The 70,812-nt window shown below is 49.0% G+C and overlaps 1 protein-coding gene and 1 pseudogene across 2 annotated transcripts; one reads left to right on the top strand and one right to left on the bottom strand.

Moving 5' to 3' along the window:
• Positions 1 to 9,556: 9,556 nt before the first annotated feature.
• LOC121157814 lies at positions 9,557 to 15,048 on the bottom strand (annotated as a pseudogene).
• A 9,071-nt stretch (positions 15,049 to 24,119) lies between these two features.
• On the top strand, positions 24,120 to 55,742 carry GPT2 (glutamic--pyruvic transaminase 2). 2 transcript variants are annotated; one of them, XM_040982761.1, is made up of 11 exons: positions 24,120 to 24,436; positions 33,410 to 33,499; positions 35,415 to 35,523; positions 40,314 to 40,447; positions 42,446 to 42,689; positions 47,105 to 47,184; positions 49,038 to 49,174; positions 51,854 to 52,028; positions 53,219 to 53,374; positions 54,209 to 54,321; positions 55,588 to 55,742. In XM_040982761.1, the coding sequence occupies exons 1-11, from the start codon at positions 24,191 to 24,193 to the stop codon at positions 55,676 to 55,678; spliced, it is 1,575 nt and encodes a 524-aa protein (XP_040838695.1). In that variant the 5' UTR covers positions 24,120 to 24,190; the 3' UTR covers positions 55,679 to 55,742. The 2 variants fall into 2 exon arrangements, with proteins under 2 accessions (XP_040838695.1, XP_040838696.1); XM_040982762.1 differs by having other exon boundaries at positions 53,219 to 53,383; positions 54,218 to 54,321; positions 55,588 to 55,733.
• The last annotated feature ends 15,070 nt before the right edge of the window (positions 55,743 to 70,812 follow it).

Below are 70,812 nucleotides of genomic sequence, written 5' to 3'. Positions count from 1 at the left end.
TTCCAACCTGATAGGACTTGTCTCTAGTCCTAGCAACTACTAGCTGATGTTGTGGCAAATTCCAACCAGCCTACACTTATTCTGGCTCATGCTTGCACCAGTAGATACAGTCACTTTGCCCAGCCTGGCTCTCCCCCAACCAAGCTCAGATGCAGGCCAATGGTCTTTGTAGCCTTGCCCAACCTGTTTTGCACCCAGCCCCAACTCCTGTGCTCACCAGTGGTAGCAGTGGCCCAACAGGGGAGCTCCTGCATTCTCCCTACTGGCCTCTCTCCCTCAGCCCAAGAGCTTACATGTGCTGGTGGGTACTGGTGGGTACTGGTGGGTGCTGTGGCCCAATCTGGCATGGCCCACCTCACCTCAGCACTTGTGAATGGGTATTATAGCCTGGCTCGGCCTTGGGGCCTCCAGTTCTGGCTCATGCTGGCGGGTGTCCTGCACAGTTAGCCCCAAGGCCCAGCCCTAATATGAACTAACTGGTACTGCACCCTGTCCTGTTTCTTACATCTGCCAATGGGTGCTCTGAACTGACCCAGCTTGGCCACACCCAACCTGAGCCACATTTATGTCAGCAGTTACTATAAGCTGGCCTGATCTGGGCTGCTCCCAACCTTGGTTCTTGCAATCACCTGCAAGGGACTGCATCCTGACAGAAGAGTTCCCCTAACTCCTCTACCAGGTTACCTCCCAGTGGCAGATCTTATGCTCATTGGTGGGTCCTTTGCCAACCTCCTGTCCTGGTAGGTGCAGTGGCCTTGCCAGACCTGCCCACACCCATTCTGGCTCTTACTGTTGGGTGCTACAACCCAGTCCTGCCTGGCCCAATCCAAGACTTAGCTCTCACCTGGTTCAGCAGGTAGAGCTATCCCAGCCTGTCCTACACCCACCTTGGCTCCTGCAAGCACCAGTGGAGGCTGGAGCCTAGTAGATACTGTGTTTGGCACACCCCATACCCAATCCACACCCATTCTGAGGGACACTGAAGCCACGTTCAGGCCAATTTGCTGCCCCCATCCTTACTTTCACACTCACCAGTAGGAACTGTAGCCCAACCAGAGCATTCCCTTGGTTCCCCGGCTAGGCTCACTCTCAGCCATAGATCTTGCATGTGTTGGTGGCTGCTCTAACACAGTCCACCATAAACCACTACTCAGCTTGGCGTTTGCCATTAGATACTGTAGCCTGACCTAGCTTAGCCTGGCCCACCCCATTCCCAACTCTCACTAAAGGTTGCTGTAGCCTAGCTCTGCCTAGCCTCTCCCCACCCCTGGCTTTCACCAAACCGTTGGTGTAATAGCCTAGCCTAACATGGCTTGTACACCTATCCTGGCTCCAGTGCATATCACTGTGCTATGTTTTGATCCAGCCCTGCCTGTTCTGAACCTCCAGAGTCAACCCACATACCTGCTGACTAGTAGAACTACCTTGCCCAACCTGATCATCACCAAGCCCTGACTCGTATGCTTACCAGTGGGAGTGACGGCCCACCAGGAGTTCTCCAAGTTTCCCCATCAGACCCACTCCCAGACCCAGATCTCCTGCATGCCAGAAGATGATAGGCCTTTACCTGGCACAGTCTGCCTCCCAGTCTTGGCCTTTGTGTGTGCTGGTGGATGCTGCGGTCCAGGCTGCCCCACACCCAATTCTTGGGTGGGTCTGCATGTGCTGAAGTCTGTTCCCCACCCCAGTACCCATGAGTGTTGGTGAGTTCTACGGCCTTGCCTAACTCAACCCATTACCACTCCCAGCCCTCAAGCAAACCAACTGGTATGGCAGTGATGGGTTATGCTGGGCTAGATCAGAGCAATCACCAACACATTCAAGATTTATGGCCTGGTGCTGCCCATTGTAGCAGTCTAGGCATTGAACCAGCAGATGGAAGGTCTCTCATTCTCTCCCTCTCTCTGTAACTCTTACTCTCATAATAATTAAAAATAAATCTTTTGGGGCCTGGCGCCATGGCCTAGCGGCTAAAATCCTTGCCTTCAACACGCCGGGATCCCATATGGGTACTGGCAGCCCCGCTTCCCATCCAGCTCCCTGCTTGTGGCCTGGGAAAGCAGTTGAGGACAGCCCAAAGCCTTGGGATCCTGCACCTGCATGGGAGACCCAGAACAGCTCCTGGCTTCAGATCGGCACAGTACTGGCAGTTGCGCTCACTTGGGGAGTGAATCATCAGTCAGAAGATCCTCCTCTCTGTCTTTCCTCCTCTATATATTTGACTTTGCAATAAAAATAAATAAATGTAAAAAGAATAAAAATATATCTTTTTTAAAAGGGTTCTGAAAAAGCTGTTTTCTCAGGCCACAAGCAGGAGCTAGATGGGAAGTGGAACAGCTGAAACATGAACAGGTGCTCACATTGGATCCTGGCACTTGCAAGGGGGAGGATTAGCCAGTTAAGCTATTACGCCAGTGTGGTTTCTGCCATCTGATTCATGCATGATATATCCTATCATGGCTGGCACTATGGTACCGTAGATTAAGTCTCTACCTGGGACACGTGCATTTCATATCAACGTCCTGGTCCAAGTCCCAGCTTTTGTGTATCCAGTTCATCTTCCTGCCTACATGCCTTCTGTGTGGCAGCGAGGGATGGCTCAAGTACTCAAGTTCCTGCCAGCTACTTGGGAGCCCCGATAGAGTTCTTGGCTTCTGGCTTTGGTCTACCTGACTATTGTGGATACATAGGGACTGAATCAGCAGTGGCAAGATCTTTCTTGCTAGCTCTCTCATTTTCCCTTCTCCCATTACTCTGCCTTTGAAACAAATAAGTAAACAAGTCTTTAAAAAAAAAAAATTCTGCATAAGCCTAGTGAAAGCTAAGCCAAAAAGTCCATTAAGTACCAAGGCTGTGAGGGAACAGTGAGTCTGCTGATCAAAGATGAGCCCATGACTCGAGGCCATCACCAAGTTAAAGAACAAAGAGCCAGAACCACATCTCTAAAACGTGTAGCCCTTAGGACGTAATGGATTCATTTTCGCAACTCCATTAACATACATGATAATATTTAACTCTGGCTAATGTTAAAAATGACTTCCAGTGCTTTCTCAGCAGGAAAAAGGGTCATGGGTCAGAGTCTTGAAAATATTGCAAAGTCAATCAGCCATCGAAAACAAGCAGGAAGCTTGGATAAGAGAGGAATGGCCAAAGGCCACTTCAGCCTTATCTACATGTGAATCCTTTCTAAAGAGAAGTTTTTGCAAATCACTCACATAAATAAATATTAACTTTAAAAAGTTGAAATTAAAGAGCAAATTGTATTATCACACTGTCTTGCTTAATGCCTTCTTACCTTTTTGAAGTAGTAGAATGCTACTGAAACATAACAATGAACATCTGCTGTGTTTGCCTCATCCTTTCTTTTTTCAAATAGAGATTTGTTTTATTTATATTTGGAAGAAAGTGTTATGTAGAAAGAGAGACAATGAGAAAGAACTCTCATCCGCTGGATCACTCCCAAAATGGTCACAAAGGTCTGAAGGCAACAGGAGTTTTATCTGGGTCTCCTGCTCGAGTGCGGGGATCCAAGCACTCAGCCATCTTCCATTGGTCCCTTAGGTGCATCAGCAGGGAGCTGGATTGAAAGTAGAACAGCCAGGACTCAAACTGGCGTCCATATGGAATGTTAGAGCTGCAAGGCAGCTGCTTAAGGCACTAACCCTGTGCCTTCTTATCGTGTAAATTCAAGAAAAAAGGAGAGCCTGTCTCTGGAAACGACGTTCTCCCTGTCACACCTAACTGTGGTGCAGGTTTGTGGCAATGAGTCCTGGCCTGGCTATGGCCAGTAATAATAAATTAAAATAATATTGGTAATTAAAAAAATAAAAATAATATTGGTAATAAATAAAATAATTTGCTTCCTAAGCTCTTCTGGTCTTGTTTCATTCACAATTCTGGTTTTTAAACCTCCTTTATAAACACAAGAACATGACAGACCACCACTATCACTATCGGATCTGCATGATGTCCACTTCTACGAAGTAAAAAGCAGAGGATGATACAGGACACCTGATGAGGCAGCCAGTATGGATTCACAGGAAGGAATGATGGGGCAAACTGAGCAAGGCAGCTGGAATGAGATGGGCTTGCCTACAACAACAAAGGATGTGCAAAGCAAACCCTGACAGAATTTAAGAGATTTAGGCAACATGAACTATTTTTTTTTTTTAATTTACTTCTTACTTGAAAAGCAGAGAGAGAGTGTGAGGTTGATGTTCCATCTGGCAGCAAGGAACAGTGCAACAATTCCCAACCCCACACCCCCTGCCGTCACAGACAGGAGCACGGGTCTTTTCCCTCACTCACCTCACCGCCTCCACTCCCTCACACACACTTATTCCTTCTTACTAAGAGACCTTCCGGGGTCTGCAATCCCCTCACATATGTAACAAACATTTTTAAATAAATAAATTTAAAAAAAATTTTTAAAGATGCTTGTAGTGACATCTGCAAAGTGGTAGATTAGGAAGCTCTGTGCCCTTGTTCCCTCCACAGAAACAGAAAATAACAATAAAACCTGTAAGATAATTTCTAGAAATTCTTGAAATCAGTCAGATGCACCACAACCAAATGAATGCCCTATCAGGAAACAGGCATATTGAAAATGGAAGGGCCACTAGGGGTCCTCTTGCACCTGCCCAGCTGGCGGTGGCAGAGGTGGTTCCAGACTGGGCCTGCCAGGAGTCACCTGGATCCAATTTGCTCTGAGAAGCAGCAGGGGGCTTCAGGGCCCCTAACTGGGCCCCTCTTGCCCTGTCTAGGCAAGATCACAATGATCACCAGTGAGAGTTGGATCAGGGGAAGGGTGAAGTTAGAATGGGCCAAGACAATAACTAGCACATAGAAGAATTGGATCTTGTGGCAGAATCTGTGGGGATAAGTGGGCTCACCCCTGTGGAACTGCAGTCTCCGCTGGCACACCCAGGAACTGTGGATGGGATCAAGCCTGGTTGGGGAACTAACGGGGTGCCCCAGCTGGGTCGGAACCAAGACCAGATTGAAAAGAGAAGGCTGGGCTGGCCATGGGTATAGTCCCCCTCAGCATGGGTTGTGGACTGGGACTGGGAAGCAACAGACTGGGCTGTACTCCAGCACCCACTGGTACTCATGAGCACCAGGGTGGGTGTAGAATGTGCTGGGTCAGTTCTTGACTCCCGCTGAACCACATGAAGGCTGTGTCTGGCCACGGACCAGGTGTGGCTAGGCTGCAACACTCAACAGCAAGAACCAGAATGGGTGTGGGCCAGTTGAGCAAGGTCACTGTTCATGACAGGACAACAGATGGACAAAACCAACCTGGGCCAAGGACCCACTCGTGTATGCGAGATCTACCACTGGGAGGAGATCCGACAGAGGAGCGTGGGAAACTCCATAGTAGGGATGCAGGCGAGCACAAGAACCAAGTCAAGGAGAAACCCTGACCATGCCAGGTTACAGTACCCACCTGCATACGTGTGGGTCATGACTGGGGCAGACCAGGTTCGGCCAGTTTACAATATTCACTGGCACATCTGAGAACCAGGACAGGGTGCAGGAGGTGCCAGGTCAGAACGTGTGAGGAGTTAGACTGGGTAGTAGGTAGTTGGGGCATTCTGGGTCCCCAAGTCAACATTTTTTCTCAAATATAAAGGTGTATTTTCCCCACCATGTCTTGGATTCACCAGAGCACATATCTCCCAAGACTAGTGCATATTTTAACATATTCCCCAAGAGACAAGGGCGACATTAACATATCAATTCCCCACCTGAAGCATCAGCCTGATTTGATTCAGACTGGCCTCTTTATCATCAGAAAGGGACCAAGGAAGTGAGCTAGTAACACCTTTCTGACCTTTTGTCCCAGGGCCAGGTACCATGGAAACCAGGAATTTTCTTTATGTATGGAGAAACATCTTTGAGGTAAACCTTTAAAAGATGTTTTCCCCACCATTGATACGCTCTCTTGTTTTCACTTTTCCTCCTGCCACTATGACAGGGGACTAGAGTCATTTTACTTTTCCTCCTGCCACTATGGCAGTGGGTAAGGGTCCTTTCTGTCTCAGAGCTCCCTCCCGTCACTAGGACAGGAGTCTCCTTTCTTAACTTTTCTAATAAATCTTGCTTTAAAACTAAACTGTGTCCGCATGAAAATTCTTCTTTCCTGCGAGACAAGAATTGAGGTTGCTGCCCGAATATTCGGGGTCAAAACCCTACAACAAGGCTGCAACATCAGCCAGCTCACACTGGGGATACTGAGGCCTGTGGACACACTGTAGAGATCCCAGCCTGGGGTCAGTGGGAGCCAGGTTCGTGAGCCACAGGAGTGGGGGATTTGGCAAGGCTTGGGTCGCCTGGCCCTGGTCCTTGGACCTGCCTGCAAGTGAAAAAGATGGAGCAGTGGACACAGACCTTGATGCACATGCCGAATATGGCAGCTCATTTGGTACAGTAGCGGAGGAAGGAAAGCAGAGCAAATTGGACAACTACCCCAGCAAGCAAAGACAGCAAAAATCTGGGTAAATGGAAACTTGTGGTTAACTATGTCAGCCAATGGACATTGGAAGGGTTGACTCACCGTTGGATTGATGAAATCAACAGTATTTCAGAACTATCCAAATCACTTGGTCAGAACCCTCAGAACATGCATTATAGCGGGACCCTGGGTTGATATTAGATGGTGGCTCCCCATCCCTGGGTACTGGGACATTTGGGAGGCTGGGTGTGTCTTCCCTCTTTATCTCTTGCCTTTCCTCAGAGACAAGAAAAAATAGAGAATTTGGAAACAATTATTTCTCCCACTTTTTCCTAACCCTCAATCTAGTCAATCATGTAATCATCATCAAAAATAAAAATTTTAAAACAATGGAAGGGCCCCAGCTGTAGGCAACTGCCTAGGTTGCCTTGGATCTAGACAAGTAAAGAAGAGGGCTGGAGGCAGGACTTACCAGGCAGCTGCACCCATTGGTACGCACATTGGCTGGTGTGAGGGTGACTAAGCCTGACCTTGCACCAAATGAAGCACTTGAGACCAAGGTCAGAGGACCTCCCAAGGTGAGGTTTCTAATTTGGCTCTCCAACTACATAACTGCACTCAAGCCCGAACCTCAGGGAAAGTCACACAGACAGGTGATCCAACTCCAGAACACAAGTTGCAGGATTGGGTCTCCTCCGCTGCTGACCCTCATGCAAGAATAGCGTGCATACCCAGATGAAGATGGAAGATAAGATACCCAGTTCATCTAAGCCAAGACTTTGAGTAATTCAGTAAAACAGGGAAGAACAGGTTGAACAACACTGTAGACCAGGCTCTACAACAAGCACCTAGGCCTGTGGGCACACTGTAGTAGATATGGACAACCAACAAGCCTAAGAAAGAATTTCTTGCCTCTGGTATAAGGAAGTCAACAACTTCTCAGAACAATCAAGACCACTCCAGTAACATCTTCGGAACATTGCTTCCCGCTTTGGGCCCTCAAAGGCAACATCAAACAATCCTCTGTGTCTCTGGGCATGGATGCAGGTGATAGTAAGGAGCACTGCATTTTTCTTCCCCTTTCTCCCCCACCCTCCGCTATGGACGCAACAGAGAACATGGAAATGCTTATCCTAACCACCTCCCCCCTGCGCCAACCAAGCCCCTCCATACTAACTAGGGGCCCACATGGGTCTACAACCCCCTCACCTGTGTAATAAATATTAAAATAACAATGCTGGTTTTTTTTTAAATTTTTCAATGTTTTTAATCTACATTTTGGTCTTAGAAATAGTCATTTTTAAAATCTATTTTTCTGTAAGGAACGTAAAAGCACAAAAATCTGCCAAGTATCATATTCACACAAATCCTCAGGTTTTCTATGTGGTCTTCACTGACACAAATTTTTGTGACTGTTTCACCTTTACTGTAAAATCTTTAATCTGTTTAATAAAAAAACAAGCTACAATGCTTTTAATGCAATACATACATTATACAATACACGTAACATTTCTAAGAAAAGAAAATCTGGGCATTATTTTAAAAAAATGTGAGCAGCTTGGAGAAGCAGGCAAGCTGTCGAGGCTTGGTATGTCTTATTTGCTCTGTGGTTTTCTGTCATTACATTTTTTGTTTTTAAAGATTTATTTTTTTTTTCTGTTATTGTAAAGTCAGATATACAGAGGAGGATATTCCATCCGATGATTCACTCCCCAGGTGGCCGCAACAGCCAGTGCTGCACTGATCCAAAGCCAGGAGCCAGGAGCTTCTTCCGAGTCTCCCAGGTGGGTGCAGAGTCCCAAAGCTTTGGGTTGTCCTCGATTGCTTTCCCAGGCCACAGGCAGGGAGCTGGATAGGAAGTGGAGCTGCCAGGATTAGAACCGGTGCCCATATGGGATCCTGGGGAGTGTTCCAAGGCGAGGACTTTAGCTGCTAGGCCACCGCGCTGGACCCTCAGTCATTACTTTTCAAAAAAAACACATAGCACATGAGGCACAATAATCATCTCCCTTAATAATCTCCCAAATTAAAAACCCATTGTTCGGGCCTGGTGTGGTGGCACAGGTGGTTGAGGTCCTCGCCTTGCACACCCGGGATCCCATATGGGTGCCGGTTCTAATCCCGGCAGCCCTGCTTCCCTTCCAGCTCCCTGCCTGTGGCCCGGGAAGGCAGTCAAGGACGGCCCAAGGCTTTGGGACCCTGCACCGGCGTGGGAGACCCGGAAGAGGCTCCTGGCTTCAGATCAGCATAGCATTGGCCGTTGCGCTCACTTGGGGAGTGAATCATCGGACGGAAGATCTTCCTCTCTGTCTCTCCTCTCTGTCTATCCGCCTTTCCAATAAAAAAAATAATAAAAATAAATCTTAAAAAAAACCCCATTGTTCATGAAACCAGACCAATTATCACAAACTCATTTGCATAATTAACCACAAGCCTGTTACACAGCATTTCATTAGTGGTATCAACAAATGTAGGAGTTCTGGCCACGCAAGAATCTGGACTGGGAATACCTCAAAATTTCTCCGGAGATCTCCCTAACCGAAATGCTGGACTCAGAACCCTAACCAAGAAAAGACAGAACAAGTCAATCAACAATCTCATCTATTTGTCAGCAGGGAAATACTGGGTAAATGGAGACTCTCTGAGGGATTGTGCCAATCAGTGGATCCTTCAACGACCTCATCGTGCTTGGCGTGGGGAGATTGGTAGCGATTCATGAATGGTGAACTATCGAAACCACTTGAGCAAGTATCTCAGAGCAAGTATCTCAGAGCATGCCCCACATCTGGGATTTGGGGTGGGTGGGAAACTGGGTGGGGCTTCTCCCTTAATGTCCCCTTTTACCCACTTCCCTATAGCCCTGAACCTTTTTACCCCAATTAACTAAGTAAAGATGATCAAAATATTAAAAAAAAAAAGGGTGTGTGTGTGGGGGGAGGTTCTGGCAAGCTTGCTAATCCACAGATATGCCACTTTAACTTCTACCTAGATGTTTAATGCCCCACAGTAAAAAACCTAAACCAGGGAAGGAAATGCAACTGATTTTCCAGGTGCTGGAGTGTTTCATTTGATAACATAAGATGGAGAAAAATCAAGCAACATCTATATGCGCTCTAACTTTTCACTCAGAGATTCTTCCACAATGTCTCCGCTCCACGTGAGAATGCCGAGTTCTTCAGCAATGTTCTCGTTGTCATCCAAAAGCTTTAGCACAGGGTCTGACCCACGGTCCTACTTGATTTGTAGTCCCCTGAATCGTTTGGGTTTATCGCTCCTGATGAAAGCTTGGGCTGGAGGGAACCTCCCCGATTTTCATCCGCAGACTTCGAGAATAGCTCCGGAGTACAGCTCCTAGATTTCAAATTGTGCTTCTTGGCAGCATCTTCTGCAATCAGGATCCAGCTGCAGTAGGGTGACTGCCCAAGATCACAGGAACTGCAGAGCAAGTTGCTAGGGAAGCCTGATTCTCTGCATGTCTCTGGTGAAAATTCTGCTCCCAAAGCAGAGATTGCCTGAAGCGCAGTGGCCAACAGCATCCACAAGCTGAACGCCAACCCAAGCCCTCTGCCAGCCCCAACTGCCACCGCTACCCGCTCCTGGTGGTCCCAGCTGCCCCAACAATGAATTTAAATACATAGTTTTAAAATTAGGGCCCGACAGCATGGCCTAGCGGCTAAAAGTCCTTGCCTTGAACATGCCAGGATCCCATATGGGTGCCAGTTCTAGTCCTGGCAGCTCCACTTCCCATCCAGCTCCCTGCTTGTGGCCTGGGAAAGCAGTCAAGGACGGCCCAAAGTCTTGGGACCCTTTACCTGCGTGGGAGAACTGGAAGAGGTTCCTGGCTCTTGGCTTCAGATTGCCTCAGCTCCAGCCGTTGTGCTCACTTGGGAAGTGAATCATCGGACAGAAGATCTTCCTCTCTCTCTCCTCTCTGTGTATCTGACTTTCCAATGAAAAAATAAATCTAAAAAAAAAAAAATACATAATTTTAAAATTAGATGGAAGAAAATTCATGGCATGTGACCTCACCCTTAGTCCACACCTTCCTAGACTGGCATGGTAGGGGTTTTAATCTTTTGTTGAAAAATTGATATTTAAAAACAGCAAACTTCCAATCTTCATGATTTTTTTTTAACTATGTTCACCTGGTCTCCAGTTTACTTCTTCAGCAAGTGAGAACTGAGTGGGACTGTTCGTTAATGTCCTAACCATCTCGGGAGTATACTATTCAGTTCTGTGTCAACTAATTTGAAGGGCAGATGGCCAAATGTGCCATGGCTCTAATTAGGAAAGGCTGCAACAAAGTAGCTAGCATAGCTCGCGCAAGTCACAGGATGCTACAGACTCACAGATACCTAGGGAAAGATATTACTGATAAGGAGGACTGCAGAAGGACATTGTGACCCTACAAGGTCAGCGAGCACAGAATTACAATTGATAGGATAATAGTTGAAAACAACTGAGTGGGTACCATTCCTATAGCTAAATGGATATCATTTGTATGAGAACAGCTGAGTGGACAGCATGTGAATGAGAACAATTGGTAGGATATACAAAACAAAAGAGTTCCAAATAAAAGTATAGAAACTGTTGATGGGTCCTCCCCTCCCCACCGTGTGGCAACCTAGCAGCTAAAGTCCTCACCTTGAATGGGCCTGGGGTTCCATATGGGCACCAGTTCTAATCACAGCAGCTCCACTTCCCATCCAGCTCCATGTTTGTGGCCTGGGAAAGCAGTCGAGAGAATGGCCCAAAGCTTTGGGACTCTGCACCCACGTGGGAGACCCAGAAGAGCTCCTGGCTTCGTATTGGCTTGGCACCAGCCATTACAGCCACTTGGGGAGTGAACCATCAAACAGAAGATCTTCCTCTCTTTCTTTCCTGCTTTCTGTATATCTGCCTTTCCAATAAAAATAAACATAAATCTTTAAAAAATTTTTTGATGGGTTTTGTTGATAAGCTCCATACCTTCTCTCTCATGCTATATAACCCTCAGTGTATAAAGTCTGATGCCACTAATAAAGTTTGGCTTTCGACCATCAGTCAGATTCCGCGAATATTATTATCAGCTCTGCGCACCAAGTCCACAACTGCAGGACAACGACAGAGGACAAAGTTACTGCATATGAGGAAAGCATTCACACAAACCCAGGAAATGCTAAAGCCTAGAAAAGACCTGAAATGACCTTCACACTGAGTGAATTAATGAAGGCATACTATTTCACAGAACCAGTCTATAAAGGTTAGGAGTTGGTCCTGACACGATAGCATAGAGGTTAAAGTCCTTGCCTTGAATGTGCCGGGATCCCATATGGTCACCAGTTCTAATCTCAGCAGCCCCACTTCCCATCCAGCTCCCTGCTTATGGCCTGGGAAAGCAGTTGAGGACGGTCCAAAACCTTGAGACCCTGCACCCACCTGGGAGACCTGGAAGAAGCTCATGGCTCCTGACTTCGGATTGGCCTAGTCCCAGCCATTGCAGCTGCTTGGAAAGAGAACCATCGGACAGAAGATCTTCCTGTCTGTCTCTTCTTTTCTCTGTATATCTGCCTTTCCAATAAAAATTAATAAATCTTTAAAAAAAATTCATTGGAAAGCTCCAATAACAGAATGAGTAAGGCAGAATAAAGAATTTCTTGCCACAGTCGGGAAACAATCAAAAAGCTGGAGATGGGACTGAATCAAGCCAAAAAAATGTAGAGCCAATATAAAAGTTATGGCAGTACCAGAAGACACAGAAAGAGAAGTTGGGCTTAAAAATGTGTTCAATGGACCTAGTGGCTATATCCTTGCCTTGCACACCCTGGGATCCCATATGAGCACCAGTGTGTGTCCCAGCTGCCCCAGTTCCCTTTCAGCAACCTGCATTTGGCCTGGGAAAGCAGTAGAGGATGTCCTGAAACCGTGTGACCCCGCATCTGTATGGGAGACCCAGAAGAAGGTCTTGGCTTCAGATCAGTTCACTTCTGGCCATTGTGGCTACCTGAAGAGTGAACCAGTAGATGGAGGATCTTTCTCTGACTCTCCTCTCTGTAAATCTGATTTTCCAATAAAAATAAATTAAATATTTTCAAAAAAAATGTGCTCAATGAAATAATAAACAAAAACTTCCCTAATATGGAGAAAGAATTGGGAAACAAAATACAGGAGGGTAACAAGAACTCCCAATAGAGTTGACCAAAAGAGATCTCTACTATGATACATGATAATCAAGTTCTCTTCAGTTGAACACAGGGAAAAGATGCTTAAATATACACACGAAAAAACATTAACATATAAAGTTACCCCATTTAAACTCAATGCTGACCTCTCAGAGGAAATTCTACAGGCAAGAAGAGAGTCAAACGACATATTCCAGATTCTAAAGGGGAAAATAAAACTGTCAGCCCAGAATAACTTACCCAGTAAAGCTTTTTTTTTGTCTGAAAATGAAAGCAAATTCTTCCAAAGAAAAGTTCTTCCAGACCTGCCCTACAAATGATACTTAAAAATATTCTCCCTTGATGGAGAAAAGGAATAGCACCTACAAAAACCAAAGGCAAACATGAAGGACATCCCAGTAAAATGACAACAAAAGACTGAATCAATCAATGAACAACCTATTGCTAAAATGACAGGACCAAATTACTGCCTACCCATATTAACCCTGAATATAATATGGCTTGAATTAGTCAACTGAGCCTTATAGATAAGTGGATTGGATCAAAAAACAAAGCCCGTATCTGTTGCCTACAGGAGACACATCTCATCGACAAAAGTATACAGAAACTGAAAGTAAAAGAATGGAAAATGATATTCCAGGCTAATGGAAAGGAAAAATAAGCTGATGTAGCCATTCTTATATCATATAATATAGACTTTGACATGAAAAGTATTAAAAGAGAGGAAGAAGGACTCTACATAATGACCGAAGGATCCATTCAGCAAGAAGAGACCACCTTTCTCGTTTCTTGGGATGTTTCCATTTTCATCTCTAATTTTACTTGGCTATTCTCTCTTGTTTCTCTTTGCTAGTTTGGCTAAAAGTTTGTTTTGCTCATCTTCTTCAAAAAATAACTCTTTTGTCGCAATTTGTAGCGTTTTGTTTCTATTCCATTTATCTTTGCTGTGATTTTTAGCATTTCTTTATTCTTAAAAATTTTTTTCTTTTTAGTTAGTCCTTGAGATACATTATTAGATCATTTACTTGAGATATTTTGATTTTTGTATTGTTTTTGCTACATCTCATGGATTTTGATATTTTTATTTTCATTTCTTCAAAAATTTTATTGGGGCCTGGCACGATACAATAGCGGCTAAAGTCCTCGCTTGCACACAGATCTGCAGAGAGAAGAGGGACCAGAGAGAAAGATCTTCCATCCACTGGTTCACTCCCCAGGTTGCCCCAATGTCCAAAGCTGAGCCAATCCAAAGCCAGGAGTCAGGAGCTTCTGGGTCTCCTATGCGGGTGAAGGGACCCAAGGCTTTGAGCCATTGTCTACTGCTTTCCCAGGCCATAAGCAGGGAGCTGGATGGGCAGTGAAGCAGCTGGGACACAGAGTGGCACTCATATGGGATCCCGGTGTATGTGAGAGGAGGACTTTAGTCATTAGGCTACTGTACTAGGCCCAGACTCCTGAATTTTTAGTTAGCTGGGAGGTAGCTAAGGACCCAGCTTGTGGTTGGTGTTTGAAATGAGAACAGTCTTGGAGAGCTGAGTCCTTAATTTTTGGACTCCTAATGCAAGTCTTAGTTCTGCTAAGTTTTCTGGGTGATCATGACAAGTAACCTCTTTGAACATCAGGTACATTGGATAATAGCAGCACCTTTGGGCTGTTTCAAGGCATTTATGAGATGACAAATTAAAGCATAAAGTTCACGGCCTATCATGTTAAAGTGCTGAAAAAATTAGCTAAAGTTTATCAATAGTATTATTTAATAAAATTTTGTACCAGGACTTCCTATTGATAGAACTAAATAATAGGTATCTCTTAGATAAATATTTGTGTCTGGTCCTCCATTGCCGGAGTCCAGCTCCAGATGAGTTCGGAGCTCGAGAAGGGTGCGTGGACTCGGCGATAAAGAAAGACACAGACACTGTGACTTGGTGCCTTCTTGCTGCCTCTTTGTTCAAGAAGAAGCTGTCCTTTTTATTTACTTGGACACATCACAAGCCTCTGCACAAACATTTGATTTTTTTTTAAAGATTTATTTTATTATTTTTATTGGAAAGGCGGATATACAGAGAGGAGAGACAGAGAGGAAGTTCTTCCGTCCGATGATTCACTCCCCAAGTGAGCGCAACGGTCGATGCTATGCCGGTCCGAAGCCAGGAGCCTCTTCCGGGTCTCCCACGCGGGTGCAGGGTCCCAAAGCTTTGGGCCATCCTCGACTGCTTTCCCGGGCCACAGGCAGACTGCTTTCCCGGGCCACAGGCAGGGAGCTGGAAGGGAAGTGGGGCTGCCGGGATTAGAACCGGTGCCCATATGGGATCCCGGGCGTGCAAGGCGAGGACTTTAACCACTGCGCCACGCTGCCGGGCCCACAAACATTTGATTTTTTATCTTTAACTTTAGAACTAAGACAGCAGGCACAGATATTAATTTTTACTTCATGGTCAACCAGGTGCTCTTAAAGATAATTCCGTAAGTTACTATAATCAGTTTCTTTAAAGCAAGCCATTATTCATTCTTCAGAAGTAGCCATTAGGTGACAGCCAGAACTCCAAGGCCAAGGCACAGATGGTTACCTACTAATTAGTAAAACATTCCTACTACATTTTTATTTTCACAACTTTATCTATCACTTAATGGGATAAGAGAAAAAATATAAGAGAAAAAACATAAGGATCTAAGAAAGTTTCAAACATTAAATCCCCCTACAACTGCAGGCTCTACAACCTCATAAACAATCAAGCAATAATCAAAAGTATATCTCTATGATGTTAAAAAAATCACCCTATACTTCCTCTAGTTAAAAAATTATGAAAGCGGCTAAAAGAGCTACATCTTCTATGCTCTAAAGAGTTGCAAGGACAGGCTAACTTTTAGGTCACAGTAACTATATTTTTGCCATAGGAGTTTCAGCTCTCACTCCCATCACTTGCATTAATATTTAGGATATTTATCAAGCCCTTTCCCAGAAGGTGTGCTGCATGTCTGGGCCAGATTCTGAGGCAATGGTTAAATACCCAAGAAGGTATCCTGAAATGGCACGGGCTTAATTGTAGGTTTAATTGTACTCCTGTGCGCAGTTAAAGGCCCACTCACCAAGACATCAGTAACATTAACTCTTAAGCTCACAGTAGTTGCCAAAGCCATCTCACAGGGGCAAACAATGCCTCAACAGATCACAGAATTCTTAGTGGGGTACTTGAGTGTCCATGCAAACAGGGGGTGAGACTGCGTCAAGGTGGTCAGAGAGAAATCCGCCAGACCCTGCCAAACAGCTGGAAGCTGCCTAGGCCCTGCCTTCACACCTTCGTGTCATCCACACCTACTGCACGGACCCCAGCACTCCAGTATTTAAATAGGAAACATTTTCTTTTTTAAAATTGTGGACATGTTTGAAGAATGAATAAGAACTAGAACAGAGCAAGTTGAGAAAGAAATGACATGAGGGTTTATACTATTGCACCATTATTTTTTTTCTCCTGAGTTTTAGATCCTAAAGCTGTTTTGTAAGCTTCTCTAGATGAAAGGTTCTTTTCTTTTTTCTTTTCTTTTCTTTCTTTCTTTTTTTTTTTCCCATAAGAAACTATCTGGGAAAACTTGACAAGTGAGTCGTTTGGAAATATCGACTTGAACTGTTGCTTAATGTTTTGTCTGTGTTGTAGGGCATTCAGCAACTCAAGTCACTGAGTTGCTGCTAAGAATTCTCTATGAGATCCTGGAACTGCTTATGACAACACTGCCAAACGTCATCCGAGGGGGAAGTAAAAGTTAGGCCTCATATTCCTGTAAGACCAGGAAGCAAGAAATCAATGGACGTGGAACAACAAACACCCTGCGAAAGAAAGAGGTTTTATTTGCTCATGAAGATTATACAATTGCTCTTTCTCCTTTGCTCTTCTACCCTTTCTGCTTTGCATTCTCCAATACCACCTGAATTTAGTTGGCTTGACTGCTAAGGACAAAATGTGCCTGCATTTGCTTTGCAATGTTATCAATGCAATACTGAACTGTAAATAGCTCTTGTGAAGTACCTTTATTCAGTTTTAATCTCTCTAAATTACATAAACGCTGACCATGCGGTTGCCTGTGCATAGCTTAGCCTGGTATCACAAGTTTATCTTTAACCCACTTTGCACGTCATGTTTAAAGTTTACTGAAATGTACGTCCTGGCTGTTGGCTTTCCTTAACTAATATTTACTTGTTAGAGCAGCAGTGATGTGCTTTGCAGAGCAGGCAGGATCTCAATGAAATCCTCCGAAACTTCTAAAATCCTGGCATTTATTGTTTGCTTATAAATGACACTTTCAGTTAGGATGGGAGCAGACAAGATAGAGGCAGAAAGGGAACAGAAGGAGAGAGAAGGAGAGAGAGCGGACGGAGAAGAAGAGAGAGGGAGAGACTGAAGGGAGATACCTTCTAACATTCTCCAGAAATGGCTCAGTAGTCATCCCTGAAATCAGGCCACACAAATTTTAAAATTTTTCATTAATTAGGCAGGAAGTCCCCATTCTTAGGTTTTAACCTGTGGTAAAATATATACAAACCTAATCAATTTAGCCATATTAGGTTATAGCTCAGTAGCAATAAGAACATTTGCATCATTGTGCAAATCATCACAGCACCACCTCTAACAATATTTAGTAGTTTCAAACCAAAACTAGATATTAATTCAGCCATAATTTCTCATTCACCCTCTCCCTAACCCTTGGTCTATTTTAATTTGTGTCTATGAATTTGACTATTCTACATACCTCTTGTAAGTGGGATTACACAAGATTTGTCCTTTTGTGATCTAGAGTCCTTTAATAGAGTATGTTTGAATTTCATTCACTTTGTAGCACGTGTCGGACTTCCCTTCCCTTTTAGGGCTGTTGGTATTCCATGGTATGCAAGTACATTTCGCATTTTGCTCATCCATTCATCTGTCCGGGGTTGTGTCCACCCTTTGACTCCTGTGAATAATGCTGCCAGGAGTGTTGGTGTACAAATATGAAGAGACAAAACAAATAGAAAAATCTGTATCATATTTTCATTCCATTTGTGTATGAACATTTTAATTTTTTTTAAAAAAACATGCCTTTACTTATTTGAATGGCAGAATTAGAGAGAGGAGAGATAGAGATCTTCCATTTGCTGATTCATTCCCCAAGTGGCTGTCCAGCTGGTGCTGGGCCAGGTCGAAGCCAGGAGTCTGGTGCTTCTTTCAGGTCTTCTGTGTAGCTGGCATGGGCACACAAACCTAAGGATCTGGACCATCTGGGCTCATTATCAGGGAGCTGGATCATGAGTCTGTCAGATCGTAAGTGCAGCAGCTGAGACTTGAACTCACACCCATTTGGAGTTCTGGCACTGCAGGCAGAAGCTTAATGTGATGTACCAAACTACCAGGCACATCTATATACTTTTTCAAGTACCCTTATACTTGTTTCAGGACTGGCTTTTACTTTCTTTGAGTACATATCCAGAAATGAAATCATTAAAATTTATAGTAATTCTAAGTTTATTTTTCTAAAATTCATGTTTTAAATCTAACCTTATTATATATTTATTTAAATTTTGTTTACTTATTTGAAAGGCAATTTTGTGAATATGTGGAGGAGAGACAGAGAGGGAGGGAGAGAGAGAGAGGAGAGAGGAAGAGAGGAAGAGAGGAATCTTCCATTTGCCAGCTCACTTCCTGCATGGTTACAATATTATACTGAGCTGAAGCCAGGAACCAGGATTTTCTTCTGGGTCTGCCACATGGGTCCAGAGCCCAAGGACTTGGGCCTTCTTCTACTGCTTTGCTAGGCACATTAGCAGGGAGCTAGATTGGAAATGGAGCATTCAGGACTCCAACCAGTGCCTGTAATGGATGCCAGTAACTCAGATGGTGGCTTTACTGCGTATACCACAGTGCTGGTCCCATTAAATCTATCATTATTTTCTAAATGTGGTAATTTTTTGGAGCTTAGGAAACACATTAAGCAAAACAGAAAAATTAGTCATCACTCAAAGATAACCACCATTAGCAATACAGTATTTATCCTTTCATACTTAAAACGAAAATTATCTGAAAGGTGGAGTTACAGAGAAAGAGAAAGTTCTTCTAATTGTCAATTCTCTCTACAAATGGCTGCCACATCCTGGTTTGGGCCTCGCAAAGCCAAGAACCAGGAGCTTCATCTGAGTCTCCCACACAACTGGCAGGGGCCCAAATACCTGGGCCATCTCCCGCCTCCTTTCCCAGGCCATCAGCAGGGAACTGGGTCAGAAGTGGAGTAGCTGGGACTTGAACTACCAGGTTCCAGTTTTACCTGCTACATCATAATCTTGAACTACCGGGTGGCAATTTTACCTGCTATATCATAATGCTGACCCCTCCCCCCAAAAGCTTTCTAATTTATCCAATTGTCTATGAGGAAAATAAATCTTAAAACATTCTATCTTAGGACTGACATTGTGCTCAGCAGACCACCCTGTCTACAGAGCCAGCATCCCATGTGGGTACTGGTTCATGTCCTAGCTGCTCCATTTCCCATCCAGATCTCTGATTATGGCCTGGGAAAGCAGTAGAGGATGGTCCAAAGCCTTGGGACCCTGCATGGGAGACACGGAAGAGGCTCCTGATTCTTGGTTTCAGATAGGCTCAGCTCCAGCCATTCTAGCCAGTTGGGAAGTCACCCAACTGATGAGCCTTTAAAAACACACACACATTATTTCTTGGGGCATAGTGGTTAAGATGCCTACCACAGCTCCCTACTAACGCAGACCCTGAGAGGCATCAGTAGTGGCTCAAGTCACTGGGCCTTGGCACCGATGTGCAAGACCTGGCTTTAGTTCCTGCCTCCTAGCTTCAACTTCAGCCCAGTCGTGGCTGCTGTGGGTATTTAGGGAATGAAACAGAGGATTGGAGATGCTACTCTCTCGGTCCCTCAAATAAACGGAAAAATTCAAGAGGCATTTCTAACCCTCTCAGCAACCTTCTAAGCAGGTGCTGTTGCCCTCACTGACACATGAGGCCATAGTGGCTCAATGAGCAGAAACTACAATGTGGTGAAGGGGGGGGGGGGGGACTGTTCAGGTGGGAAGGCGAGGTTGCACTGTCTTCAAGCTTCTTGGAAGAGCACAAAATGAGAATTCAGCTAGAAACGCAGGGAGTTCCACAAAAAGGCTAAGGTCGGAATGGTGGATTACCCCGGCTCAAAAGTGGACAGGAGATTAATGACAAATTTGCAACTCCTTCCTGATTTGACCTTTACTCCGATGATACACCTAGCCTGGCCCTGCCCTTGTGTTTCTCAAACATCAGTGCATCATCAGAATCCTAATTATGGGAAAATTCCTGGGGCAATCTACTTTGGGGATTTCAGAACCAGCAAATTCAGCCAAGGTTCTGAAATCAACATTTTAAGCAAACACTCAGGTGACCCTTGGACAACACTTTGGAATCACTACCTTGGATCCTTGGACATCAATCACTTTAGAATCACATGCTTAAGAGAGTATAAATCAAGGCATTTGATTAATGAGAACACAAATGTCTCCCTGACCTCCCAAATGTACCAAGAGCAAGGGGACTCTGAGTTATCTCTGAAGAACTGCCCAAACACTTAGCCCAATATTGACTCAGCATACCAAGAACTTGCTCATCAGGCCTCCAGCCCTACACTGCCCATGTGCTGCTGCTCCGGGAAGACTCACTGTCTTCTGTGGTTTTCTACAGAAGTGACCCTCAAGGAGCTCAAGAACAAGCTGACTCAGTCTTGGACACTGCTTTTACCACACACCACCCATCTCATGTTGGGTGACATGGTCCTTGTAGAACGTACTTTTTCACTTAAGCAACAAAGTTTACTGGGAACTGCTGTGCCAGGTGATATGCCAGGTGCTGGTGAGAGAGAAGAGCCTGTGTACTTCCAATCACTCAGATGGACCAGCCAACACTGGACTTTCTTGTGTCACAACTCATTCTCCAACACCCTTCACTGCTCCCCTAATCCATTCCAGTCTCCATGGAGCAGAACTTAAATATGAACCTGAGTATGTTGTTCCCCTACTTTAAGCTTTCCAGATGTTTTCAATAAGTTCTTAGGATGAAGCCAAAATTCTTTTGTTGATTAAAATTTTTTGAAGTTTAAATTACACATTGCCTAGACCAATTGTCTTGAAATGTTTGCAGCAGCTGAGACTCGAACTGATGCCCATATGGGAGGCCAGCTTGGTAGTTATGCCATGGGGTGAGCCCCATCCCTTATGTTTTCAAGCCTTACACTTAGAGAACACCACAACTCTCCTATTTTGGATGTGGTCTGCTTGTCCTGACAGTACTCATCCCATATATATTGTACCCTCACCATTTGCTGTCCAGTTACTTTGGCCTTCCTGGAGTCCCTCTATGGTCCCTGGCCTGGGAGGCTGTCCTCACTACTGACCCTGACAGCAGATATGAGTTGCAAGATGGGTATTAGGGATCAACTCCTACAACAGGAAGTGAAAAAAAGCAGAATGGGCAGAGAAAGAAAAACTGTAATGCAAGTCTGACAAAGCCAACCTGGTGGGGAGGCCCCAGAGCTGACCAGCCAACTGGATTTGTATGCCCTGTCTTGCCCGGTCACTGAGTGTAAGCCTCACCAGTTAAGCGTGACTGTGATCTTAGGCAAAGCACCTCTCTGTGCCTACTACCCCCTAGTACTCTTAATCAACCTTTATCAACCTCAGGGCAACGCAACAGCCACATTATCTGGGAAACCTTCACTCAGACCTCTGAGCTCTCATAAAACACCATCCTGTTCAATCCCAGCAGTCGCTGCTTTGTTACCATGATTGATTGTCTGGAGGGTGTCTGCCTTTGCTAAGAAACTGTATGTTCTGTGCAGACAAGAATGGTCTGTTTGACTCACTGCAGTCTCAGAACTCAGTCAGTGCCTGGCATATGGTTGGGGTTCAAGGAAAACTTATCAAGTTAAGGGATTAAGACTGGTGCCATGTCTTGCAAACATATGATTCTCCCAACTGCTTGGTGTGTATTTGAAGCTCTCATCCAGCTCACAGGAAGAACATTCATGATCATATCAATTATGTTCTATCTTTAATAGCAAGGAGACTGCTTGTGCTTGAACTTCATCTAAAAGAGCAAAATGAAAGCAAAGTTCAACCTAGGATGCAATCATCATCATAGCTACAATCTGAAAACGTTCTAAAGGCTCGGAGGATTGTCATGGGCAGTTCAAACTTCCCGAATAAGTGACTTAACCTGGGCCTCATTTGTAAAGCGGGCATATATATTATTGCCTGCTCTTCTGGGCATAGGAGTGCTTTGCTGACTGCAAAACATGGTATACAAGAAAGCCAGGGTGCTTTCTCCTCCTCCTGTGATCTCACAGGAACAGATTGGCAGAGAGCATATTAGGGAAGCGCTAAGGTCTTATATTTGGCAATGATGAAGTAGGAATCCACGTAAGTGGGCTGTGTCCTGGGTGTTGTTTTTCTCAGTGATGTAATAGGATTTGTGTTCACCTTCTGAGGTTTTCCCTCTCCGTTCCCTGATCAGGGGTGGAGAAACAAAAAGCACCAATGATGGACTAAACGGGACTGTAGTAACAAAACATGAGTCAACGTTAAGCATTAAGCACCTTCTGGAGGTCAAGCAGTGTTTTTCTCCCTGGCTGGGCAGGGTAGGTAACAGCACGCTACAGGAGGAAGTGGAATCCTTAGAGGGGTTCATTGTAAATACCTGGCCAGAGAGATGGAGGCTGAGAAGGAGCTAATGTAGACACAGGTGCTGAGGGTGGAATCAACAGACTAGAAACTCAAATAACTTTCCAGGGCTCTCAGTAGACTGGTTTGCTAACACAGAAGCATCAGAGCTATGTCTGGTTCTGCTGTCTGCCCCAGCCTTTTCTCCTTCTGCCCCTTTCCCTGCAACCTGGTTAATCAAAGCGTACGGCATTCTCTTGACAAGAATGACCGGCAGTAAACCACAGCCTTCAGTTCTAAGCTTTGGCTTGTACACTGTTACCACCCTGAGCTTTCTGCATAGTGCCCGAAGCAGGTGTGCCTAGCTCCATTTTACACGAGGAAACTAGGTTTACACAGGCTTTAGGTAAACAGTGGCTGGATGCAACCGTATTAAAACCTGGAGCTCCTGACTCGCACAAATGTGTACATGGTTTTTGTTGTGAAGTAGGAACTCCGGACTGTTTTTCAGCCCGAAAATACCTAGACTTCCAGAATTCCCAAGACAGGAAGGGATCTGAGGGGGGTTTTGCAGATGGAGAATCCGAGGCCAGGAGGAGCGAATGCCCCCCCATCCCAATTGGTGGTGTCCCTCTTACATCAAGCCTCTGCTTGTGGCCACTCTTCGCACTGCCTGTGCCATACCAAGCCTTGCCCTGCACTGGCTCTGAGTGAGTCAGAAAGGGTTTTGTCGGGATACACTTTGGCCAAATAATAATTGCCTGCCTTCCTTAACAAATATTTACTGGTATTTACTGAGTGCCTCCAAGGCACTGTGGATTTGTGAAGAAGAAAAATACTGTCCTTCAGGACATTAATGGAGGAGGGAGTGAAGAGTATCCTGACAGCACAACTATACATTAAAAAAAAAAAAAAAAAAAAGCGGATGCGATGGAGGTGGCAGAGGACTTCAGACTGGTCAAGCAGCGCCTGCCCACCTGCTCCCTTAATGTTCCCAGCACCCTTAGAGACTGTGGGCAGTTCCCCCTGTGGCTATGAAGGCAACGACGTTCACAAGGGGCCAGACTGGCACAATCAAAGTCAGACACCTAACCTCCACTTCCTACCAACCTCCAGTGAGGGCCGGGGAGCAGCGTGGGGCCCTGGATGATGAAACTCTGAGAGAAGACTGCACCATCCCACAGCTCGTGTCCTTGTAGATGTTGGCTGCTGGGGCGGGACACGCCTCCAGAGCGAAGCTGTAAATCGGCTCTGAATTCTCAAAAGTGGAACAGACCACCACTCCTGTCCGGCCTCCACCTGGGCCTCCACCACCACCCCCGCCCCCGCCTGTCCCCCAGGCGAGGACAAAGAGCCCGCCCAGCTCCTGACAGAGGCCAACGACCGCTCCCGCCTCCTGCCCAGCCCGCGGGGCATTGTGGGATTTGTAGTTCAACCGACTCGCAACAGCGGCTCCAAAAATGGCCGGAAGAACTACAAAGCCCAGAGGCCAGCGCGCAGGTCGAGGCGGACTCGGTGGCGGTGGGTGTGCGGGCGCAGGGGCCAGGCGGTGCGGGCGCAGAGCGCAGGGATGCGGCTGCGGACTCCAGAGCGGAGCAGACGCTGCAGGCGTGAGCTCTAAGCCCCTGGTTGTGAGGGGCTGCCAGGCGGCCACAGGCACGTTCCATGCACCTACTGGACGCAGCCTTTGCTAACCCAGCGGTGCAGCTGCCTTTGGCGCGCAGCCGTGTCGCGGTGGAGGGTGCTGGTGGAGAGATGGGTACCGAACCCTAAAGCCGGGCTGGCACCTCTCGCTGAGAGAGCCCTGGGCTGGGCCGGGATTGGCATAAAGGTGCCTGCCACGGGCTGTGCACGACGTGCTGTCTTTTTTCTTTTTGTGCCAGGATTTCCCTCGGCAGGCGCGCGATGCAGCGGGCTGCAGCGCTGGTCCGGCGGGGCTGCTGCCCCCGGACCCCGGGCCCCTGGGGCCGGCGGAGTCAAAGCAGCGCGGCCGCTGAGGCCTCGGCGGTGCTCAAGGTGCGGCCCGAGCGCAGCCGGCGCGAGCGCATCCTCACCCTAGAGTCCATGAACCCGCAAGTGAAGGCGGTGGAGTACGCGGTGCGGGGCCCCATCGTGCTCAAGGCGGGCGAGATCGAGCTGGAGCTGCAGCGGGTGAGCGCGGGCGCTGGGGTCCGTGGGGGCGGATGGCCCGAGAGCTAGAGCGGGGGCGTCCAGAGAAGCGCGGCGACGACCCCTGGCACCTGCACCCCTCCCACCCCATGGCCGGCACCCGCATTCAGCATTCCCTCGCTTCACCCATGAATGCCGGGCACCTGGCACTCAGTAAGGCCTTCCAACACGGTTCACTTGTTGAGCTGAATTCAATAATGGAACGGCCCGAACTGCCAGGAGCTGCACACGTTCGTTACGTGTCCTAAGCAGTGTGGAAGCAGGATTCACCGGGAGTGAGGGCAACGATCCGGGAATGCGATTCTGAGTGAACACATTCTTTGAAGAAAGCCAGCCAAAGCCAGGCGCACTGGTGGGAGGGAGGCAGGCAGGCTCAGAGCAGTTTGTTCCCGAGGAGAGTGGGGGCGTGAGGCGGGACACCCCTGCCCCCCATCTCCGCCCCAGGAACCTTGGCCGGCTGCAGTCTCTATGCCTGAGGACAGTCGCTGCTGGGGGGAAGTTGAAGGGCGGGGTGTTCTTGGGGATTTGATAAGGTGACCCCCCCCCACCCCCCAGGACACTGTTCAAGTTGGAATTTGGCTGGGATCTTGGCTTCTGTTCACAACTGCCAGTGAAGTGACCGCAGGACCAGGCAGGGCTGGGTGTAAAAGGTAGCCTTGTAGGATGCGGGATTCTCCCCTGGATGGAGTTACGGAGGCAGAATAAAAACAAAACCCCAAAACGTTATCTAGGAAAGGAAACACTCCTAAGAATTGAGGGGGGAAAAAAAAACTCATGAAACAGTCGCTCAGTGGCTTTCTCAATATAGGGTTGACCCAGAATGCCTGGCATGGGGGGAGGACTCCTGGAGCTTTTTCTCAGAGGCACCACTTTCCAGCCCAGTGTCCCAGGGGTGAGGTGGTCACTTAGTGTCCCTTGAATACTGGGAGGTAGCCTAGAAGGGATCATGACCCTTAGTGCCCGTTCACATGGGGACTTGGGACGTTGGATGAGCTCCTGGCTTGCTAAGACGTCATGGGGACATCTAGTTCTGCTGACTCAAGACAGTGAGCTGGACGAGTCAGAGTCCAGTGTCTTCTGCCGACTACGGGCTAAGTTTAAAGCCTGGGCCAGAGAGCACCAAATCGGCTTCTGTGCCTCTGTGCCTTGGGGAAGTGGGCCCTGGGCAGGGAACATGGGTCTTTCCTGCAGTGCCCCTTGCTGGTATGTGGCAGGCAGCAGCTGGCCTCCCCTTGAGGCAGTGATCTGTCAGTTAACACAAAGTTGGGATCCCAGTATTTTGGTTTATCACATTACAGTTGATTCAAAGGATCTCCACCTTTTGCTAACAAGCAGTGTCTGTGCTGGTGCTGTGAAAGATGAGCACAATGGGGCACTTCCTTTGCTTCCAGGGAGCTGATTGCCATGTTGCTGCCTGGCTGGACTTAAACCTCCCTCCGCCAGTTCATGAAGGATTGGTGGGCCATTTTAACAGGCAGAGCAAGCATGAGGATGTTCTAAATGGAAAGGGTGCTGTGAGCAAAGACCGGAGCTTTCCAAGTTCTGGGTGTTTGGGGAAGGGAGTTGATGATGTTTAGTAGGTGGTGTTTAGGTGCTGGACCCAGGATTTGATGCTGTGTTTTGAAGGGAAGTAGGAGCCAGGAGGGTTTCCAGCAGAGATGTGGCTCAATTGCAGGTGGTCATATTTGGTCATTGGACCCAGCGTTCCCTGATCCTCCTGCGTAACCTAGCATTTGTTGAGAAAGTTCTTTCTGTGCGCCGACATTGTTGGGTGCGCCCGTTCAGGCCCATTCTTTTTTCACTTAATTGAATCTCAGTTATCTAGCCATTTAAGTGCTGGAGCTCCAACCATGGCAAGCCAGCATCGCCTCACTTAGACATTGCATGCTTTGGAGAAAGCTGCTCTTCCCTTGGGCAGCTCAAACAGTGGCGCCTCTGAGACGGCTGTGTTTTCCCAAGCATATCTTGGTATTTATGTGTTTATTGGCTTGCTTTGGCTTTGCCTGTCATTGGTGTATCTACCTCTGTTGAACTTTGGTGACTAACATGGGATTGAGGTTACAAGAGGTTTGCTTTGGTTAGACAAGGATGTGTAGACTTTAGGCAAATCCTATATTAGCTCCTGGCCTTTCAGATTCCATTATTTGTAAAAGGAGAGAAGTGGCCTGATTGATCCATGGTTCCTCCTGCCCTAAGTTTTGTATCTCCTTGTCTTGGGGGACTCAAAATAGCCCTGATGGTAGTACGAGGGCCTTTGCGCTGCCTTGAAGAACCGTTTTACCAGGCGTTGTACAAACCCAGGCTGTTTGGCTTGACACACGGCTGCAGTGGTGGACTTTGGGGCGGCTAGCATGAGTGAGTCCTTGTCCTTTTTGCTTCTCAGACAGGACTGCCTGAGCCTGAAGGAGGAGGGGGAGTGACCGAGGATCGTGAAAGGGGCCATTCTCCTCCAGGCCCGGCTGTGCACTCTCAGGGCGGCCCTGTTTCTCTAGCAGCTGTCAGGCAGAGAACCTGCTTTGGCTTCTCATTGGGAGCTGCACTTAAGCACTAAGCTATAATTAAAAGGAGTATTGAATTGAAAAGATCTGACAGTTCTTCCTCAGCTTTTTTTTAACTTCCCTTTATGGAGGCGTAGGGGTTGGGGGTTGGCACAGGTAGACACAGGAATGGCTTCACTTCTTCCGCTTATAAAAGTTACACATGGTTAATTGTGGCACAGCAGGTTAAACCACGCCCTGTGACACCAGCATCCCAGCTGGTTCGTGTCCCAGATGTTCTACTCTCAATTCAGCTCCCTGCTAATGGCCTGGGAAAGGCAGTGGTGGATGGAGTACTTGGGCCTCTGCCACTCATGTGGGAGACAGATGAAGCTTCTGACTTCAGCCTGACCCAGCCCTAGCTGATGTGATCATTTGGGTAGTGAATCAGCATAAGGAAGCTTTCTCTCCCATCCCCTCCACTCCAGTGCACCCTCTTCCTTCCGTCTCATCTCCTGACTCTTTTTTTCCCATCCCTTACCCACCCATGTCCCCAATTCTATCTTCAAATAAACTTAAAAAAAAAAAAAGCACACACAGTCAAGGTAAAACATTCAAAAAGCCATCTGTGTGGTGACATCAGCATGTGTGACATCCAAACACAGGCAGGCATGGAGCACTTGACTGTAGTCAACAAAGAGCTAAGGTTGGTGTGACCCCAGAGGTGCCAAGCTCAGGTGCTGTTGAAACCTCACTCAGCTTCTATAGAGTTGGGTGCTGAGACAGAAAAAAAAAAATGGGCTCTCACCCAGTGGTTCCTTCCCCAGATGTGGCCAGTTTGGCCAGTTTGTAGATTGGGAGGTAGGTTGGCTGTCAGTCCCAGGGCAGAGCAGGGTGTGGAGTGATAGGGCCGTTTGGGGATGGGGCTGAAGGTGGCAGCTGGGAACTTAACCAGGTCTCCCACAAAGGAGGCAGGAATCTAATTATCTGAGCTGTTACTGCTGCCTCTTAGGTCCCACAGTAGCAGAAAGTTGGAATCAAGAGCCAGAATCAGGAACTAAACGCAGGCATTCTGGTGTAGGCATTTTAATTGCTAGGCTTAAACACCCAGCCCACACATACCTGAGAACAGTTTCTGAAGGCATCCAGTAAGATAAGCCCTTTACCTGCCCAAATCACTGGATCTCCACCTTCTGCCCTTGTGTGCACCAGGCCTCAGGCTGTTGCCCTTGGTTTGCTCTTCAAGATGAGGCCGATGTGTTTCTCCTAAGATGAGTTGGGGAGACATCAGTGAGAACATTTTGAACGGCAAAGAATCGATTAGAATAGCAAACTACCAAGAGTTGTTTGGGGGGAGGCAGTGCTAAGGGCCCATGTTCCCCTGCCTTCTTGAGTGTGGGACTGGCTTCTCCCTCCCGAGACTTGGCCTTGCTCTTGTGATAACCCTGTTTGGAGTTCTTTGTGTCCGCTCAGCTTCAGCGGGGGTAACTCATGGCGCCTCTCCCGAGAGTTCAAGGTCCGTGCTCTGCATTCCTGCTTCAGTAGGAACCCTTGCCTCATTGTCCAGTCAATGCTATGGTTTCTTCCCATCTGGAGCAGGTCCGGTGCTGTGTTTGCATATTCCTGGTTTTAGGGATGCTGGAGTTCAGCTAGGTTCCGTCTCTCTCTGAAGCTCTGTGTATGACCACCCACCTGCCACAGTGCCCACCGTCTCCCTTTTGGGGCTCAGGAGGTCCAGAGCTTTTCTTGTCACACGAGGTTTCTGGGGCCTGGCCCTTCTCTCTCACCCCTGCCCAAACCCTTCCCTTGCCTGCTTCCTGTTCTTAACTAGCCTGGACTCTGTAGAGTGACACCTTCATCTGTACTGCTTGCTCCTGGCCCTGGGCATGCATGATCAAGCATCATTAAACAAGAGGGAGGCTCTCTGGGGAGTACCCATCCTACCTAGTCCCCACCTAGATGTTACGTGAAATGATGAGAGCCACCTGCTGCACAAGGAAACTATTGGGCCTGTTTTATTTTACTCCCAGCTTTATGGAAGTGTGGTTGAAAGAAAGAAAGGAAAAGTATGTATATAGTCAAGGTATACAACTTGATAGTTTGGTGTTGTAAACAGATGACAGGTTAATCTATAGATCCATCACTACATGCAGTTGCCTGCTTGTGTGTGTGTGTGTGTGTGTACACAAGGTAAGGGGGTTAAGAATTACTCCCTTACATATTTCAAGTGAGTGAGAAGAGAAGGTGCTACCAAGCCACCATTTGATCCCACCGCTTACAACGGAAGCTTTGGCCCGAATTGCCCTGTCTACCCCATCTCCCAGCTCCTGGTAACCCCTGTCTGTTTCTGCCCTTCTGTGAGTTCAGACTTTTTCTAGTCCCTTTTTCTATGTATGGTATCAGACAGTATTTGTCTTTCGGTATCGCTCTTAGCAAAATATCCTCCACATGTTGTATCAAGTAGCCCTTTTTGTGGCAAAGTAATATTTCACTGTGTGTGACATCCACATTATATTTCTGTATCCATCATCTGTTGGTAAAACTTCTGTTGATTTTTTTTAAAAGACTTATTTTATCTGAGAAGCAGATTTACAGAGAAAGGAAAGAGACATGTTCCATCTACTGGTTAACTTCCCAAATGGCCACAATGGCCAGAGCTGAGCCAACCTGAAGCCTGGGGCCAGGAGCCTTGAGCCTCCTCCAGGTGTCCCACATGGGTGCAGGGGTCCAAGGATTTGACCATCCTTTGCTGCATTCTCATGCCTTAGGAAGGGAGCTGGATGGGAAGTGGAGCAGCTGGGCGTTGAACCATATGTGATGAAGGTTAGGTTGGAAAGCTACCGTCATTGCCCCCTTAGGTTGATTCTTATGTAGGCAATTTTGAATACTACTGCAATGAACATGAAGTGCAGGCATTTTAAGTTACTGATTTAATTTCCTTCAGATGTGTACTTGCAAGTTGCATTGAGTCAAGCAACCTCCATATTGTTTTCCATAATGAATGTTCTAATTTGCAGTTTCACCAATCTTACTGGATACCCTCACCAGTAATTATCTTTTAACATTTGGGGCCTGGCACAATGGCTTGGTGGCTAAATCCTCACCCTGAATGCAACAGGGTCCCGTATGGGTGCTGTTTCATGTCCCTGCTGCTCTGCTTCCCATCCAGCTCCCTGCTTGTGGCCTAGGAAAGCAGTAGAGGACGGCCCAAAGCCTTGGGACCCTGCACGAGCATGGGAGACCCAGAAGAGGCTCCTGTTTTCAGATTAGTTCAACTCCAGCTGTTGCAGCCACTTGAGAAGTGAACCAGCAGTTGGAAGATCTTCCTCTCTGTCTCTCCTTCTCTCTGTATATGTGTCTTTCCAATAAAAATGAATAGATCTAAAAAAAAAAAAGAAGCTTTTGGATTAGTAGGTGTCCTAATCCAGGTTAAAGCATATTTCATTGTGGTTTAGATTTGCATTTGATTAGTAATTTTGAATCTACTTTTTGTGTATCTATTTGCTATTCAGGTCCTTTGCTCATTTTAGAACTGGGTTTTTATTATTTATTTATTTAGTCTTTTATTTTTTTTTGGTATTGAGTTGGAACTCTTTGTGTATTTTGGATGGTAGCTCCTTATCAGGTAACAGTTTACAGATACTCCCGTCCTATAGGTTGCCTTTTGTTTTATTATTTTCCTTCGCTGTCCTTTCCTTGGACCTGTTAGAATCATCCACTGGCACCATGAGGCTGGTGCTGTGGGCAGGGAAAGACAATAACACAGCCCTTTTTTCTTTTCTCTGGTAATACTCTTTGAAATAGACCATTCCCAAAGCCTAGGGTCTTCTCCCCTGACACCTGCCTGAACCGAAGTGGTGGGAAGTGAGTCCCCCCCAGGGTGGGAGTATCCTCAGAGCTGCACGCAGAGCAGCTGCCACGTGTATGGGTTATGTGTCTGTGAGGCCCTGTGACCTGGCCCTTTGGCTGGGCTGGGCGATGTCACCATTGGGTGGACCAATCAGGCCTGGACGAGTCACTGTGTGCAAGAGTCTGCCTCAGGCTCCTTGGTCTTTCCCAATCCCTGTGGACTTTGAGTGGCCAGACACAAGAATCTGCACAGAACAATCTCTTCTGTGTGGTGGCTCTTGGCTGGGCATGCTGGGGCCCTTGCCCATTCAGAGGAGCCAGTTTCCTTTCCCCTAGTTCATCCATCAAAGCAAAGTGTCCAGTGTCCTCGGGCACCCAGGCCCAGGAAGGGAGATTTGCAGTGTTTCCAGGCTCCATGTCAGCAGACTCTGAATTGGTTGGGCAATGCCAGGCGAGGGCACGGGAAAGGAACTTTGGGGCTCCAATCTAGGCATTATTCTCTTCCTGTGTTGGGCTGGCCTGGGGCCCGCAGCTGTGTGTTGGTCCCTGGCCTTCCCAACTGTGACAGATTTATTCCCCACTAAAGAATAAGCTGTGCCTGTACCACAGACATGGTCAGCTAATCAGGCCTGGGGGTTGAGGCAGTTCAGTTAAGCTGGCAGAGTGTCTCACACCAGGAGCTAGGCTACTGCCAGGGGTGAGGAGGTTATGGGGTGGGCTGAGCCTGCCTTTTTGTAGAGAATGGCTTGGGTTTCTACCCCACCCACAGCCTTCTTGGCTCCTTCCTGTGTTGCCAGCCAGAAGAGGCTACAGACCCACAGCCCAAGCCTCCCAGGGTTGTCTGCTCTCAGCCTCAGCCGTGCTCAGGGGCAGTGAATGGATGCTGCTACTTACCTGTCCTCCACACACGCCTGCTAATTCTGAAGCCCTGGGCATAGTTCTCCGTGTTTGCCCATCTCTGAAGAAATCAATGGAAAGCCCAGTGCGATGGCTCAGTTGACTAATCTTCCACCTCCAAGTGCCAGGATCCCATAAGGATGCCAGTTCATGTCCTAACTACCCCACTTCCCATCCAGCTCCCTGCCTTTGGCCTGGGAGGGCAGTGGAGGTTGGTCCCAAATCCTTGGAACCCTGCACTAGCCTGGGATACCTGGAAGAAGCTCCTGGCTCCTGGTTTTGTATCAGCTTAGCTCTGGTCATTGAGGCCATTTGGGGAGTGGTCCAGTGGATGGAGTATCTTTGTTTCTCCTCTCCGCAGGTCTGCCTTTCCAATAAAAATAAATGATCTTTGGAGAGAGAAAGATAGAGAAGAGACACAAGGGATTTAAAGTGTTCCTCCCTGCCACACAGAGCTCTTAGAGGCTCCTTGCCCCCATATCTCCATGCCTTATTACTTAGGACTCAAGGGTGATAAGAAAGAGTTAGAAAAACTTATTTTCCAAGCCCACTGATTACTAAAAAAACGAAGGTTTCTGAACTTGTTTTTAATTTGTGCATGGCATGAAATGGAGGGGAAAAAAACTAAGTGTCGAAACCATAGACGTGCATCTCTAACGTTTGTGTTTGGAGTGCCTTCAGGCCAAGGGCAGCTGGAGGTGGGAGGTGGCCAGGCGGTCCTGCTCAGGTTGCCGCCTGGCACTGCCACCTCAGTGCCCTACCCCCGCTTCCTCTGCCGTGACCCTCGGGCTGGCTTTGTGAGAGGATGATATTTGTACTCTGCCAAGTGCTTTCACACTGTTTATTTCAGATTATCCCGTCAGCCACCCTAGGAGGTCCTTGAACCTGTTGTTGATTCCAAGTCTTCCAGGGCTAGTTGTTGCGTTTATCAGGCAGCTGGGTGGAATTCTGTGTTTGCCAAGTCCCTGCAGTTCCGTATGTCAAACTTCATTTTCACCTTTGCTGTAGCTGGGGTGTGCCTGTCTCCACCTAGTGATGTCACAGGCATCTCTTGAGTCTCTCTGCTCTCCTTTCTGGGTTAAGCTCATTGCTCAGGAGTGGCCTCCATTTTGCTCTTCAACCCATCTCTTTGTTGCTAGAGTTTTCTTTTTTTAATAGGACAATCAGTTCCCATTCATCATTGTGCAGAGCCAGGGTTGTATGGGAATAACCCTAAGAATTCCCTGCTGATCAGTGTCTTCTGGAAGTGAAGGAGTCCTCAGTGCCCTTGGCCGTGCTTGGGGTGTGGGTATAGAGAGTCTGGGGTCCCCTCTCCCTAATGTTTGGCATCTTCTGTGCAGATACTGTTTGCCCGAAGCCTCCCTCTGGGGGCCTGCAGGCACCTCAGACTGCTCTGGTTGCCCAGGAAAGCTTTACAGCCTTTCTGGAAAGTGGGAACTTTCTGGCAGTGGGACATAGTGATTAAGAGATCTTGGAGTCTGGCTTCCTGGGTTCATCCCGGTGACATGATCGGTGACATGCCCTTGGATGTCTGTCTGTGTAATTAAATTAATACTAGTTCTACCTTGTTGTGGTGGTTGCGAAGGTTAAATGGGACCAGGCATGTCATGTCTCACACTCGGTAAGGCTCAAAATAGGGCTGCTTATTAATATCCTCTGGGTGCATGGCTTGGCCTCCGGAATCCAGTGTATGAATGTCTAAGTAACCACCTGTTGCCTTCTCTCCACTCAGGGTATCAAAAAACCCTTCACTGAGGTCATCCGAGCCAACATTGGGGATGCCCAGGCCATGGGCCAGCAGCCAATCACCTTCCTCCGACAGGTGAGTCAGCCTATTTGTCTATCTAATCCCCTCAGGACCCAGAAGGCACCAGGATCCTACGGGGATGTGCTGTTGACTTGCAGCTCTTATTATCAATGTTTGCTGGTGCTCCAACTTAATCTTCTCGCCTTCTAAGGTTATTCGGAATCCTACACTCGTTTTGGGATTACTTTGGGGTAGGAAGCTTCCAGGAAGGTGCATGATCCTGGATATTGAGTAGTAGAGGCTCAGTGGGCAAGAACAGCAGTGGGGTGGACAGCTGGGTAGGAGACAGGAAGAAGGCGAAGTGATTTGGTGGGTTGAGCTAGAGCTTCCAAATGAGACACCCCGAATTTGGGTGTTGGCTGTGTCCCTTACTAAACAAGCAGCCTTGGGCGTGTGGAGCTCACCAGAATGTGCCCCAAAGGGCTTCTGGGGTCACCTTGAGAGGATGAGTATGGTAGCCTTCCTTCTTATCCAGAGGAGAGTCCGGGGCTCTGCTGCCACCATCAGCTGCTGCTCCGAGTGTGGTTCGTTCAGCTCACTGCTCATCCTTCAGGTGGAGGCATGGTTCAGTGTTTTAGTGTAACAACAACCTGAAGGATGTTGCATTAGAACTGGGATTGGTGGGCCTGAGAGGGAAAAGCAGGGTGAGGGAATGAAATGAGGCAAGCTGAACAAAGGCAGGCATCCCAGCAGTGTGGAAGCTTGTTCTGTGTGGTTAAAGTTCACCCATTGGGATGGGCAATGATGTTGAATGCTAGGCACCCATTAGGATGCAATGATGTTGAATGCTAGGCACCTGTTTTGATTTTCTTTGCCCAAGTCTCTGACTCTGGGGATGGTACAAAGGAAGTTTGACCCTGTCCTATGCCCTGGAGTAGTGGGGAGCTGGGGTCTCAACTTGAAGCCCCTGTGGGTAATGGGGACCACCGTATCATTCCCTCCTGTGGCCACCACTGTTGACCCTCAGAGCATGTCAGCTGCCTGTGAGTGTAGAAATGGATCAGAGTGACTGTTTCCAAGGAGGTAGAGCAGGAGGACATCGGAGGCCCTGATGGTGCTAGAAGCACACACTTGGTAGGAGAGGGTCTTGGGTCATGCATAGCCCCGGCCTTGCCTGACTAACAGGCAGGTCCCCAGATCCTATCCCTGAATCTGATGATGGCAGGGCCAGTGCCTCCTGTAGCCTTCATGTACTTCTCTGGTCTTTATTAGTACACCTTGTGGGGAGGGGGACAAGCTAGGTCAGGGCATATATCATGCCCACTCCAAGAACCCAGGCATGGACTGAAGGCACCTGGCTGGTAGCAGAGCCATGAGCCCTCATTGTCAGCCCCAGTGCACCTGGCTCAGGTGCTGAGCTGCCAGCTTAGGCTTGCCTGGTGAGCTGGGGTTAACCAGCACCTTTGCACACCTTTCCTGGTTTAATCTTTTTAATTTGTGAGGTTGGGGTGATTCTCTCTGTAATAGAGTTGAGAAAGCTGGCTTGGTTTACAGATGACAAAGGAGGAACCCAGGGTGTGGGGATGCTCAGGCTATGAGTTGGGAGGGGACCTTTCTTTGCAGCCTTATTCCTGTCAGTTGGGCTTCACCTGCCTGCCCAGCTCTGGCCTCTTTCTCAGAAGACCCCTGGTTTTTATGGCCTGGTATGTGGGAGCTCACTGTCCTTTATGGGCCAGTCAGAGCCAGGGGCTCAGCAGCAAGCCTCACTTGATTTCTCCGGAGGAGCCCCTTCTGGACCCCTGAGTGCAGGTTATGGTGCACCCTAGCTCCCAGCAGCCACCCCTGCCATGCTGCAGAGAACCCACTCGAGCTCCCAAAGGCCGAGCTGTTTGTAGAGAGACCCACTGTCCTCTGCCCAGTGTCCCTCGTGTCCAACGTGGGGTGCTGGGGCAGAGGTACTGGGAGCCCAGCCTGACCTTTGTTCCCCCAGGTGATGGCACTCTGCACCTACCCAAACCTGTTGGACAGTCCCAACTTTCCAGAAGATGCTAAGAAACGAGCCCGGAGGATCCTACAGGCTTGTGGCGGGAACAGCCTGGGTGAGGCTTCAACGGGCCGGGTCCCCAGGAGCATGGAATGAGTGTGTATTTCCAACACAGCTCTGGGCCCCAGTCCTTCCATGTGTGTCCGTTTGTGACTGTGTGAATGTGTATGGAATGGTTGGCGCACAGAGTAAAGGAAAAATAACATTTCCTCTTTACCAAAAAAAAAAAAAATTTTTGAAAGAGTTATAGAGTGAGAGCAATTTTCCACTCATTGATTCACTCCTCCAGTTGGCTGAAGTGGCTGCATCTGAGCCAGTCCAAAGCCAGGAGCCAGGAGCTTCTTTAGGGTCTCCCACGTGGGTGCAAGGCCCCAAGGGCCATTCTCTGCTGCTCTCCCAGACACGTTAGCAGAGAGCTAAATCGGAAGTGGAGCAGTGACTCCGACCTGCTGGTCACCAAGGCAGTGGCTTTTATGCCTCCGACCCTCCCCCGCATCACAGCACAGGCCCCAGTAGCATTCCACCTCTCGGTACTTTTGGTCTCAGATGCTGGTACCTGCATTTTACTGGATTTGGGGTTTTATGTCTGGGAACCAGTTTCAACAGATTTTGAGCTTTCCAAGCAGATTTGACCCAGTGGTCAGTCTCGGCAACAAGGGACCAAGGGGCCGTAGTGCTCAGTGTCCCCGCCACTCTGGACACATGCCCGTGTTTTGATGGCTGGGGAGAAGTGCCTCGGGAGCCTTCTGGCCCCGTTTCTGTGGCCTCCTTCATGCCGACTGTGTCAGCTGCTCCTCCTGTTCCCTGGCCTTTCCTCTCCTTTGTTGGGAGCCCACACCCAGCTGTCCGCCTCCTGATGGAATGGCCAGCAGGCAAGAGCTCTGCGGGAAGGTGGCCCTGGAATGTGCCCCCTCTCCATGTGAAAATGATCCTCACTCTCCCATCCCTGCTCCGATGGATTTCCTACTCTGGCTTTTTGTTCTCATCTCATTTTCTGCCCTGTTTCTCTCCATTTCCTCCACTCGGCATCTATGCAGGGAATCCACTTCTGTTGCGCCGAGGAAGCTACTTGTTCTTAGAGCATGCGCTGGGATCCCAGGGCATGCCACCAGAGAGTGAGATGGCAAACGAGATGGGGAGTGCTGTGACTTGCTCAACAGGGGGTCAGACCCCCCACACCCCCACCCCGACACACACACACACACACACACACACACACCATGGTTTCAGTCATCTTCCTGACTCCCGCTACCTTGTTGTGCTGTTTCTCCTTTGAGAGCCATGTGCTTGAGTTTCGGGTTATAGCCCGTAACACACACACACACACACACACACACACCCCTTCTCCGAGTCTGCACTGTCCTGGTCATGTTAGGAATTTTCACCATTTACTCAAGACCCCAGATGCTAGGGAGCCACACAGGAGATTTTTATTAGGTGTAGAGAGAGACCTCGTGCATGTGGAAGGGGGCAAAGGCAGGAAAGGGGGCAGAGATTGAGGAAGAGCGGGGGGGACTCCTGCCACAGTGGTAGGAGGGGGACTCCAGGGGACCCCAGCAAAGGAGAGAGAGGGCCGCAAGCACCTGGAGAGGAAGAGAGAGAGAAATCCAAAGAGAACATAGGGGTATTGGGAGTAAAAGCCAAGGGGATTGGTGCGTAGCCTGTCAGGTACAAACTGGGTACTGAATAGCGGGAGACTTTACAGGAATGAAACAATCCAAAAATCAGGGGAACTGACCCCTAAGGGAAGCAACTATTTAAAGCAGCAACAGGTGTAAAATGATGGGCGTCTCATCAGTCTTCAGAGGCTGAGATTCCAAGTCGCTGCTCACAGGTCAAGTCCATCTGGGGAAGGGCAGTCCCTTGCTTTCCTGCCTGCCAGACTAGATTGCTTTGGGGTCAGGGTCTTATGGTCCCGGATCTAAAGCACAGGCTGGTAAGAGGCAGCCCATGGCAAGAGGCCTGGCCATCGGGCTCCTCACTTCCTGTATCCTCTGCCTGTTGTAGTGGTCAAAGGTGTCTCTCAGGGCTGAGGGCCTAAAAGTCCCGGAAGCCAGATGCAGGAGCGGTGATGAGGTGCGAGATGCCTACAGGAAGGAATGGAGAAGACCAAACCTGGCTGCCTCCCTCTAGGCCTCATCAACAGGCATTTGTTAGCCAGACCTGGGCCTGTGGGGTTTGGAGGTTGTGTCCGTGGAAGTCTCTCAGTTGTTACAGATAGAGAAAAAGTGGGGCCCAGAGCGGTGGCACAGTGGTTAAGGTCCTCGCCTTGCACGCACCAGGATCCCATATGGGCATCGGTTCTAATCCCGGCAGCCCCACTTCCCATCCAGCTCCCTGCCTGTGGCCCGGGAAAGCAGTCAAGGACGGCCCAAAGCTTTGGTACCCTGCACCTGTGTGGGAGACCCGGAAGAGGCTCCTGGCTTTGGATAGGCATAGCATCGGCCGTTGTGCTCACTTGGGGAGTGAATCATCAGACAGAAGATCTTCCTCTCTGTCTCTCCTCTCTGTATATCCGCCTTTCCAATGAAAAAAAATAATAAAAATAAATCTTTAAAAAAAAATAATAGAGAAAAATTGACTCCCACTTGAGCACCTGTGGAAGAAGGTGCTCTTTGAGCCTGGAAGTACTTTGTACAGCCACCACCCTCTGGTGTTTTCAAGGAAGACTGACAGGTGTGCCAAAGCCCCTCTCCCTTATGGGTCCTGACCTTGGAAGGAGAGGCAGTGTGGTTTTTCCAATAACAAAGACATGGAGGGTGGGGTGCTGCTCTCTGTTTACTAAGCTTTGGGCAACTTGAGCACTTTCCTGCTCATTAGATAGAAAATAGAACCTGTCGGTGTGCCCTAGGGTCACTCTGACCCAAGTGGGATTTAAAATACTTCCATTGATTAATTAATTTTTTCCTAATTGAGGTTTTTATTGGTGTCGAGGATCAATACACAGATATTTTAAATTGTACACAATTCTTTTTTATTTGATTGAAAGTAAGTTACATAAAGAGTGAGGGAGAGACAGAGAAAAATCTTCCATCTGGTAGTTCACCCCACACATGGCTGCAGTGGCCCAACCAGTTGAGCCAGGAGCTTTGGGGGGGAGGGGGGGGTCCTCCCTTGTTTAAGAACCTAAGCACTGGATCCCAGTGCTATAGCGTAGCGGTTAAAGTCCTGGCCTTGAAAGCACCGGGATCCCATATGGTTGCCGGGTTCTAATCCTGGCAGTCCCACTCCCCATCCAATTCCCAGCTTGTGCCCTGAGAAAGCAGTTGAGGACAGCCCAGAACCTTGAGACCCTGCACCTGCATGGGAGACTCCAGGCTCCTGGCTTCGGATTGGCTCAGCTCCAGCCATTGCGGCCGCTCTGGGAGTAAACCATCAGATGGAAGATCTCTCTGTCTCTCCTCCTCTCTGTATATCCACCTTTCCAATAAAAATAAAATAATAATAAAAAAAAAAAGAGCCTAAGCATTAGGGCGATCTCTGCTGCTTTCCCAGGCGTTTTAGTAAGGAGCTGGATTGGAAACAGAGCAGCTCAGACTCAAACCAGCTCCTACATGGGACGCTGCTGAGAAAGAGGAAAAGATAGTGAGAGATCTTCCATCTGCTGAGTCCCTGCACAAATGGCAGCCACAGCTAGGGTTGGGTCGGGCCGAAGCCAGGAGCCCAGAGCTCCATCTGGGTCTCGGATGTGACCAGGGCCCACGCACTTGGGCCATTGTCCTCTGTTTTTTTCTAGTCTCATCAGCAGGATGTTGGATTAGAATTGAGAACCCACGCTCATATCCAATGCTGGTGTTATAGGTGTGGCTTACAACATCACCCCACACCCCACCACCATGGGAGATTTTAAAATTTATTTTTCAAATATATATATATATATAATTTAATTATGTGACGGACTGAGAGAGTAAACATACTGTGATCTGCTGTTTCACTCCCTAATGACCATAGCAGCCAAGGCTGGGCTGGGGTAGAAGCTGGGAGCCAGGAGCTTGGTCCAGAAGTGGCAGAGACTCGGTTACCTATGTATTTCTGCTACCTTTCAGGATCTGCCTTGGCAGGAAGCTGCAGTCAGGAGCCAAAGCCAGGGATGAAACGGGCATTCCTATACTGTGGGATGCAAGATGGTCACTAGGCTAAATTTCTACTCCCCAACTGGAGTATTAAATATGGAGATGAAGCCTTGAAGTTCACCTCTGACATGCTTTTCTTAGTTATTACAGCATCAGATTCCGTGGAAGCATGCATGTATAGCAACGCAATAAAAGCATGGGAACCCCAGTTCTAATGAGAAGATTGATTTATTTAAAGTCAGAAGTAAGGGTGTTCCATCTGTTAGTTCACTGCCCAAGTGGCTGTGACCGCTAGGATTGGGACAGACTGAACCCCTGAGTCTCCATTGTGGGTGACAGGAGCCCAACTATTCAGGCCATCTTCCCCTGCCTTTCCCAGGTCATTGACAGGGACAGGATCAGAAGTGCATTGGCACTTACACGGGATGCTGACATCCTAACAACCTCTCTGCTGATTTCCTTTGTCATAAAACATACAGATGGGTGTAAGCACCATGTGACTTGTTGGAAGCCAGGGCCTAGAATAATGCTAAACTTAAAATAGGCACACACACTGGGGGAGTGAATGACTGAGTCAATGGTTAAATGATTGGCTGGCTGGATGGGTGAGGCCCAGACAAATGTTAAGCATCTTGTCACAGTTCCAGAGTCCAGAACAGTGGGAGTTGGACCCCACCCAAGAGCCCTACCCTACCATTCATTCCTTCCCTCCATGAGTTGTGTTGAGTACTCCCTGCTGCCTCTGGTTGCCATCTTGCTTGTTTTCTTCCAGGGTCTTACAGTGCCAGCCAGGGTGTCAACTGCATCCGTGAAGATGTGGCTGCCTACATCACCAGGCGGGATGGCGGTGTCCCTGCAGACCCAGACAACATCTACCTGACCACTGGAGCTAGCGATGGCATTACTGTACGTGGGACATCCCATGTTATCACCCAGGGCTCACCCACATGAACCGTCCTGCATATTGGGGCCATGTATTAGAACTGGCTGGTAGAGGACCAGGCCTGGTGAAGAAGGATGGCCACTGCCCTGGAAATCAACAGTCCTTGCCTCCTCATTGCTAAATTCTAAGCACCTTATGTTCCCGGAAGGCAAAGAGACAACTGGTTGCGGTAGAAAAGTATTGAGAACAGGATTAACAGAGGAAAGGGAGTGGGAGGGGTACTGTGAGTGGGGGGGTCTGAAGAGATTCCGCCCCTCAGACAGTAGTCATCAGCCTATTTCTGCTGTTTGATGGGAAGGGGACATGAAGACGTGCAGAGGCCCGGGTCCGCAGCAAGAAGGTAGATTTCAATGGGCGGAAGAGCCCTGATTTACATCCAGGTCAAGCAGGCAGCTCTGAGTCAAAGCCAGCAGGATCTTAGACCAGAAAGTGGCATAGTAGGTGACATCTTCAGCCCCAGTTTTCACCCAGGGCATACCTCACACACAGAGAGGAACCATGGGGCACCCTAGGGTTCCAGGTCCTGGAGCCGGGCAGCATGCCAGACACTGGGGAAGCCCTGGGTGTGAAACAGCCCTTGAGCCCTCCCCCACCATAGCCCTGGTACACAGCAGCATTGAGATCACGTAAGTGAGCCTCATGGCACCAGCTTGCACTTTCTGTTCTTCAGAGAAGGACAGAGTACACAGGAAGGAGCCGCAGAGGAAGGGAAGGTGGGGTCAGGGGCAGCATGCCTCTCTGGGGAGGCTGAGCAGGCGGAGAAGGGGAGGGAGCAGGTGAACTGGCAGAGGCCTGAGTGGAAGCCAAGAGTCCAGTGAAGGAGGCCACGTTCAGGGTCACTGTTCTGATGCGGGGTCTCCCCCACAAGGCCACGTTCAGGGTCACTGTTTTGAGAAATGGAGAACCCTGGAAGGCTGTGAAGGGAGGAGCATGGATTGATGCTCTCAAGTGTTGGCTGGGAGTGGGTATGGTGGGTGTGAAGAGCTTGGAGGGGCCATGTGGAATTAGGCCCACGGGAGATGCAGCCCCAGGGCTCCTGTAGTGAGTTGGCCAGAGGAGGCTGAGCTTGGGTGTCTTATAGCCACCATTCTCTGTTCCTCCCAGCTGGCAGCTCCTCTGCTCTGCCTAGCCTGGGAGCAGTGAGCTGGCTTTGTCTCGGGGCCTTCTCTCCTGTTGTTGTTTGCTGTTTGGTTTCCTTGCCCATAGTCCTTCCAGTGAATTCAGCACTTGTTGAAGGAGGAAGGAAACGGGCCTAGCCGCATGAAGTGATCTGACCACTTTCAGTCAGTTCTTAGGACATTTGGAATTGCAGCACTAGGGCTGCAGCTCTAGCCTCTGCTGTGGGGGTCTCAGAGAAGCCCACCAGGGGCCAGGGCCCTGGAGCAGGGGAGGGAGGGAGGGGCCCACATGCTTCCGTGAAAACAACCAAACAGTTGCATGTTGCAAGGAACTGAGCCTGAAAAGGCTTACCCCCATGTGTAAGGTGGCGACTCTGTGCAGAGGGTTTTGGCTTACTAATTTAGTTGTTGCCACTTCCACAAACACCTCACTGGATTTCCATGGTTTGTTTTCTCTCCGCAATCCCTCCAACCCCGAAAACAGGTTGAAGCGCCATCTGGTGGCAGTAGATGAATATTTTTATCCCATTTCTGCACAGATTCTTGGACCACACCCCAGACACCCCAGGTCAGGGTTTCAGGGCTGAGTCAAAAATGATTGTGAAACATGACCAGTTCCGGTTTCAGAAGTACTGAGAACATGCACTAGGTACTGAGTCGTAACTATCTGCCACACGTTGAGCTCAGAACTCTTGCTTTGTCCTTCCAGTAGCCCTAGGAGGTACAGACTTGGGGCACTGAAGGTGCTTGCACAGGTTACCCTGGGCTTAGGGCTTGTCTGCTCATCAGCTTCCAGGAGTGGGAAGTGGCAGGGGCCTCCTAGATGTGCTTTTTCCATTGCAGACAACCCTGAAGATCCTCGTCTCTGGGGGTGGCAAGTCCCGAACGGGGGTGATGATCCCCATCCCACAGTACCCCCTCTACTCGGCAGTCATCTCTGAGCTCGGCGCCGTCCAGGTAAACTACTACCTGGACGAGGAGAACTGCTGGGCCCTCAACGTGAACGAGCTCCGGCGGGCAGTTCGGGAGGCCAAAGACCACTGTGACCCCAAGGTGCTCTGCATCATCAACCCTGGGAACCCCACAGGTCTGTACTTTGCTCCCTGGCTGGTTTCTTGGGTTGCATACATCTGGGCACTACAGAGTTCAATACTATGCAGTCCTCCATGCCCCAATTTCCTATTGCCGTTCCGCTAACACAAAACCATCCCATTTGCCTCCGGAGGTGAACAGATAGAGGCATTTGCTTGGGTGGAGTTGTACTATTACGAGAACCAGTTTTGTGTTTTCTTTCCTGTCCTGTCGGTGACAACTGTCCTGGAGATTGTTTACATTATTCAGCATCCGTTGGAGGCCTCGTTTGACCTTCCTTCCCATTTGTTTTTTAAACTGCTTGTTCAGGATGTTTGTATGTGCATTTTTATGTGTTGTGTCTTGTCCTCGCTTTTTGACACAGCACCTCTGTGTAGCTTGAGGCCTGAGAAATACCATACTTAAAACAAAAGCAAATACAGCCTGCTTTAAAAAAAAAAAAAAAGGCTGTTGTTTCTAGAAATTGAAAGGTGCCCCATTTTGCATATTGTTCTTTAAAAAAAAAAAGTGCACAGCTCTGCGGTGTTCCTCTGTGCCTGATGCTGTTCTGGGCGCAGGGAACAAGTACTCCTCGCGCCTCCTTTGTTGAGCAAATCTGGGTCGGGGCCAGAGCGTGTTGGAGCTGATTGTGGAGTCCGCTGCTCGGGAACATCAAAATGATGCCTCAATCAGCTGAGGGCACCACTTGAATTCCTGAGTGCTGAAACGGCTGCAGCTGGCAGTAACCCTGGTCTGTTTACCCCGTCTCCTCCGCGGGGGAAGGGACCAAGACTCTTAACAGTGATGAACTAGTTCTCAATCAGGGAAGGGATGCCAAAGGGAGCACCCCCCAGAGCTTCCCGAGGCCATGTAAAGCCCCTGACTCTTCTCTGGGCATCTGTTCTGTGCCACAGGGGCTGACTGAGAACTGCTGCCTAAGATAGTGGTCTTGCAATTGTAGCCTGTCACATTACAGACTGCCAGGGCCCAGCCCCATGATTTTTGATGTGCTCAGGCTTGTAAATTTGCATTTCTAATAAGCTCCTGGGTAATAATTATGCTGGACCACACTTGAAATAACAAGTGCGACAGGAATTCAGGAGAGACTCATCCAGCTTGCATTGGAGTCGGTACTTTCCCGATCGGATGTTTATAGAAATCTCTCGCCCCAGCTGTCTGGCAACAAGAAACTGCCAGAGATGTCCCTGTTCTAAGTAAAAGCACTTTGTGAGTGCGCATTCAAATAAGCAGTTTTGATTTTTATTATTGTTGATTCGTGCGCACAGTCCAGGGTCCTAAATGTGTGACAGTTCGTCATCTCCCAGGAAAGAGGAGGTGGCAAATAGAAACCCACCTGTGAAGTGTCTGTGTCTTGTTTGTGCCACACGCTGTGGCCCGTTTGGCTGTAAGGTGCCAAAATGGCCTGGGCTGTGCCATAGGAGTGGCCTGCTTCAACCATTGCCTACCTGCTGAGCAAGTGGAAAGGAAAAGCCTCTCCCGTAGTGGTACCCACAGTCCCAGGCCAGACTCTGATCAGCCAGTTAGGTCACCTGTGTGCTGCTGAACTAGTAAAGTCAATGTGATGCTGATGAGCCCGGTCCTGGGGCTCCTTACAGGACAGACCTGACGTGTTGCTCTAAGAAGGGAAGAGTGTTCAGCAGGCACATGCAGCAGGTGTTCCTGCCGCTTTGTGACAGATTGCTTTGGTCTAGCTTTTGGTGTGAAGCACTTAGAACCTTTGGCTCCTGACTGCTGGAGTTGGGCACAGCTGCACCTGGCCCAGCTAAAGCCGTGGGACTTTCTTCTCCAACACGGTCCCTGCATTTGCTCCTCTACATGACTTTTCTGTCCCAGACACTGGGGAGAAATAAGCACTGTCCTTATCCTCAGGTTTGTATCATACACATCAGTGAAATTATTTACTTATGTTAAGTCTCATTTCCTCCATTGGTCCAAAGGCTTTTGAGGTTCTAGTCCTACTCGGTTCTTCTTTATGGACCCCTTAGCATTTTTAGTGCACAGGGCTTATTCTGGTGCTCAAAAACTTGCTCCTAACAGAATATAATTTGGCATTATGTAAGCATGAGAAGGCAAGTCCAGGAGGATTTGCAGGCAGTCTGTCCTGCTAGTTGTCCATGGAAACAGCTGCTGTTTCCCTGTAGAAACCAGGACTGGCCATCCCCATGGAGCCCCAGAACCTGAGCTTGCTTGAAGCCTGCCTGGTCCTTGCACGACAGTCTCTTAGGAGTTGGTCTCTTAGGAGAGAAATTGATCTATTGCTTAGGTTAGACGTGACTCCTGGCTGAATCATGTCATACCCTTGTAAGAGACATGTGTGAGGGGGCTTTAAAAAATTCATGGGAAGTAAAATTAAAATTTATTTTGATGCAAAAAAACTGTATAGTTTTTTATAATGTACATTCTCCATGAACTGTTTGAAGACATACTGTGTGGTGTGTGTGTCTACATTCTTGCATAGATAAAAATATGCATATCTTAGTTTTTGTTTTTATCTATTTGAAGGGTAGCAAGAGAGAGAAATGTGTTCCAATTGATGGTTCATTCCCATATGCCTGCAGCAGCTGGGGCTGATCCTGGCCAATGCTAGGAGCCCAGAACTCAGACTACTCCCACATGGAAAGTAGGGACCCAGGTATTGAACCATGTCACCTGTTGCTGCTGGAGTTCAGCTTCAGTCGAGTTCAGAACTTAAGAAGGGTGCATGGAGTAGGCATAGAAAAGAAATGGACCACTACGATTTCGTGGTCATAATGGACAAGTGCAACAAAGTTGTCCCCTTTATTTATACAGAAAACTTCACAAACTCTGGCAGACTTTTGACGTCATGGTCAAGTGGGAGTAGCCAAGAATAATTCTGCCATTTGTTTCATCTAGAAACTCGATAGAAGTTCCTACTACAATTCTTATTTCTACAACTCAATCTTGTATCACAAAGAAAAGGAGAACCTGAAGATCAAGGAAAGAATGAAACCTTAAAAACAGATCCCTTCATTTGCATAGGGTCAATGGGGCCAGCCAAGACAGCATGAATAATGAAAGGCTCTTTTGCAAATTATTGACATTAACCTCCAAGTTCACATTGATAGTAAAAAGCCAGCTCCACTGCAGCAAACAATTTCTGAATGGATTACAAAATTCATCCACAGGGTGGTCTGGTGTCCATGCAAAGGAGGGTGGAGCTGCATTCAGGTGGTTGTAGAGACATCCGCGGGCCCTGCCATGCAGCGGGAAATTCCTTGCAGCCTTGCCTGCAATGGAACAATACTCTTCACACCTTCGTGACTCCCACATCCACTGCATGGACCCCAGCATGTTGCCTCTCAGAATGTGCATTAGCTGGATTTTAAAAAGTGCAGCTGAGCCTCATACTCGGGCACTCTGGTAGGGGGTTCTGGTATCTTAAGTGATGTCTTAGCCATTTGTAATCAAATGCCCACCCTTTTCATAAAATTTATATATTCTACATCCTTTATATCAAGATATATGTTTACGTGGAAGTAACGTGTGCATGTGTCCATATAAAAATAGCATGTGTGTATGTATCCATACACCTCAGTAGTGTATGTGGCTTCCTGTATACCCGTGTCCATACTGGCCTTGTAGTGCTGCTTTCCCAGAGTTTACTGGGAACACACCAGGCTGTCCCAGAGCCACACTCAATGTGGATCTCCGGTAGTAGCGGGCAGAGGTCATTTCTGCATTGTTGCCTTTGTTCCTTTCTTCGCTTGTCTCCATTGAACTTCTGGGTTAGTCTCTTGCTCCTGGCACGCGTTTTCTCCAAAACAAGGGATGGATGTTTCCTCTGTCAATGTTGAGTTGAGTCTTGAAAGGAGATCAGACCAAGGAAAGCTTGAATACTCGACCTGGGTCTGAGGCAAGGCCTGCCACCGCGGAAGCAGCCAACAGCTGACACCATGGCTGGTGCCCAGACTCGCTCATTTGACAGTTATGTTGCAGATACTCCTTGAGCACCTGCTGAGTCTGACTCATGGAACTCATACATGCTCCCCGGGTGAGGAAGTTTGGTCATGCCACCCAGCTACCAGAACATTCAGTGCAGTTCTCTCAATCATTGGCTGCTAGGGTGTAGTCAGAGGAGCACCTAAGCTCAGAGCTTTGTTTTCCTGTTGTTTCTGTGCACTCCAGCACGCGCACACATGCACACACATGTCTTGAGAATAACAAGAAAGCTCAATGTGAAATGTTGCTCCATATACCAACTTAAGTGAGTGAAACAGATGGAACCAGACCAGAGTCCTTGGAGACTGAGCCCGCTGCCACGCACAGCAACAAGAGAGGGTGACTCTTGGGCTCTTGAGAGAACCCGTGGGATTCTCTGTGGGATTCTGACCAGGGGACCACCTAAAAGGCATTACAACGTACATTTTGGTTTTCTTGGGGATTTTATAGGCCAGGTACAAAGCAGAAAGTGCATAGAAGAAGTGATTCACTTTGCCTGGGAAGAGAAGCTCTTTCTCCTGGCCGATGAGGTAAGAGCAGTGCTAGCCCCCCGTCCCAGGGGAGGGGGAGCATCCTTCGGGGGATGGGTCTAGCCCTGATTTTCTGCAGCCAGAAAGAGGGATTTGGGCCAATGGTGAGCATATTCAGTGACCTCAATTTTTCCTATATTGATTTAGATTTTTATAAATTTCAGAATTTAGTCCACATCACTTTAAGTTTAAAATAAAAATAATTATTATAAAGTGTGACTTGATTGAGAGACTCAGACTGGATCTTCCAGATTCATCGCTTTTCCCATCTCTCTGTTGGCTACCTACTCAGGCTTGTTATCTTCCCAGTCTAGAAAGGGGGCTCTTCATCCTGAGTTCCAGCAACAGTTTGAGAGTTGAGCCTCATGGGTTCAACTTGAGTCCTGCTCTCTCTGTTGAACTAGTCAATGTGGCCTGCAGTTTGCATCATGCAAATTGGCCAGGTCCAGAGCCAGATCTCTGCTTTGTGTCCAGTGTCCACAAACCACCCAAAGGAGGATGCCTTTCCCTGAGGAGAGACCAAGGTGCTCTGACCTAAGAAGGGAATGTGAATGGCAGGTCCCTAAAGCTGCAGTTCTGAGCCTCCTGCTGCTTCCATGCCTGTCATCTCATTTCATTCACACAACATCCTCTGAGGAGTTGAAACCCGATTCTGAACCCAGGTCTAGCCATTGTTTTCCTGTTTAGCAAGGAAAAAAAAATTACAGATTTACTTTGTTATTTAATTGAAAGTTATAGAGAGAATCTTGCGTCCACTGGTTCACTCCCCGTATGGCTGCAATAGCCAGGGCTGGACCACACCCAAGACAGGAACCTGGAATACCATCTGGGTCTCCCATGTAAGAGGCAGAGACTCAACTACTTGGGCCACAGGTTCATCATTAGAGAAGCAGATCAGAAGTGGAGCAGCTAGGACTGGGACCAGTTCTCATATGAGATACCAGAGTTGTAAGCAATGGCTTAACCTACCATGCCATGATGCCAGCCTCTGCAAGCAAAAAAATTGAGTCTCCCTCAAATCTCATTTTGTCTTTTTTCTGGCTAACTGTTGCTTCTGGCACATTGCCTTGCGGCCTTCCCTGTCTAGTGTCCTCCCACCGCCACATGCACACAGCTTTCCCAGCAGACTTGCAGAAATTCATAGTCAAAGGGCCGGAGCTTCAGTTCTTAAAGGAGAGTAGGGGTAGCAGAGATCTGAAGTGTTCTTTGTGACCTGTGTGCAGGCATGCCCTCGGGGTCTGAACGATGGTACTGGCTTTGTCCCAGACCGAGTCACAGCGAAAACTTCTGCTTACCCTGATTCCAGGCCAGGGGGTGGGCAGAGCCACATGTTTGCCTGCCAGACTGGGTACAAGGAGGGACAAAGTTGGTGTATATGCTGCTCTGACAAAGAAAACCCAAAACATTTCCAGACTAAGTGTTGTATAGGAAACAACCAAGCTAGCTCTGGTGCATCAATTGCTCTTGTTATCTTTGTTGTCAAAGAAAGTAAATGTGGTACTTTAAGGGGCCATTTTACTTGAGAAGATGGAAGGCCTGGGGGAATTGCTGGTCAGATGAGGTAGACAGGAAGCTTGAGAGTGAATGGGGAGAAATTGAGCTCCTGAGCTATCAATGCTCAGTGTCCAACCTGAGGCCATCCTCCTTGTTTGTTCTGGAATGTTCCTTCAGGTATGTTCTGGCTCATCCCTGGAGGCGAAAAGACTGGCTGGTGCATGCAGAACTAGGCCTCACAATATACACCTTGACTGCAGGCTAACCCTCTCCCCAGGCTCTGTCCCCTGGCCACCCTCGGCAGCCACCTGCCTCTCTGGACTCAGCAGTGACTATCCCTGTCATGTCCTCCCCTGCAGGTGTACCAGGACAACGTGTACTCTCCGGACTGCAAGTTCCACTCCTTTAAGAAGGTGCTTTATGAGATGGGGCCTGAATATTCCAACAACGTGGAGCTCGCCTCCTTCCACTCCACCTCCAAGGGCTACATGGGCGAGTATGTTGGTCCCAGCCTCCCTCCCACCATCCTGGGCCTGCTTGGTCTCAAAGCTGCCTCTTCCTCGGCTGTGCCCTGAAGTCTACCCACTTGGACAGAAGCGAGATGGCTCTTCGCTGTTGCCTCTGCTGGTTTAAGAAGTAGGAAGAGACAGGCTGTGCCTCCCTGAGGGTGTGTGAATAGCCCCTGTACAGAGGCTGAAATAAGATGAGGTGGTGGCCCAAAGAATGCAGGCTGAAAATGATGGGCCTGAAAAGCAGTCTCACAGTAGCTGCTGACACCTGCCAACCCTCTAACCATTGCTCCAAATTGACTGGAGTCCAAGGAGCTAGGGAAAGCAGATTGAGTGGACAATGATAGTAGGGTGATGACCAAGCTCTACAAGGTCATCCAGCTCTGGGTGACTCCAGGGACCAGGAGGTCAGCTTCAGACTTGCATTTGTTCCTTCAGCTAACATTTACCAAGTGTTTGCTATGATATTAGCAGTAACTGCTACAATTCCTGGTCTCCCAGAGTTCATGTCCAGGTGAACAAAGAGTAAAATCATGTGTCGGAAAAAAAAGTAATTAAAGAAGAGTTAGGAACCTGGAAATGGAGATGGGAGGGTCATAGGCTAGAAAACCACAGCCCCACTGGGCAGTGGGCTGCTGTGCTCTGAGCCGCAGGACGGGGAAGGAAGGAGCTCGGCAGATACTTGGGGAAGTACATTCCAAGCAGAGGGAGCACAGTGTGAAAGGCCTGAGCTGGTGTGAACAGCAAGGAGGCTGGACTGGAGCAGGCTTGGGCCAAGTCCAACAGTTGAGACCCAAGAAGTTGCGGGAGGCAGATGACCTGGGCCACTTTGATTGCTCTTACGCTTTTATCCAATGTGATAGAAGCCGCTGGAGTGTATGGCCACAGGTGTGCCCTCCCCTGAATTGTGTTTTCCTATGCTCCTGGTTGCTGTGGGGCTGGGCAGGGGCAAGATACAGGGACTCTTGGTGGAAGGTTGCTGTAGTCCTCCTGGAGAAAGATGGGCAGAAGATCCTAGAAGCATTTGGGAGTGGAGTTGGCAGGAGATGCTGAAGGAGAAGAAGGGTGTGAGAGACACCAAGGGTGAGTCCCAGGTTTCCCCGTTCAGGCTGCAGGAAGGATGGGGCTGATGGGATCAGCAAACAAGGTGGTTTGCTCTTGGACACAGTACGGTTGTGAACACCTGTTTGGTGTCCAGGTAGGGACGGGTATGAGTCTATAGGTGAGACTAGCAGATGTCCGATATGTAGGAGACATGGTGTGTGGGTTGTTAGTGTTGTCTCACACTGAGGCGTGTCTGAGGACTGGGATGCAACCCCAGGTGCCCAGAGAATGAGCGAGGAGAGTAGGAAGTGGCAAAGGAGCCCAAGAAGGAGGGAGCAGTGAGCCAAGGGAGCAGCCAAGGGCGTTTCTTTGGTGCTGAGTGTTGGCATGTAGAGGTTTCTCAGTTGTTGGGATGGAAGTCTGCAACTGAAGGAGGAGATACCCTGGCCGGGTCAAGAGAGCTGACCTGGCTTTATTTGATCTGATCTCCTGGACTCCATATACTGAGTGATTCTTTCTCAGCAGATCTGTTGTCCATTAGCTTATTTGTGAATGAGATGTCGAGCCTGCACCTGCCCCTCATCCCTACATGCTCCCAGATGTTGGTATACTGAGTTCTGCCCTGCTGTTTGCAGTCCCTGATCATCTAGGATTAGACAGCTCTGCTCAGCTTGATTTCCTGCTCATTAGCAGAGGATTACCCAGGACGCTCTGCCTCTCTACAATTGTTATGGGAAGCCTTTCTGAGATTCTGCTCAGAAAGCTGCCTTGGAATGTCCAGCACAGGGCATCAGGTGGAATATCTCGTTGCCAGTTCAGTTCAGCAGCGAGATCATACAGGTGCTGTGAGGTTGGAGATGGGGCGCACCCAGGGCCTTGCACGTTTCTGAAATTATTGATCTGAGCCACCAGACCAAAGCTTCCAAAGGTACGGCTGCCATGGTCTATCTGGTTCAGAGAGTTTTTAAAAACTTATTTCACAAGTCTGGCTTATTTTTGCATAATTTGACTGTTTCAGTCAGATGTCTTGAAAGTAAATTATAAGACTGAACTTGAAGTGACTTACTCCAAACCGCCATTTCAAAAAACTCTGTGTTGGTAAAAAGCACAGGAGCTTGATGATGTCAGTGGGGCCTGCCTCTTGGCCTCTGGCTATGTCTGTTTTCTTTCTCAGCTGGGCTCTTCCTCTGAGCCGCCTGTGCTTCAGGCAGCCAAGACAGTTCCAGGCCAATGCTTTTTGGTACCTACCCCTGGAACCTGTGTTGAGCAAAGGCCAGACTATGTTGCTATGACCAAATGGCCCAAAACTGCAGTGACTCAAACAAGATGGAAGTGTAACATAACAATCCAAAGACGGGGAGCATGCAGAGCAGCCTGCGCTCCATGGAATCCTTCAGGATCCGTCTTCACTGTGGTGTTGGTCACCAGCACTCGAGCCTGCTCAGTCCACTTCCCAGGAGGCAGGACAAGAGATCGCTCACATCCACCTTCCTGGCCCTTGGGTGGCAGAGGTGGGGATGGTTGTGGGTTCTGCCCGTCCAAGTTGACACCTTATTGAGGTCTGTGTGTCTCGTGGCTTCTCTCTGCCTCTCTTACCCTTTCCTCTCCCTCTCTCCCTCCAGGTGTGGCTACAGGGGGGGATACATGGAAGTGATCAACCTGCACCCCGAGATCAAGGGCCAGCTGGTGAAACTGCTGTCCGTCCGTCTGTGCCCGCCAGTGTCTGGACAGGCCGCCATGGACATTGTCGTGAACCCCCCCGTGCCGGGAGAGGAGTCCTTTGAGCAGTTCAGCAGGGTGAGTGTGTGTCACTGCTGCCAGCCAGGTGGCAGGTAGCTAGATGAGTGTGGCCCCTGGGGCTCCCTCGGTCTCCTTTGCTGCCTCCCAGACTCCCCAGGAGTTGATAAAGTTGGAGGATGCAATGGGTGGGGTCTTCAAGAGGGAGGACCAGGACTGCATGTGGGCAGGTGGCAGGTAGACTCTGCTTCCTCTTCCCTTTGAGGCACCCAGTAGGAAGGACCTGAGTCCTGATGACCCCCTGGGGGATTTTGGCACTGAGCTGGGGAAAAGATGGAGATGTTTGTGGGCACAGCATGGCTTGTAGGCCACAGGCCTCTGGTCCCACCAGGATTCCTCCAGCCCCATATGATCCAGCCCAGGCTCTCTGATAGCGGCTGACAAAAGCCTGACTCCCAAACAAAGATTTGATGAACTACAGAACCAGGAAGTCAGGTCCCCAGTCTCCCAGGCCTACATTGGGTGGGGTTTTTTTTCCCGGTTTTGTGAGTATGTGATAAAATAATGTATGACCAGCAAGTGGCCATCCTGACCCCTCTCAGGTGGTTGGTGCTGTGGCACCTGTCCCATGCACCTTGGACAGTTAGTCCCTAGCATCCATCCCACAGGTCACCCCAAGCTGAAGCTCCATTCCTGCTACATACGAGTGTTCCCTCTGTCTCTGTGAGCTCCTTGTGGCTGGCTTGTGCTCAGAGCTCAGAGCCTTGCTGTCGAGGTGCGTGGCTGTGGGAGTGTGTGGCACAAGGCCCTTCCTCACGTGGGTCCAGCCGGCCTCTGTGTGGATGAGTCACGCTGGCTTCTCTGCTCACCTGCAGCCTTGCACCTGCTTACTCCCTCCCCCACCCTACAGCCAGCTCTGGTCTTGCACAATACCCTGTCTGAGAGTTCCCCGAAGGAAGTGGCTCTAGGGCATCCCATCCAAGGCCACCCAGTCTAAGGGACAGGAATTGTCTTCCTCATGCTCAGTGCTGTGCCCTGGCTGTCCACGACTCACCCTTGTCCTGAGGGTCCCTTTGGATTCATGGCTTGGGGCAGTCTCCTGGACATGACATTACACTCACCTCCATGGCTGGCTGTGGAAATGCACACATAAGCTTGCCTTTTGTCAGTCCACCCAGCGACTCCTCCCAGTGCCTGGGAGCCGTCCTTGTCTGCAGTGACTGACTCCTGTGCCCTTCGTCTCTTACCAGGAGAAGGAGTCCGTCCTGGGGAACCTCGCCAAGAAAGCAAAGCTGACGGAAGACCTGTTTAACCAGGTCCCAGGGATCCACTGCAACCCCCTGCAGGGAGCCATGTATGCCTTTCCTCGGATCTTCATCCCCACCAAGGCCGTGGAGGAGGCTCAGGTCTGGGGTGCAGTCTGGCTGGCTCACACTCTCCCCTGGCTGGGTTTGCGGGGTGCGGGGGGTGGCGCTGCATGCCCTGGGGAGCAGAGGTGCTACTGATCCTGTGGTCCTGGACCTTGTAGTCCTCTCGGTCAGATAATGTCTACCACACCAGCACAACAGAGGGCCCAGCTCAAGCACAATGCTATAGTGGTGGGGCACACACAAGGTGAGCCTGGGTCACTGGAGCCCAGAAAACACTGCTGCTCCAAAGGGAGGGACTCGGATAAAACGCAACCAGAGGACAGCACCAGACACTTCCTGGGCTTGTGCACCTGTCACCTGGGTGGGACCACAGGCCCCACGTGGAGGATTGGGTCAGAGGGGTTTCTGGAACTGAGGTTCGCAGCCCACCCCACCCCCACCCCAGAACTCCTGACAGCCTACAGCATCAGAATCACTAGTGGAGGAGAATCCGGCAGTGGTTGAGCAAACTGCAGTGTGTGAGCAGCCTCAACAGCCTCCCTTGAAGAGCTTGCTCCCCGCTGGATGCAGCCCAGGGCCCTGATCTCACAGGAGGCCACCCTCCAACCTTGCTGAGCAGTCCCCTGGGAAGAAATAGACTGGCATTCTGCGGGAAACGGCAGAGTGCCAATGCCGCAGCCATCCTGCAGTGACGTCAGGAGTCTGGTCTCCTGCCCCAGCTACCCGCACTGTTCTTTTCCTCCCGAAGGGAGCTGGGAGGAAAAAGGTCTCACCATTAGATCACCTGCTGCTTAGATGGCATTGGCTTTGAGGGTTTGAGTGCTTGTATAGCGTGAGGCCAGCAAGTACTTTTCACCCCTACCCCCACAGGCCCATAAGATGGCCCCAGACATGTTCTACTGCATGAAGCTCCTGGAGGAGACGGGTATCTGTGTTGTGCCCGGCAGCGGCTTTGGCCAGAGGGAAGGCACCTATCATTTCAGGTACCATGGGGCCAGGGGTAATGGGGCACAAGATGAGAGATGGCGATATGCAGAGGCCTGACCCGTGCCACCCCATTCTATCCTGCCACAGAGCCAGGCTCAGGCCTTTGCCCACTGAGGCAAGCTGGGTGACCCAGGGTCATCTGCAGGAGGCTGGCCTTAGCTGTCCTGCCACTCGCCTTCACTACCTCTGTCTGTCATGCTAAGGGTCGTTATGTTTGCATGGCCCTTTGAAGTTCTCTGATGGCAGTGATGGCCTGCAGGCCCAACCCTGCCTCTTAAGGTGCTATACTTACAAGGGTGGGGATGAGCTCCGTCCCCCACATGTGGTAGCCCTGTCCCCACACATCACAGCCCTGCTTCCGCACACTGGATCCCTGTCCCATGCACCAAAGCTCTGTTCCATGTGCCAGGCCCTGCCCCACATACCAGAGCTCCATCCTATGCACTGGGGCCCTGTCCCACATGCCAGGCCTTGTCGAACATCCATGACCTTGACGCCATATACCAGGCCTTGTCCCACACACCAGGGATCTGTCCCTCACTCCCTCACCAACCTACCCTCTTCCTGGTGCAGGTGCTAGAGCTGAGGTGGCAGGAGCAGCGCTGCAAGGGCTCCTTGGCCTGTTCTGTTCAGAACAGCAGCTTCTCCATGCAAGTTACTCTCACAAGTCTCCCATGACTGATGCTAAAAGGAATAGTCTTAAGCTGGTGGCACGTGGAGCCAAGCCCTGACTTACAGTGATGGTTTTAGGTAGTGTCCCCAAGATGAACAGCCCACGTCCAGGTGACAGTTTCGTTTCTGTCAGGAGCACCTCAGTCATTCCTGCAGACTATTTCAGGAGTAGAGTATCGGGACTGGAGGGAATTCCATGGCAACGTGGGGGTGCTTCCCCTTTTATTTTCACCAGCTGGCTCTCCTCTCACTATCCCAGTCACTTCCTGTTGTCCCCGCCCAGGCCACCCTCCCTCTGGCTCCCTACCCCTCTGGGAATGCCTGTAGGGGGAGGGAGTTAATGCTTGGAGGTTGTCCTACTGTTCCCAAGTAACTCTAGAAAGTTCTGTGTAGCCATGGGAATGCTGTGCAGGCCTCCTGCAGTAATGGCAAATTTTTCCTAGCTAGTTTACCTGTCTCCCCTAGTTTTTTGATTTTAGGTGTGCATGTCACTTGAGTAAAGAGACAGTGTGGAAGCTAAGGGCTGGGATTGCACACGTGCAGGTGCCGTCTCGAGGCTCCTTGCCCACGCCTGCTCACTCTCCCTGCAGGATGACCATCCTCCCACCAGTGGAGAAGCTGAAGACGGTGCTCCAGAAGGTCAAGGACTTCCACATAAAGTTCCTGGAGAAGTACGCGTGAGCTCGCCGTGGGCCCGGGGAGCCAGGGGGACCTGTCCTGGGTTTGGCCTGCCGCCACCCAGCCAAGCCTCCCCCAGCGGCTCTGCCGCAGCCTCAGTTGGCCCAGGAGACGTCTTTCTTCGTGCCTTGATGTTGGGAGCACTTGTCTTCGGAGGAAACCTTGGAGACCCTGTTTATTGTTGCAACCAAAGTAGAGGGACTTGCTCAGCAGGTGTGGCTAAGGGTCTCAAAATCTCTGTTAGTGGTGATGCTTTGGGAGCAATCCATTGGGGTTTCCCACAACCAGAGTGAAGTCATGGGGGGTGTTCCAGATCCAGACTCCAGCAGGTGTTGGGACATGCCTAACTTCACTACTAGAGGATTGGAAATCTAAAACTCAGCAAACGTGATCTGCAAAATAAAACCCTTAGTGGTGTGAAAAATCTAGTCTGTCCAACAGTAGGGCCCACAAGTCCATGGGGACTGAGCCTGCTGCCCTGAGGCTCACCAGTGGCACCCAGGTTGGCCTAGGCTGTGGTGGACAGTGGAGGAGACAGCCAAAGGTCAGACAGTCCCTCAAAGGATGACTGGCCTGAAGCCTCCACTTCGGAGCTGCACCAGCCGCCAGTGAGAACTCTGTCTAGCCACAGTTTGAGGGACGAAGGATCCTCTTGGACATGCCGAGCCTGGACGCATGTCCAGGTTACCCTGGACTTCAGGGTTACAGATACAGCCCAGAAAAGTCCCAGTTAGAGGGATGCTGCCTGGTAACCATCTCACAGGTTACCAATCAGTGCCAGTGCTCTCGCCAGGGCCTGATGGCCCCTGTACACTAATAATGCCCCCTGCTGGCGGCAGGGGCAACAGTGACAGACTGAAAATGTCCTGAGCCAGGAGTGGGGGATGGGTGCTTGAGGACTTGACCCCCCTGACAGTCAGACTCATGTAGTTTCTAGAATTGTTTCAAACTGAGTTTGGCCCCATCTTCTAGCTCTCCATGGGTGAAGGGAACAGAGCTTGGCGGCGAGAGGGGAGGTGATCTGATCTGACTGGAGATGTTTTAACCAAATGCAAAGAGCTCTGCCTTCACCTTGACTCCTGGCTCTGTACCTAACCCCAGTCTAGTTGCACTGGTCATCCGTCTGGGCCAGGAGAGGGGCAGTCACCAAACGCGCAGCCTCCCTGGCACTAGCATCCTCGCTGGCCCACATCCCGAGGGAGCAGGTGCCATGGGCAACAGCTCCACTTGGTGTTCTCCCGTTCCTGGGAGCCCTCCGCTGACCTTCCTTCTGCTGCGGGAAGTCGGGGAAGCTCTGCCAGCTCAGGACCCTGGGGACCCAGCAAGTCTCCAAGTAGACTGGAAGGAGCTGGGCAAGGGAAGTCAGAAGAGGTCACGAGGTGAGGCCCACAGCAGTCCCGATCCGGTAACTCCCACACTGGGTGCGTGCTGGGGAAGAAGCTGAAGACCACAAACTGCCATTGCACTCCCCAGGAGGGGGGTAGCCGCCACCTGTCATGGTAAAAGGGAGTATTTCAGAACTTCTTCCCCCCGCCCCCCAAAATGAAGAAATTCCACTTGTGCTTGCAGTATGGCACATAAACCAGGACGTGTCCTAAGGTCATGAGATCTCTGGTGGAGAGGTGAAATAGTAGAAGCTAGTATATTTTTTATATTTTTGTAACAATTGCTTTTTTCATGGGGAAGGGAGGAAGGGTTAGCATTTGTAGTCTTAACAAGCCCGGTAATTTTTTTTTTTACAAATCTCTTCAGATTATAAATAACCCCTTACAACTTTGCAACGTTTACATGATTTTTTTAAAGATATGGTTTGCTTTTGAAACAAACAAATGATAAGGTCAGCCGGGGTGGGTAAAAAAAAAAACCTCAGGTCGGAGTGCTGACCACCGGTTACCGTGGTGCCTTTCCTGTCTGGGCACCACCCGGGAATGCTGTCTGTGGCTTGGGGTTGCATTTTGGATCTACAGTTGGGAAGCTGCTGCTGTTCATCTGGGTGCCGGCGGGGGGGGACGCGCCCCAGGCCTGGAGTTCAGGCCGCGTTCCGGACCCGTACATGCAAGTATACAGGAGGACCAGGCCTGGGTCTGCTGTGGCTGTTTTTCAACCCCGGGCTCTCACAGGCATCTCCCAACATAGGTACTTAATGATAGCTGTTGCTGGAAAATTCTAAACAATAAAGTATGTGTCCGAAATGGTGACGGCGTTGAGCTTTCCTTGTGGTTTACCTCTGGGAGTGGAGTGCACAACCCCCACTGCACATCTTTGTTCTGTCATGTACATTTCTGGCACAGCCTGAACACTGTTTTTGCAAACTCCAGTTTGCAGCTTTTCAGCTTCCATGTCTTAGGGTAACCCCTAAGATCCCTGGAATTCCCCCCACTTTTTTTGAAGTAGGGAAACTTGGGGTTAAATAGTTGCAGGCTATGGCTTTCTGAAGGAGGATGTTAAAAGAAGTTACAGCTTCTTCGCAGGGTTGGGGGCACTGGCCAGTAGGGGGAGCTGGGGAGGAAGCTCCCGGGGAAGCACATGCAGGAGTTTTGTCTACAGTAGAAACTTCATTCATTTACCCCAGCCTTGTTCCATACTACATCAATTCTAATGTGTAGTTTGGGAACACAGAACTTTCTTTAAGGGAAAAGCTAAAATCTCTATTCAGGGAAAATTGGAAAATGTTTTTTTAAAATGAGGACTCTCCATTGGAAACCATAGAAACTTGTGGGGTAGCTAGGCAAGAAAGAGAAAAGAGGCGTATGCTTCTTCAGGTAACTCCTGGGGGGAGCTGGCTTTTGTGCTGAGGGTCCCTCCAGGCAGCAACACTCACCAGCACAAGACCTGTTGCTGGGAGCGTGCCTGGTAGGAGAGCGTGGGGTACTCCCCTGCTAGGCTGCAGCTCCCACTGATAAGTGTAAGAGCCAGGGCTAGGAGCAGGCCAGACCAGACTGGGCTGCAGCACCCATTGGCATATATGTAAGCTGGGTCTGAATGCAAGTCAGGCAGGGTCGGTCTGCAGCACACGGAGTAGCACAATTCAGAGCCAGAACAGGGTACATGCAGGCCAGGCCAGGGAGGACTGCAACATTTGCCAGTTCACATCAGGGCTAGGACTGGGAGTGGGCCAGGCTGGGCTAGGCTGCTGTACTCAACAGTAAAAGCTGGACTGGGGATGAGCCGAGGTGAGCCTGGCTGAGCAATACCTGCTGCCAAATGCCAAGACTGGGGTGGGTCATTCAGACTGAGTTGTACCACCAGCTAGCAAATGCCAGGATGGTGCAAAGCATGTCAGGCTGGACCACAATACCCCATGACAGATACAAGATCAGAGGCTGGGGACATGCCTGGCAGGGCAACTATGGGCACTATGTACCTGTGGTTAGTGCAAGAACCAGGGCTGAGGGGTGGACCAGGCTGTACAAGGCTGTAACATCTGTTGGTGTACATGACGGCTGGGTGTCTGGGGATGGATGGGTCAAGCTGAGCTAAGTTGTGGAACTCATGGATGTACACAAGAGCCAGTTGGGATGTGGGCTGGGCTGGGCTAGGCCAAAGCAGAGGCTGGCACATGCAAAAGGCAGGGCTGTGGGTTGGCTTGGTGGGAGTTATTGGGGGTTGTTTTTATCTGGGCTGCAGCAAGCCCTTTGCTATGAGTGAAGACAGTCCAGTGGGCTGGCTGGGCAGGGCTGCAGCACCCTTTAGTTCATATGAGTCACGGGGTTGGGACAGAACTGACCAGGCAGCTTGCATCCTGCCAGTGCAGGTAGGTAATAGACTGAATCTGATACTGCACAGGCTGATGCACACAAGAGTCAAGTCTGAGGTCACCCCAGGCAAGGTTTCTTGTGGACTCCCCAACTAGATTTCTGGATGCAGACCCTGGCCACAGGGAGAATCACAGGATGTGTAGTTCGACTTTGGAGTGTGTGTGTATTGAGACAGGGCCTGCTCAGTTGCTCAGATGCCTGTGTTGTGGACAGCACGCCCAGACACACATGGGGGACATGACGGCCAGCTCATCTAGGCCAGCAGGGGACATCAAGTGCTTCATCAGAGGATGGAAAGAACAGGCTGAACAATTCTGGCCAAACTTTGCAGTATGCTTCTGGGTCAGTGGATGCACTAAGGTGGACTTTGTCAACCATAAACCTTGGAAAGGTTTTATGAACCCTGGAGCAACAAAATCAACAACTTCTGTGAACTATCAGAATCACCTAAGTAACATTCTTGGAACACTGTTAGCACATCGGGATCTCTAAGGCATCATCAAACAACTGTCCCCCATTCCTGGCTGCTTATATAGTTTGACACCACAGAACAGTCCTCTCCCCCTTCTCCCCTGCTGACACAGGAGGAAAAAAAAAGCTGAAACTATCCCACCCGCCTTCCTTCACACATGACTCCCTAATCCGAGGCCCACATGGGCATGCATCCCTCTCAACCATGTAACAATATTAAAAAGAAATTTAGAAAAAGTTTAAGAGATATATTTATTTGAAGGGAACAATGAGAGAAGGAGGGAGGGAGGGAGGGAGGGGAAGAGAGAGGAAATATTTTCCATCCCTAGTTCCCTGCCCTGGATAGCAGCAGTACCTGGGGCCTGTGCAGACCCAAACCAGGAGCCCAGAAGTCCATCTGGACCACCCACGTGGGTGGCAGGTGGGTGACCTGGGTCATCTTTCTCTGCTCTCCCAGGCACATTATGAGGGAATGGAAGCAGAGCAAGGCCAGAGACAAAGCCAGCAGCTTAGCGTGCCAGCCTCAATCACCTCTTATAAAAAAGACAGACGCAGAATCCTAGTGGTGCTTAGAACATGAGAATAGCATACATTATACAAAAATGTAAAAAAAAAAGAAGTTCTGATTATCCATGCAAACACATAATGTGAAAAGGCTGAAAAGGAAAATCAAGATGTGAAACTTGCAGTCTTCCAAGGAGAGCAAATCAAGCCTGATTTTCTGGACCAGAAACCCTTCTTTCCTCTTCTGGAGATGTTTTACATGGCTGATGGTTTTGTGTATGTTATGTGTCTAGCTTAAGATCCTTTTCTCCCTTGAATGTTATCACATTTTAATAAAAATGCCTGGGGCTGCCATTGTGGCTCAGTGAATTAAGCCACTGCCTGAGACTCTGGCAACCCACATGAGTGCCAGTTCGAGTCCCAGCTGCTCTGTTTCTGATCCAGCGCCCTGCTAATGTGCGTGCAAAAGCAGCAGGTGATGGTTCGAATATTTGGGCCTATGCCATCTGCGTGGAAAACCCAGATGGAGTTCCAGGTCCCTGCCTTTAACCTGGTCCAGTCCTTTCTGCTGCAGCCATTTGGAGAGTGAACCAACAGAGGGAGATGTCTCTGTGTCTGCCTCTCCCTGTGTCATTCTCTACATTTCAAATAAATAAGTAAAGATAAAAATGCCTGTTGAACAATTTCCTGGCTATCGTATCTATGCCATGTGTGATTATTAGTTAATGGCTCTCTTAAACATTTGGGTTGTATACAAAGGTACTTTTAAAAAAAACATCTAAAAGGCAATGTGGGGCCCGGCGTGATAGCGCAAGTGGTTAAGGTCCTCATCTTGCACGCCCGGGATCCCATATGTGCGCCGGTTCTATCCCCAGCAGCCCTGCTTCCCTTCCAGCTCCCTGCCTGTGGCCCGGGAAAGCAGTCTTAGGACCCTGCACCCGTGTGGGAGACCCGGAAGAGGCTCCTGGCTTCGGATCAGCATAGCATTGGCCGTTGCGCTCACTTGGGGAGTGAATCATCGGACGGAACATCTTCCTCTCTGTCTCTCCTCTCTGTATATCTGCCTTTCCAATAAAAAAATAATAAAAAAAGATAAATCTTAAAAAAAAAAAAAAGGCAGTGTGACATTAAAATCATCTGCCAGCTCACTCCCCTCAAGATGTCTACCACTGGTACAGTGACCCAAGTGAAACCAGGAGCCAGGAACTCCATCAGAGTCTCCCACGTAACCATCATTCCCCCCCCCCCCCAGCCTTTTCGGTGCATCAGGAGGAAACTGGAATGAAGCAGACCCAGTGATATGGTATGCCGGCAATGCAAAGCAGGGTTTAAGAATGGAGTGATAGCAATTTGTGCTTCATGCCCCCAGGTAGTAAACAGAGACTCTCCCACCAGGGAATCCTACCCTTCATGTCAAAAGACCAGTCTAACCTGTCTCCACGGCCTCTGCGTTTCCTTTGACTACTTGCCCCAGGGAGCAGACCTATCAATGTCGAAATGCTCATAAACAGCTGTTCTATCCTCACCCACACCTCCATTTCCAAGGAATCTCCCTACCCCTAAGAACACCCCAAACCCCAAACCATAAAAAGCCCATCCTGCTAAGGGCCTTTGCCACATGGTCACTCTGTCTACACACAGGCAGATGGCCACCCTTTTAAAATTGATGCAATTTGGTTGTGAATTTGCTCTCCATTTCTCAGTTTCTCTGCCTTTTTCCCAATGGCGTAACCCACTGTACCACAACTCTAGTTCCTACAAATGGTATTTTTTTTTTCAATCTGTGGGAAAATGTAGTTATGAGTTTATTTTGGTATCCAAAACTTTTTCACCTAATACATGTATGCTTTGAAAAAGTTACACATGGGGCCTGGCACAATGCCTCAACTGGCTAACCCTCCCCGCTCAAGCGCCAAGGTCTCACATAGGCACCAATTCATGTCCCAGCTGCTCCACTTTCCATCCAGCTCTTCTTTATGACCTGGGAAAGCACTGGAGGACGGCCCAAAGCCTTAGGACCCTATGCTCATGTGGGAGACCTGGAAGAAGCTTCTAGCTCCTGGCTTCGGATCAGCTCAGCTCCAGCCATTGCGGCCACTTGGGAAGTAAATCAGTGAATGGAAGATCTTTCTGGCTCTCCTTCTCTCTGTAAATCTGCCTTTCCAATAAAAAAAAAATCTAAAGGAGAGAAAATTATAGGTAGATTTCAAATTTTTTTTGCACCAAAATAAACCAATACATTTAATTTACAGACTGCTTTTCTATCAATAACTGTTGCTTTTGCTTTCAACTCATAAAATTAAAGTGTTTTTCATCAGACCCACAAACTGGGGACTTTATTTCTTATCCTTCCTTGCAGGTTTATATGGCCATTGAATGGGACATAAGTGTTAGGGTCCAAAATCGCCCCTCCGTTGAATAGCGAAGAACCAGACGTGGATGCAATCAGCAAGCAGAGTTTATTGAGCTGGCTAGCCAGGGTCAAGCTCCTCGCACGAACATGCAGGACCGGTGGATGAAGCAAGACCCTGAGCTACGGACAAGCCAGATTCTTATAGGCAGTTTGGCCGTTACAGCAAAGCCCACGCCCGCGAAAAGCACTCCAATCATTTCAAAGCAAATATGAAACACTCTGATCAACTAAAAGCCCGCAAAATGCCTCAAGTCTCTAGTCATCATGACAAGACAAAACTGTTCTAAGCTAAGGGGTTACAGATGCAAAGCAATAGGTAACATATCTGTGAAATACAGACCAAGAGGCTATTTTACCCTTATTAGGGCCACTGACCCTTACTTACAGCCTGAGCCTGGGTGTGGGGGACAATGGGCTCTTGCTCTTATCAGTGCCTGCAAAAGACCCACTGACCCTTACAGCCTAAGCCTGGGAAGTGTGGCCCAAGTTATTTGCAAAAACTTCTTTTTAGGGCCCAGCGTGGTGGCTCAGTGGTTAAGGTCCTCACCTTGCACGCCCGGGATCCCATATGGGCGCCGGTTCTATCCCGGCAGCCCTGCTTCCCTTCCAGCTCCCCGCCTGTGGCCCGGTAGAGCAGTCGAGGACAGCCCAAAGCTTTGGGACCCTGCACCCGTGTGGGAGACCCAGAAGAGGCTCCTAGCTTCGGATCAGCATAGCATTGCACTCACTTGGGGAGTGAATCATCGGACGGAACATCTTCCTCTCTGTCTCTCCTCTCTGTATATCTGCCTTTCCAATAAAAAAATAAAAAAATAAATCTTTTAAAAAAAAAAAACTTCTTTTTACTTTAAATTCAAGTTGCTTTTGACTTACTCAACCCACTTCTAATATATAGACCTTTTAACATTTTGGTTGCCTCTAACAATAAGTAAGAATGTATTGTTGCTAGGAACTTCTTTTAAGCAATTATCCTCCCTCCCCGCCCCCATTCCTTTCCATTCACTGCTTGGAGTGCCAACTATAATTGGTGAATCCTAGTCGTGACAGCAGGACTCCAAGCTTGAGGCAGGTGCTGCTTGTGATGCCTGCATGCTGTAGCAAAGTACCTGGGTTCAAGTTCCAGCTCTACTCTTGATTCCAACTTTCTACTGACGTACACCCTAGGAGGCAACACAAGGGGAGACCCGAGTTTAGTTTCTGATTCTGACTTTGACCTGATCCAGCACCAGCAGTTCTAGGAATTTGGGGAGTGACCCAGCAGATGGAAGATTTCTGTCTGCCTTTAAAATAAGTAAAATTAGGGGCCCGGCGCGGTGGCGCAAGTAGTTAAGTCCTCACCTTGCACGCCCGGGATCCCATATGGGCGCCGGTTCTAATCCCAGCAGCCCCACTTCCCATCCAGCTCCCTGCTTGTGGCCTGGGAAAGCAGTCGAGGACGGCCCAAAGCCTTGGGACCCTGCACCTGTGTGGGAGACCCAGAAGAGTCTCCTGGCTTCAGATCGGCATAGCATCGGCCGTTGCGCTCACTTGGGGAGTGAATCATCGGACGGAAGAACTTCCTCTCTGTCTCTCCTCTCTGTATATCCGCCTTTCCAATAAAAATAATAATAATAAAAAAATAAGTAAAATTAGTTAACATTAAAGAAGGTATCTGGGCCTGGCAGCGTGGCCTAACAGCTGAAGTCCTCACCTTGAATGCCCCAGGATCCCATATGGGCACCGGTTCTAATCCCAGCAGCCCCACTTCCCATCCAGCTCACTGCTTGTGGCCTGGGAAAGCAGTTGAGGACGACCCAAAGCCTTGGGACTCTGCACCTGTGTGGGAGACCCGGAAGAAGTTCCTGGATCCTGGCTTCGGATCGGCATAGCATCGACCGTTGCGCTCACTTGGGGAGTGAATCATTGGATGGAAGATCTTCCTCTCTGTCTTTCCTCCTCTCTGTATATCTGACTTTCCAATAAATAAATAAATCTTAAAAAAAATAATAATAAGTGACTGTGACAGCCAGGCCTGGGCCAGGTCAAAGCCAGGAGCCAGGAACTTCATCCAGTCTTTCAAATGGCTAGCAGGGACCCAAGTACTGGGATCGTCCTCGACTGCCTTCCCTGGGTCAGAATAGAGCAGCCATAACTTGGCTAATGCTGAATGGCTAAATTAGCCAATACTGAATGCTTGTGTCACAAGCGACAGCTTACCTGCTGTGTGAAGATGCCTGCCTCTGTTCCAAATCATAGAACTGTGGGACACATTTGTCAAAATTGTAAAACTTTCTCTAATGAATTGTGTTTCATTGTATGAACTTCAACAGACTTAGCCAGGTTAGAAATTCCACCTCTGGATACCTATTCTAGAACATTTCTGCATTTGTGATAAATAGTTGTATAAGAGTGTTCTTGCTAGCATTGTTAGCAACAGCAAAAGGGGGGATGAAATGTGAGTATTTACTGGTGTATGCCTCCAGAGGACCATGCAACTGCTAAGCATATGACTGCTTCTGTTCCCCCTGATGGGAAAAGCTACCCGAGAGACACTGCTGACATGAAGCAGCAGTTGCCGTGGACATCAGCAGGGCTGTGGTTGACAGGGATATCCCTCCTGACCATCTCCAGGGAATTTGCTTCCCTCCCCAAAGGAGTTGCCTTATTCAATTGCGTTATACTGTGGGTTCTTTGGGTGGATCAACAAATTCCCTCCCAGGATTAATAAAGTCTAATTTTCCAGCAGTCCAAGCTACTACAAACATGGAGCTTGTAGCCAGCACTGTGACATTGTAGGTTAAGCCAGCACCGCAGGTGCCAATTTGCATCCCAGCTGTTCTACTTCCATGCTAGCTCCCTGCTAATAGTCTGGGAAAGCAGACAAAATGGCTCAAGGCCTTGGACCCTCTACCCACATGGGAGACCTGAAGGAAGTTCCTGGCTCTTGACCTTGGACTGGCCCAGCTCCACTTGTTGCAGCTATTTGGAAAGTCAATCAACAGATAACAGACCTTTCTCTCTTTCTGTCCTTTTCTCTGTCTGCAACTCTGCCTTTCAAATCCAAAAAAGTAATAAAATAAAGAGCCTTTTAAAAACAAAGCAAAATAATGTGGAGCCCAAGTCTTGAAGACACATTTGGGTGGTGGCTTCATGGAGGAAAGGGACTTTGGTAAGGCAGCAGAACTGACACGCCAAGGATGTGTGGTCCAGGGCCACAGCGTGTTTTGCCCTGAACTTCATCAGGTGCTTTGAAAGGTCTCTGCCCTTTCCCTTGTTTGGCTAACTCCGAACTGGGATTGGGCTAACAAACTCTCCTCCTATCCCATGTTAGTTGGAGTCAAGTTTCTATTGCCTTCAACCAAAACGTATATTAGTATATAGTTAGGATGGAACATGAGTTAGGATATACTGGGTGTTTCTACACACAAAATTCTTGGCTTGAATTTTGGCGTAGAGGCTGGGAGACAGAAATGGTGTGGCCGTAACCAGCCACTGGTATCACAAGTTCTATCAGAGCAAGGCTTGTTTAAAGCTACGCAGTGTGAATTTCCAACAGGGAGTGGGCCAGGGTATCCTCAGACTGTACTTAAACAGCCTTAGCTGTGCACATCATCTCTGCTCTCTTCAGTGCAAGAGATCCCCTCACAACGGTATTCTGAATTTGGAAAGTCTTTAAGAACCATTCTTATAAATTCCTTACTCTTCAAGCTCCTTAAAGGGAACCCTTATTTTGCTACAGATCCATCAGATTTACTCATCTGACTGCTTTGTGTAGTCTGTGTTCCTGGAAAGATGTACATCAAAGGCTTTTAACTTTAATGATTGTTGAAAAGATTTATTATTTACTTTTATTGCAAAATCAGATATATAGAGAGACAGGAGAAGAGGCAGAGAGGAAGATCTTTCATCTGATGATTCACTCCTCAAGTGACTGCAATGCGCCAGTCCGAAGCCAGGAGCCAGGAGCTCTTCCAGGGCTCCCATCCGGGTGCAGGGTCCCAAAGCTTTGGCCCATCCTTGACTGCTTTTGCGGGGCTTCCGGGATTAGAATGGGCGCCCATATGGGATCCCGGCGCGTTCAAGGTGAGGACTTTAGCCACTAAGCCACTGCACCAGGCCCTAATGATTAATTTTATAGAAGTTTATCGTTATTAGAAAATTATGAAATACAGTTAAGAAGCTGAAAGAGAAAATCACTTATTTACATGAAAGAGAAACAGAGTCATACACACACACTCATGCACAAAGAGATTTTGTATTTGCTGATTCACTTCCCAAGTGGCAACAATAGGTGAAGCCATGGTGAGGCAGGAGCCAGAAACGACACCGACACCGATATCTCCCACGTGGGTGACAATGGCTCAAACACTGGGCCGTCACCCGACACCTTTCCAGGTGCAGTATTTGTGACTGGATTGGATACAGATCAGCCAGGGCTTGAACCAACACTCCCATGTGGATCCCTGCATTGCAAGCAAAGGTTTCGTCCATGGCACCACAATGACAACTCCAAAGCTGTCCTTAAAGATGCGCATAAAATTATGTAGGGTTGGGGCTGGCACATCGGCATCAGCATCCCTTAGGGTGCCAGTTCAAAGTCCCAGCTGTTCCACTTCCTAGTCAGCTCTCTGCTTACGGCCTGGGAAGGCAGTGGGTTCCTTGGGCCTCTGCGTGCATGTGGGGAACCTGAAAGAAGCTCCTGTCTTCCAGCTTTGCCTCAGCTCAGCTCTGGCCATTGCAATGGTCATTTAGGGAGTAAATCAGCATATGGAAGAGCCCTGTCTCTCCTCCCCGAACATCAGCTTTTCAAAGAAAAATGATGTAGGGATAAATTGTAGTTATGTCTCAGATTTCCTTTAAAATATTCCAGGGAAGAGAGACATCAGTTAAAACAAAGACCAGGTGGCACCTGCATTGTGGTGCAATGGGTTTGCAAACAATCGTTCAATGTGACTTGTTATTTGTACTGTCCTATCATCTCTAAGATAAAAGTCTGAAAAGAGAATTTCTGGATTAAAAAAAAAAAAAAACAGACATTTTGGCACCAGGGGGAGCTGGTTGACCATGAATTCCCCTGGCAGTGTATACTTTAAAGTGAACCCTCTCCCTTGGCAGTTTGAGCTTTGCAAAGCACCTGGACACACAGTTCTTATTTGACACCTGGAACCCCAAATCCCTAAAGGGGACTCTCATCATGGAAATCCCACTCCAGCCTCCTGCATTTTTTCAAAAATAATTTCTATTTATTTGAAAGGCAGAGCAAGAGAACACACACGCGCGCGCACACACACACACACACACACACACACACACACACACACACACACACACACACAGAAGTAGTTCTTTCATCTGGTTCACTATCCAAGAAGCCACAGGACTGGGCCAGGCTGAAGCGAGAAGGCAGGAACTCCCTTCAAGCGTCCTACATAGATGATAGTCACCCAAGTTCTTGGGCCATCATTTGCTGCTCTCCTAGGTGCATTAGCAGGGAGCTGAATTAGAAGTGGAGCAGCAGAGCCTGGCACCGGGCCTAGTGGTTAAAGTCCTCGCCTTGAACGTGCTGAGATAAATATGGGCGCCTGTTCTAATCCCGGCAGCCCCACTTCCCATCCAGCTCCCTGCTTGTGGCCTGGGAAAGCAGTTGAGGATGGTCCAAAGCCTTGGGATCCTGCACCCATGTGGCAGTCTTGGAAGAAGTTCCTGACTTCAGATTGGCACAGCTCCGGCCGCGCCTCAGTTTTAGCAGTGGAGAACAGGTATCCGTTTATTTTTATTGTTTATTACCCAGAAGACGACGCTGATGGACTAAGCCTTGCAGCTCAGCTCTTCCGCTGCCACCTGTGGGCCGGGCGAGGGGCGCCCGTCAGGGGTGTTCCCAGTCCCGTAGCCGCGCCCTGGGCTCCAAGCCCCAGCCTGTACCCCCTCCCCGCACCCTGAGCTCCCCTGAGCCCGGGCCTGTACCCCCTCCCGGCCCCACACCCGTGCCCTGGGCTCCCCCGAGCCCGGCCGGCGCCCCCGCTTGCCTTCTAGTACTGGGACAGCCCCGTCAGCCCGCCATGCTGGTAGGCCCTCTCCCCCTGGTAGGTGGAGTCTTGCGACAGCGCCACATCGATCTGAGATTTAAACAGCCACTTGGGGAGTGACCAAGAGGATGGAAGATCTTCCTCTCTGTCTCTCCTCCTCTCTGTATGTCTGTCTTTCCAATAAAAATAAATAAATCTTAGAAAAAAAAAAAGTGGAGCAGCCAGGCCTAGAACCAATGCAAACATTGGCTGAACCAGCAGTGTTACACCAGCTCCACCCCTGCATTCTTTCACGTGGACAACTGACATTTCCCATACTGGTAAGGTGTCATCTCCTTTAAGTCTCTGACAGGTCGTTTCGGTGAGGATGGCTCCACCTCAGCTTCCTTGGCTATGACTTGGCCAATTATCGCATCATCTGCACCCTGACCCCAGATGTTGCCAAGATAGCCCCACCCCTGGACTTCTGCTGCAAGTGGATGAAGGGGCTGCTGCGTTTGCCACAGAGCATCTTGCTGGAGTGCATGGGCCTTGGACTTGAACTAGAATGCCCCGCTGGACTCCCTGAAATTCCTTCATCCCTCTGAGATTTGGGTATCTCAGATACCCTGAGCTGTAAAATGGGTACCTTTCTACCAACTGGGGCTGATGAGTGTCTTGTCTGATGGATCACACGTGAGACAGCAAGCACCCAGACTGAGACATGGAAACTTTCGGTGATTTTTATCAGGCTGCTACAACGTGGAGGTGAGATGCGTCCAACTTGCCAAGCCTGTTAGTCCACTGCACTGTTTATTCTCTTTCTTAATATATAGATGTATCTGTCCTTTTTCAGTCTTATCACCTGACAGTCACCGTGACCAAGCATTTCTGGGAAGCTGTATTTGGGAGATGACAGCCTGAGATTTATCTGGGAAAAATCTATTTCAGCCACTTGACTCAGTTGTCACAAAACAAGTCACGTTTCAGACCCAAGGAATGTAAACTTGTGTTCACCTGCTGTGGCAGTAGACCTGAGCCACGGCTCCAGGCATGTGCTTTGAACCCTGCCAGGAAAAACAATAATTGGGGCCCGGCCAGCTCTGTGTCAGGAAGGACTCAACTGGTTGCCAAGTAACAGAAAACCCAGCTTAAACAAAAGAGGAATTTGTCAGCTGGTGAAATACAGGTCAGTCTGATTCACAAGGATTAAGAATCAATATGGGGGCCCGGCGCGGTGGCGCAAGTGGTTAAAGGTCCTCGCCTTGCACGCCCGGGATCCCATATGGGCGCCGGTTCTAATCCCGGCAGCCCCGCTTCCCTTCCAGCTCCCTGCCTGTGGCCCGGGAAAGCAGTCGAGGACAGCCCAAAGCTTTGGGACCCTGCACCCGCGTGGGAGACCCGGAAGAGGCTCCTGGCTTTGGACCGGCATAGTATCGGCCCGTTGCGCTCACTTGGGGAGTGAATCATCGGATGAAAGATCTTCCTCTCTGTTTCTCCTGTCTGTATAACCGCCTTTTCAATTAAAAAATAAATAAATAAATCTTAAAGAATCAGTATGGGGGGGCCCCCCCGGCGTGGTGGCCTAGCAGCTAAAGACCTCACCTTGAACCATATGAGTACTGGTTTTAATCCCGGCAGCTCCACTTCCCATCCAGCTCCCTGTTTGTGGCCTGGGAAAGCAGTCAATGATGGCCCAAAGCCTTGGGATCCTGCATCCATGTGGGAGACCTGGAGAAGGTTCCTGGCTTCTGGCTTCAGATCAGCACAGCACCAGCTATTGTGGTCACTTGAAGAATGAGTCATCGGGGGCCCGGCAGCGTGGCCTAGCAGCTAAAGTTCTTGCCTTGAATGCCCGGGATCCCATATAGGCGCCAGTTCTAATCCCAGCAGCTCCACTTCCCATTCAGCTCCCTGCCTGTGGCCTGGGAAAGCAGTCGAGGACGGCCCAAAGCCTTGGAACCCTGCACCCGTGTGGGATACCCGGAAGAGGTTCCTGGCTCCTGG

Source organism: Ochotona curzoniae, unplaced genomic scaffold (genome assembly GCF_017591425.1).
Source record: "Ochotona curzoniae isolate NIBS_2020 unplaced genomic scaffold, NIBS_Ocur_1.0 contig_3622, whole genome shotgun sequence".
NCBI lineage: Eukaryota > Metazoa > Chordata > Mammalia > Lagomorpha > Ochotonidae > Ochotona > Ochotona curzoniae.
Note: the sequence above shows the minus strand (reverse complement) of the source record. Positions and strands in the feature narration are given on the sequence as shown.

What these genes read in the sequence shown, in the direction of transcription:
- GPT2 (XM_040982761.1), top strand. Translation starts at nt 24,191, where the DNA reads ATGCAGCGGGCTGCAGCGCTGGTCCGGCGGGGCTGCTGCCCCCGGACC. An exon ending in CAATCACCTTCCTCCGACAG is followed by an intron (nt 33,500 to 35,414) that starts GTGAGTCAGCCT and finishes TTGTTCCCCCAG; the next exon opens with GTGATGGCACTCTGCACCTA. An exon ending in TCTTTCTCCTGGCCGATGAG is followed by an intron (nt 47,185 to 49,037) that starts GTAAGAGCAGTG and finishes CCTCCCCTGCAG; the next exon opens with GTGTACCAGGACAACGTGTA.